Below are 61,402 nucleotides of genomic sequence, written 5' to 3'. Positions count from 1 at the left end.
TAATTTAGGACTCATGGAAAACTGTTATTTTGGCTTGGGTGGCTTGAGTACAAGGTGAGTACTGGGAAAGCAAGGATCTGTGAGACACTGATTTTTAAAGTTTGTGTCCAAATTGTATTGATGCTTCAAAACAAACTGAAACCCATGTCCACTGTGCCACCTTCTGGCTAATTTGGCTATTGCCACATCTTGATAGCTATTTCATAAAAAAAATGACAGATGTTTTGGGGAAATCCCAGAAAAGAAAAAAAAAAATCAAACAATCAACAAAAGCAAAATATTGAGACTGTTAAAGACCACAAAGCTTTGGCTGTCATGAAACGTGCTTCAGCGAAATGCACCCCTCTGTTACAGTTTTTCTCAAATGCTAAAACATGTCACAAACGTTACCACCAGGTCCCCCAATGTCCAAACACAACACCCTTCTCTAAAGCTACATAAACACAACCACACATTCCCACTGCAAAACTCAAACTCCCACACCAAGAGAGCAGCTCGAAGCTGTCAAAACTGTAAACACTATACACAGCATTACACACTACAGCAAAACAATTGAAAACACAATGCTCAATTTGTGAGAAGGTTCTTTGGTTCATAACTGCCAATGCATATTTTTATAAACTGTACAGTAACGGATCGTCATAGAACCCTGCAGAGGATTAGGCATTTAGATTTGTGAGTTTCACATGAAGACTATAAATCTATAAAAACATCCTGCATGTACGTACACTACTGTAACACAACTCAATGCAAAAACAGAATCTATCGCACACAACAGTACTCTCGGAAACATGATCAGGGTGTGAAGTCTTTTTTATTGTCTACACGGTCTTTTTACAGTATTACACACTGTCACTGTGCGGCATCATGTCGCCGAGCTGCATTGGGCCACATCACCTCATCCACATCACAGGCTATATTGTCCCTTGCTAGGCACCGCGGGAAAAACGCCCTGGAATGGCGAATCCATCCCTGGAAGGCCTCCACTGGGATGTCAGCACAGGCCAGCTCCATTGCCCGTACGAGGTTCTCTCTTGTGTATGGCTGTCTGTCATACACCTTCCATCTCCATGATGAGAAGAACTCCTCTATAGGGTTCAGGAAAGGGGAGTAGGGTGGCAGACAGACGTTTAAAAAGTGGTCACTGTTGGTGGTGAACCACTCTGATTTGGTGTGTTTTGTGGAAGCGGACGTTGTCCCAAATGATCACATACATGTGATGTGCTAGCCTAGGATGGTGTTGTTGACGGTCCAGGAGGATGTCTTTTAGCTCCTCTAGGAAGGTGAGGAGACGTTGGGTGTTGTAAGACCCAAGGACAGCATGCCGGTGGACAAGCCCCTCCGTACCCATAGCTGCACAAAGAGTAATATTACCCCCCCGTTGGCCAGGAACCTCAGTGATGGCTCTTTGGCCAATGATGTTACGGCCTCTTCGCCTTCGTTTCTGGAGGTTGAAGCCAGCCTCATCCAGGAAGAGGTACTCATGGGGTCTGGCCATCGCGTCCAACTGCATTATCCTCTGTGAACATGGAAAAGCGTACAGGTGTTCAGAACGGTCAATCAGGTAGCACAGTATTGTCCAGAAGTAATGTAGGCCACTAAGCAACACAGTATGTCCACTAACTGTACTGTGGACATGGATGTATACGTACTTGCACATACTCGTAACGTTGTTCTATGTGTCGCGCAGAGTTGCGCTCAAAGGGAACCCTGTAGACCCTTTTCATCCTCATCTGTTGGCGCCGGAGAACTCGGTCTATTGTGGACACGCTGACAGCATCAATGTTCTCAAAGTTTACATTATCTGCAATGACTTTGTCTCTGATCTCTCGGAGTCTAATGCAGTTGTTCTCACGGACCATATCTGCAATGAGGGTTTCTTGTGCCGCTGTGAATATGGCAACCCTCCCACCTCTATGTGGCATCCTTTCAGCTCTAAAGAAAGATGTGTTGTCAATTGACTGATTTATATGTAAAACTACATGTAAAGTAACAGACCACTTTCACAGGCCTGTAAAACTGTAGTGTGACAAAGAAAGCAATAGCGTACTATACCTGTTGTGTTGTCTAAATGCCTTGATAATGGTGGCCACGGTGAACCTACTCAGGTTTGGATGTACTCTTCGTCCCGCTTCAGCCATTGTCATGCCATGGCCAGTGACATGATCAATTACTGTTGCTCGCATATCATCTGTTATGATGGTGCGAGGTTGGCTTCTTCTCCCACCTCTTGTTGGCCTCCTTCTCTTCCTCCTCTACTCCGAACTCCTCTTCTTCTTAGGCCTTCACCTCTTCCTCCTCTGATCTCAACCCCTCTTCCTCTTTGGCCTGCAGCTCTTCTCCTTCCGCACGCTCGAATGCCTTCATCCATTGTGATTGTTTGGCATCTTCACCAAACTATGCTTTTATAGGTGGGGTCACATCATTAGCAACAGGTGTCTTCAATTTTGAGTCGTTGTGTGTAGTGACTGACGCCAGGTGTGTTCCCTGTGTTCAAAGATTGGTGACTGTGGCAAGCATTTTGCATCACATGGGCTTTCATTTGAGAATATGAGCAGAGTTGTTTTGCAACATGTGTTTTAGCAAGGAAAAATGTGTTTAGATTTATGAGTACAGAGGGTTGTGTTTTGTGAATTGTGTCTTCATGTGACATGTGTTTATGGTACTGGAATATGGTGGCTACATTTAGTAAATGTGTTTAGACTACTGGTCATTTGGGTTACAGGATTGGCTTTTGTGTTTTAACATTTGAGAAAAACTGTAACATTCATGAGGTCCTTTGAGGCAACTCTTTAGTTGCTTAGTAACCCAGTGCAACACACAATAAACCAGTTTTGCAAAATACAATCTATTGAAAACAGACTGCTATCTTTATTGTGATAACCACACAAGTTCTCAGCTGTTTTTGGGCACAACCAGCTTTTTGCTTGCAGCTTTTTTCTGTCTTGGGGGAAAAGAGCCCTCAAAGTTCGAATGTGTTTTGTACATGGCAAGCTTCCTGGGAGTTCGTGTCATCATGTTTATTCTACAACCAAAACAAGAAGCTGGAGTAACAAGGTTTATTTTCATATAATTCAACATCCATCCATCCATCCATTCGCTACCGCTTATCCTTTTCAGGGTCGCGGGGGGTGCTGGAGCCAATCCCAGCTGTCATAGGGCGAGAGGCGGGTTACACCCTGGACAGGTCGCCAGTCTGTCGCAGGGCTAACACACAAGGACAGTTTTTATTAATAAAAAATAATAATAAAAATATCATGGATTTTATTTTATTTATTTATTTTTACAGTATGAAAACTGCTTCTGGCTGTGGCTTATGCAGCATTGGCATTATATAATGGTCTTGGGGGTCCAGGCTTCCCTTGCAAAGTCACCATGCCCTGTCAGCTGAGTTATACTGATACACTTCAATTACAAGTTGCACAAATTCATATACTTTCCCAGTAGTTTAACTTGCTTCTGCCGCAATTATGGTAACCGGAATGACTGATGAGCACACTGACCTGATGGACCAGTGCAGGGCCATTGTTTCTTCAAAGGTCTGTGTCTTTGAAACTAAAAAGAGGTCATTTCAGTGTGTCTGTGCAGTAAATTTTTAGCATGATGCTAATAGAAATTGCAAAACAAATGGAAACAAATGTTGAGGATTTGTACTTCAAGTCAGTCACCCTGGGAGTGGTGAGTTCAATGATTCATTTCTGCATTGAGAGTAAATGTGTGTCCTGCTTTGACTCTGCTAATCTAATAACATAAAAATGGCTTCAACATTTTTATTTTAAGTAAGTAGTTTAAATATGATGCAATATTGATTCAGACATAAAGTCGCAAAGTGTTGTATAATCCAAATAATAAAAATGAAGAATAATCAAATTGAAATGAAATAGAAAATTAAAATAGAGTTAAAAACAATATAAGAATCAGTTCAAATACAGCATTAAAATATGAATAAAGAAAAACAAAATTTAAAACAGTTACTAATAAGAATCTTAACGGAAAGCCTTATTAAACAAGAAAAGGTTTCAACTAAATGCTCAACCAATCAGAAATACTAGGGAAAAACTAATTATATGGATTAAGTTTTTAGTTAACAGTAATGACTCTCAGCTGCCTAGCTTAACATTAAGCTAGTGATATCAGTTAAGCTAACACCATTTAACACTGCTACCTTTAGCTGTGGTGGTTTCAAAGATGAAAGAAGTGTCACCAGTTTATTGTGTTAATGGTAGTTTCTATGAGTAATCTAATCAAATGACCAACAAAAGAACGCGCTCGCTGTTTAACATAATGAACCAACTACCCATGCAGGTTCATTCACCCTGACTGGCCACTGCAGCAATTGTTCAGTTGTAAGGCTAATCTCAAAAGTGGAGAGGGTTTCTGTGAACTGGTGGCTGCTTCCACATTAAATCAAGGAATATGATGTCTGGGCACAAAATTGGAAATACCAACCAATTCAAACAGGACAGCAGATAATAATAATAATAGGCTGTGTGTGAGAATATTGAAGTAACGTGGGAGACTAAGCAACTTCAAGTTATTGCTGCTAAAGGGGATTTTACAAGCTATTGAATCATGGCCTGAACTTTTTTTTTCACAAACTTCATTTTGGCTTAGCCTTTGTTAACAAAATAATGATATGGTGTTATGTGTCATGCATTGTTGTTCATCTGAGGTTATATTTACCTCAGTTTAAGACTCAGTCCTGATACATAAAACCTTAGATATTAAAAAAAGGTGTACTTCTTTGCTTTTACCTGCGTCTTTAGGCCTTGTATGCCCAGTTTTTCTTTCTCACACTGTTGTAATCATGATGAGTTTTAGGTTACATCACCTTCATTGCATTGTTTGCTGACACTCTTTGTGTTTCAGCTTCACAGCCACAGCCAGTTCTGTCTGGACCTTCTAGTTTTCAGGTTACCCATAACTTCAACTTCAACTTCAAAAGCAATGTTTTTTTTTAAAAAAAACTTTGTTAAAGCTCTTATTGTACAAATCTGGGTTGAAGATTTGTTGCAGGGGGTGGACAGGTGTGAACTATATCATGTTATCCTGCACAGTGTGGAATATTTTGTGCTTTATCAAAATATCACACATAAAACTGAATCCCTCACCTGTTTTCCATACAACATTTTTGCATTGTTGTTGTTGTATTAATTACATCAGTATTGTTGCTAGTAGGTAGCTCCATGCCCTCCTGGGTTTTAAACGCACCTTAGAACACACATGCATCAACACTACATATGAGCGGGCGGAGGGAGGTTTAGAGTCTTCACACACCCCCGTTCTCTGCAGCGCGCACGCGGGGGGGGGGGGTCTGGGAGGAGGAGTTGGCCATCTGATTGGGGTCTGGAGTGTGGGGCCTCCCTGCTGCTGCCGAGTCGGGGAAGTCTGCTTCTCTCCACCCCAGGGAAAAGGGTAACACTACCTGGGTCTGGGTGCAGTTTCCCCCTCCAGGGGCAAGGGTACCTAGACCTGGGGCTTAGAGTACGCTTGGGGAGTGTGATTGTGTGTACAGTGTCTCTTTGTGTCTGTCTCCACGTTGGGTGAGTGTTTAGTAATTGCATATGAGAGCATGAGGGTGGGAATGGATGTTTGTATCTGTGTATTGTTTATTATGTTTCTCTTTTTTTTTCTTCTGCTTGTTTTCTCTTTTTTCTTTCTCAACAGGTGATCCTGTTGAGAAAAAAATATATATATTTTTTGTCTGCTTATTTTGTTGTTTTTTTGTTTTTTGCCCTTTATCCCCGTCCCTCTTCCCCACTGTTTTTCTTTCCGTCTTTCTTTCTCCCCTTTCTTTCCCCCAGTCAAATCTGTCCCATATTGAAAAAAACAACAACAAAGTATTGTTGCTAGTGAGGAACTGAGTCCACTCAGTTACAATTTTAAGTAAAAAACAAATTAGGTTACGCTGAAATAAGAGTGATATAACAAAACTCTTTTTTTTCATGGTGTTTAATAGCATTTATTGTGAAAAGATGTATTATACTGTGAAAAAACAGATTTGTTAGAATTAAATCTTTTTTCTCCCCAAATTTCAAGCCAGTTCTACCTCGAACCAAATACTTTCAGGTATTTTCAGGTACCAAAAACAGATACATGGATTGTGAAAACCTGATATTGTGTTACTGATAGACTGCCATGTGTTGCCCAGCACATATTTTAATGACAAAAAAAAAGTAACTTATGCGTTACAACTACTTCTCAGAAGTGCAAAAGATTGTTTTCACAAATTTTACCTGCCTGATCACACACCTTGGACACACATTTGGCAGGGGTAATTGTACTTTCATGTACAAAAAAAAGTCTGTGCACCTGTTTTGGTAGGTGAAATTCTAGGATGTGTATGTTACTGCAATATCGAACTGGTGTGTGTTGTCACGACTGTGTCTGTCTTTTATACGCAGTGTGGTCAATCCTTAAAGGCTCCGAAAAACGTCTAGCTTTAAGGGGAGAAACGGAATTTGTTTAAAAAAAATGTGTGCTTACTTTTAGTAAATTCAATTTGTAGCAATAATTTAATGTGTTAGAACTTTATTAACAAGTGTCTGTTTCAATGCAGTTCACAGAATGTCCAAAAATAACAAAATGATGGCCCAAAATAGTATTTCTCTCTCTTGAAAATCTAACAATTCCATTTCCATAAAATTTATTCTGACCTCGCATCTGACTAGGCAGATAGATAACCATCATCCCATGTAGAAAAACCACACCGTTGTTCCTTTTTTGCAGATTTATTTGATTGGATGCATGATGAAATAAATGAATGGATGAATGAATGGTAAAACTGTAATTAAAACACAAAATAAAACGTGAGAGCTGACATAAGCAAACATTCTTAGAATTAGAAGATGCTATGACCTGTTACTATGCAAAGAGAAGCAGAACTAAACAAGCTAACATTAGCAATTAGCTAGCGTTAATTAGCGTCTAGGCTAGTATCAAATGAAGCACATCATTAGGAGAATTCACTTGCTCAAACTATCACAAGCAACTCACAGCAGTTAGTGCCAAACACACACTGGTAAAACACAACATTACTGCCAACTTACAGACTGTGTTGGCTTAAGAGGCAGCATAGGTAGGCACAGGAGTAGCTAACTGCCCTTTTCCTGTTAGACACAAAGCAGCGTCAGGTAGGATGTCAAAATAAAATGAACAGTGCCCCAGAAACAAATGAAGACTGCATGAACTTATATAACACCACATAATATGTGGGGCGACTCTTAAGGAGTCAGAACACAACTCACATAAGTAAATTCTTCTTAAATAATAAATTATTTGAAGAACAATTCCTCATAAAGAGGCAAACAAGGTAGCAGGTAGCATTGAACTATTTTTTTCCCCATTTTCACACAACTTTTTCAATTACAAGAAACCAGGCATGTCTGTTGCTGCAATATATAAAAAAAAAAACCATAATAATACAACAAGATTATATTAAACGGCAGTATGATCAGCAGGTTGCTTAATTAGATTGAAGTGGGATAATAAAAATGTATGATGCATTTCTAAGGTGTTTTATATTTACCTGCAAAAGCTGTCTGTAACCCAGATTAACACAATACAAGGTTGTAACTAAAGTTACCTGTGACCTAAACAGACTGTATAGGAACTCAAGACTCAATAAGTCTCTGTGAATACCAAGAAGGAAGTGATGTAACACAAAACTCATCATGACTTAACATTCTGAGAAAAGAATAAATACACTCACAATGGCTCATTTTCTGATACACAATGAGTAAAAAAAGGAGTAAGATGAAGTGCTGCATGATGAAAAGGGAAATTAATGCATCATGTGAAATTGTGATCCAGTGCTTCTGTGGGAAATCATATCATGACAAAGCAGAATCTGCAGAATAAAGGGAGAAGACACAGCAGACGCTTTCAGACCTGAATCAGCACTCCAGCTGACACTGAGTAGAGTGAGTACACTTTTTTTTCTTTTATGAAAATTAATATTAAAATTAAAATGCAAATGCTTATTGCATAAAAAAAAAAATCAACAAGTCAGATTTTTAAGTATCTGAAGACATTTGTAGTAATTCAAACAATAATTTTTGCAAACAAAAACTGAATTATAAATTATAAAAATCTCTCACAACTATGACAATTTTTTGAGAAAGAAGCATCTCTTGTGGATGAAATGTGGCTTTTCTTAAGCTATTATTTATTTTTTGGAAAGTAAAAAACCAAATGTGAAAATTAGATTATTTGTACATTTTAATTTTTTGTATATTTAACTCAACTTTTCTTAACTGGGTTATCATTTTCCAAAGCCACTGTTTTAAATAAGAATGTTTTCTTACAATGCTCCTACTTCCACTTGTTTTACCTAAGCCTAACCTTTCACTCTTTCTTTTGTCCCTTTTTAAATTTCCTTCTTCACTTTTTCCTAAATCGAACTCTAAACTCTCTACTTGTTCTTCAGTCCTTGTTCCTTACATCCCTTTCCTCTGCTTTGATGCAAACATTGTCTTTCCTTATTTTTTTCTTTTACTTTATTCCCTTCTGCTCTCATTCCCTAAACCTTATCAAAACTCTCCCTCTGCCTTTGTTCCTTCTCCTTCATTTCACACTCCACCTCTACCCATCCCTTTTCTCAATCTTGGCTTAGCTATTTGTTATTTTATGTTATTTTATTTTTTTGTAAAAACATCTTTAGCATGGCAAAGAGGAATTTAGAGGTTCTATTCATTTTACATATTTTTTAGATTATTCCAGTATAGATCAAGTTAAAATATATTTTAGAACCTATTAATGAATATAGGATACTATATTTACATCTAAATAATTGAAATACTGTACAAAAAAAACATTATAGAAAAATTACAAGTGAACTTTGGATAAAACGTGGTATTAGTTATTCTAAAAAGAAGAAGAATATTTAAAAAAAACGGTGTGCTCACTCTGACACAGATCAAACATATAAATGCATTTATAACAGCTGACTAAAAACAAAATAAGAAACACATTTTTAATAAATTATTGTAAAAGTAGATTTTATCACATATTTCATATCAGCATGCAACCTCTCTCTCATCCACCATTCACACTGCTCCGTCTCAGTCTGCTTTCCTTTTTCAGACCTGAAACCTGTCTGATTGAGCTGCTCTAATCTGGATTTAACTCTTAATTTGCTCTGACTAGTTCTCCACACTTTAGACTCTGCTCAGTTCAGCTCCAGTTTCCCTGTTGCTCCACGCAGCCAAACCCGCCCAGTTCTCCAGGTCTCTCTGTCACAGCTCAGTATTCCATCCTTGAACCGTTAAGCTGTCAATAATTATTTATCTTTTATCTATCCACAGTCCATTTGACTAATTGTTAATAGTTAAATGTCTAATGTTAGTTTTTGCACTCATCGGGTAATAATTAAAATATATCAGTGTCTGTGAAACAGGAACTTTCACCACTGAAATTCCTCTTAAAGCCGTGCTGTGTGAAATTCTGTGTCAGCTAAAGAAGGAAACCAAGATGGCATTTTTGATATCAATATTTGCAGTATTTTACATGATATTAATTTTAGTATTGATTACTATCTGAATATCATTTTTTGACAACAGTAAGACAAGAAAGTGTTATACAATTTTGAATAAAATAAACAACAGAATTCATGCAAAACAAATAGATTACTTGTTCGTGACTGTTTTGTGTTTTGCCTATTTTATGTTTTTCGAGATCATGCTTAGCCCTCTGGTCACTTACTACAGTAAGGGGGGTGGGGGTGCACACAACCAGTCAGTTTTAACAGCTGTGAAATTAACATAAGAAACATTTTTCACCACCAAATTCAGTTCAGTGGGTGGGTCAGTGTGCTGTTCAGTGGGCCATTCAGTGGGTTGTTCAGTAGGTCGTAAAAGTGGATCTTTCATTTGGGGGGGGGGGGATTCCCATTCATTTCCTATGGCGGTCAATTTTGAGTGGGAACACCACAGAACAAAGTTCATTAAAACACTCAAAATTCAACGAAAAAGGGGCTCATCACTTTCATATGTTCAAGTGTGTGTAGTGTGTAGGAAATCGTAGGGCCTTGAGGCAATCGGATGTAAAACACAATATTTACTTATTTATTTATTTATTTATATTTTTAATCAGTCAGATTTGACCCAAACACAACAGGAAGCTTGGTGATATAGTGCTAGAGTTAGGGTTTGGTTAACATCTGTTCCTTTTTAGAGAATTTTTGTAAGCCTGGAAACTTACAAAGTAAAATCTCTTAATAGAAAAAGTAAAAATAGGCTTCACTTAAAATTCAGCATATTCCAATATTCAGCGCATGGTTAAAACAAAATCCCCCTCAAGACTTTAACATTTTGATGTGTTGTCTGAAGGTCAACTTCCTCCATCATCATCTTCATGATCACCATGAAGATGCTTGCTGTGTCACTTACACTCTGCACTGTCCTGGCGATAAGCCAAGCCATTCCGATCAACCCCACCATGTCCTGGGATAAAGGCCATTGTTACTATGAAAGAATGAATTGCTCAGACCTCACTGGATCATTCTGCCCTAAGTGTGATGACGATGGAAACTTCCTTCCAAGGCAGTGCTCGGGGTCTACCGGGTACTGTTGGTGCGTTGACATCATGAGTGGAAAGAAGATACCGAATACAACAACACCACCTGATACCCCACCTGTTAACTGCAGTGAGTGGCTTTAGCAATGTGTACCCACATTACACTAAGTCATTCAAAAGCAGAAACCTGTACAAGACAAGTAAAAACATGTGCAATATAATGAACAGATCTAGAACACAAAATGTTAAAACATAAGTATAACTGTGCTTTTTTAATTTTGTTGATTTGGACTTTGTTTTTGTTTTTTTAAATTTGATTGTTTTTAAGTGATAGGGGACTCAGACTGCCCAGACGGCTGGTCTCGATTTGGTGACCGGTGTTTCAACTATATCAGCACCCCAAAGACATGGACTGAAGCTCAGGTGAGCTCTCATAGAGATGATGAATACAACATACTATTCATTCAGTTGTTCATATGTATTGTAATAAATACAAAATGGCTCCCACCAGATTTTTTGTCAGTTCGATGGCGGCAACCTGGCATCCATTCACAGTTATGAGGAAAACCACTTTGTCCAGTCTTTGACCAGAGGGGACACAGACAACTTCCCAGAAACCTGGGCTGGTGCCACTAGCGCCGTCCATGTATGGATATATTTTTTTTAAATCAGTGTTATAATCCATGCCTGTACACTTAGTCAGGATTGAAATCTGACAACTTAAGTGGAAATTAAATAGTTGCAAACTTAAACACTACCAAAATCCCACCTAAGATATAACTATGCAAGTTAACTATCTGTATTTATGTATGTTTGTGTCTGTCCATAGCCTGGTTTTTGGATGTGGATTGATGGCTCCAAGTTTTACTATGAAGACTGGTGCGATGATGACGATCATGATGATACGAGTGAAGAAGACAGCCATGACAATACAACTGAAGAAGACAGTCATGGCAAAATTAGTAAGAAAGACAGCCATGATGATACAAGTGAGGAAGACAGCCATGATGATACAAGTGAGGAAGACAGCCATGGCAAATCCAGCAAGAAGGACAGTCATGACGATACAAGTGAGGAAGACAGCCATGGCAAATCCAGTAAGAAGCCCAGCCATGACGATACCAGTGAGCAGGACAGTGAAGATGACGATGATGACGACCATGACAACACCAAGAAGACAGCTAGCATCTGCATGAAGATAAATTGCCATTGTAATGCTATAAACACACATAAACACACACACATGTACACATACCAACAAACTAATACGAATACAGATAAAGTTAGCCTGCTGTTATTCTTACTTATGTTCTAAGTGGAGATAAAAATGTCAAGGTGGGTTTTACATTACTTTACAAACTACAGTTTACAAAAGAGTGTAACTAGATAAAGGTGTTCATTTAGTACACCTATATTGGGGGAAAACTAGCCAGTAAGTACACATGCATTGCTGGGGCAGTTAGCACACATATATTATAAGTAGACTAGTCAAAAAGCACATCTGTATTATAGTGACACGAGTTAGCACATCTGGTCAGTTAACATATCTACATCTCAAATACACTGATCACTTAGAACATATACACAGCAAGGACAATATATGGATTGGGTTTACCATTAATGTATTTTATTTACACACTTTTTGTACTTTAATATCCTAAAGGAAAATCAAAGTCATTCACATCCTTTGAGTAGGTCTAAGGTTGAAAAATACTCTGCATTAGCTGATTACTAATGTTTGCTAGGTGCCTGACAGTGAGCTAGAATCTTAAGCATGCTCTTAAGACCTTCATGTTTTCCCCACACCTCATCCAAAGCAAAGTTTTTAGAAACATTTAGAAAATAGCTCGGTCAGATTCACCTTTGCCAATGTATTGACATAAGAGCAGCCACATATTCAGTCACAAAGAATCTACAAAATGACCCTGACTGATAGTAGGATCAGCTAAAACACACAATTTATAATTCCAGTTTGAAATTCTTAAATTCACATTTGTTTTTCTTGTTTTTGCAGATAATCTGAAGTGGTGCACTGCAACCTGCAATGACGCCTTCCCATTTGTTTGTTCGAAAAGGATCTGAACTCAGACCAGAGGATGAAAAAACCAAGAGACTTTTAAAAACCAAGAGTCTTGGCTATACGCACTACATGTGACAGCCCCACAAAATTTGTTTCTTACTATTTTTTGTTTTGTTTTATGTTTTTAAACGTAATCAATAGGTATTAAAAACATCTTTTAGGGGTAGTTTTTGTTGTTCAACCAGTTGTTTACTCAATTTGGTTCAGTTCTAGATATAAATCCAAATCATTTGTGCATGTGAACTTGGATCAAATTCTTCCAATAATCTATTTTTGTATAATCAAGCATGTTTCAATTACTCTAAGTATAAAAAACACAATAAAACAAAGCAACACAAATGAATTGTGTTTATTGTCACACAATAGAAATCTGGTCCAACTAAACCTAATGTCTTTGAAAACCTACATTGTAGGGACATACATTGATCAGAAAATCTGCCCTCTGAGGACACTATTTGATTGACATTCCTACATCATACATACACTGATTACACCTATATTGTGTCAGAAAAAATCTTTTCATACAGTGATATGTTACCATATTTGTTTATTTGGTTAAGACACAAACCATTCAGTTAACACACTAACATCATGGAGATATCAATTAATTCCCAAGCCTACTGTGTGGGGATGCTGATCAGTCTCACCCAGCAGCTACTTTAAAACCACCTGTTTACAATAATAATAACTTTAAAATAACTTAGATTTCTATAGCACCTTTCAGGAAACCCAAGGATTCTTTGCACAAGAGTATCTAGTAGTTAAAAAGGCTCGAGGTTAAGTTTTGTTTTGTTGAAGAGGTGAGTTTTGAGAAGTTTCTTGAACGACTCCAGTCAGTCTTCCAAGAAAGGTATTGTGACTCTTATATGGGAGAGAGTTGCAGTGGGTGGGGGCAGCCACACTTCAGTACAAAGTAACAATGTACTAAAAACTAGGTTAAAGAACAAAGGTTTTTAATACATTATACTTACTTTGTCTAACAGCACACATTTGTGCACGCATGACTCTGTGTTGATTTTAGTGATTTCATAACATTGTACAATGTACCCTTTTGGACTTAAACAAATATCAGTTGTTTCAACATCCTAACCTCCAATCAATGCATGACTCACTGCAACTTCTTCGGGAAAACCGTAAAACTTTTCTCACTGTACATTTTCTGCATTTTCCTAATGAAAACAACAAAAGTAAACAGGAACCAAGGAGAGCTGGGGACAGTTCCCAACACTAAACACGCTTCACACTTCAAAGAATACATTATATAATTTCTCCTCTTTAATATTATGTTTTTGATATTAAAGGACAGTTAAGGCCACTACGTTTCTAACCAATCTGCCACTCCTGAAACTAAGAATTTCAAATGTTATTTTAAAGCAATGATGCTTTTGCTGCTATCATAACATTGTTCTGAAAAAGTTTCACTAGATAGAAACAGCTTTTTAAAAACACAAGTTACCACATTTTGTGGCATTCTGCCTTTCGGCCCCTTTGCCCTTTTGTTCATTTACATTCCCCAGACTTACCTAGTGTGGCAGTGACTAAGATTGGGTAACTGTCCCAACAGTTACGGAACAGATCAATACAAGTGGGGGAGGACGCCTACGCATGTGCAGAGATGGAGGATAAATATGTGGTAAAATCAAATGTCTGGGAGAGAAAAGGCAGTTTGGACAGAGTGTGACAAGACTAACTTCATAAAGTACACCATGAAGATACTGCTGTTGGTTTATCTGTGTGTGTATGTCACCTGGGCACAGGACCTTGAGTTTGATAACGAAGAGGATGATGACTTGGTGAGTATGTGTCTAAAGCGGAAACGTTTTTATATCACACATTTTTTTGATTAATTCATTTGATGAAAGGACATAGTCAATAAAATATATTAAACTTACTTTCATAGTGTATCAGTTAGTTTTTAAAAGAGTGTACACTGTGTAAAGATCTATGTTTAAAATTTCAGCTGTGTTATTATCAAAATATCTACCTGTCTATCTGTTATGTTATTTTATGAAATACATTTCTTCACAAATTGGGTCTATTTTTACTGAGAAATGCTAGACTTGAAAAAAATGCATTGCTTGTTTTGTTTTATTTTTATTTATGTATCTATTTTGGTTGGGTTTATCTTTTATTTGCTTTGCACATATTAGAACTTCTCAATTCTAATTCTCAATGGACAAATGGTGCTAAAACATAGATTACACATAATTTTAAAAAATAAGATCTACGTTAGGAGCTAAATTTGTTTGGGAGAAATTGAAACATGTTTTTGAAATAATTTCAAGTTTTACTTTTTAAATACAGTTCTTACCAAATTTGTCTGACCACCACCGAATGTTTTGAGGTTTTATGCCAGTTCTGCCCTAAATTAAGAGTAGTAGTACTGGTAATTACCAGAATCAGAATTTTTATGTTTATCATATGATTAATCCACCAGTATGCGTAAAATCTCTAATCAAAATTGCGTTGTTAATGCTAAGATATATTTTTTGGAAAACAATATTGTTGATAGTAATATTGATATCCATGAGTTTTCCAATTTACTGTTTTAGAAAAAGCACACTGTTATTTTATGATCAAGGTGACAAGTTACATTTATATACTTACAGTACTGAAAAGAGAGCACTCTATATGCCATAAAAAGAATGGCATAAACAAGTTTTTGATGTATTTATAAAATATTTTGGTCAGAGGGCCTGGTGGTGCCAGTGTCCGGCAGCCTCGGCAGCCTGTCAGTGCGCCCCAGGGCGGCTGTGGCTACAATGTAGCTTGCCATCACCAATGTGTGAATGTGTGTGTGAATGAGTGGATGATTGTGTATAGTGTAAAGCGCTTTGGGGTCCTTAGGACCAAGTAAAGCGCTATAAAAATACAGACCATTTTACAGACCATTTATTTGTGCTTCCTCATTTTTGTGACGTGGTCTAATAAATGTAGCATTTTTTTTAACATGATTTAATTAACCCAGATCTGTAACAATTTGAAATAAATAATCATATATGTTTATGGCATACATTGTTTCTTTAATTTTAATATTTTGGTTGTCCAGCATAGTTTTATAGTATTCTCACTGCCATGATTTCATTTGAAATATGTCTTTAAAACAACATTTATGAAATGAGAGGAAATTTGTTACTCACAGCAGTTTCTTAAAATCTTCCACAGGCAACACCGGAATCAAATGGAACAGCTGTAGATGCTCGTGGTCACCGCCCACTACAAAAGGGCAGGGAGACCTTCACTGGAAATAGATATGCCCCTCCTCCTGTCAGCAGTGGTAGCAGGTAAGGCTTTTTTTTTAAATAAATGAAATAAAAACAGTGAAAAGAAACAAAATCTAATGCAGCCATCCTTATGATATAGATGGGATGTAATTAAATCTTATAGTATAAAATTGGCAATAAAATTTCGTTAATAATAAAATTTTGTGAAATACAGCAAAGTGGCATGATGTGGTCTGCGGTGCCACTGTAGGGGATACAAATAACAAATAATCGCCGGTATATTTGTGTGTGTTTTGTGTTTTTTTAATTATTTTTTTCATTAAGGTATCGTGGGCGCCCCACTCCTGCTCCAGTTGGTGGCCGACAGATGCAGGAGAAAGTTGAGCAGCCCGAGGCAGGAGGATGTACACATGCTTCAGAGGAGATGGTAAAAAAAAAAGATAATAGTAACACACATACAATTAAATACAGGCCAGTGGTCTTAGGTGATGTCAGGACCAGAATACTTTCCAAGAGGAAATTATGTGGTCACAGTTGCTCCAGTACAGTAAGAAAAGTTCCTAACTAAACACAATTGATTAACACAATATATTGCGTAGTTACAAAATGTAACAAAATAGGTTTAATGGATACAAATAGCTCTAATATGAATATCCCAGTATATTGCACAACTATATAGACATTAAGGTGCCCTTATTATTTTACTGTCATACTGTACTTTGATATTTTCTCTGTAGAGGATGTGCAGATAGTGAGGATATGCAACTATTTGGTCCAACTAGTTACTACAATGAAAAGTAAAAAGTGCAAATTTTAGTGTTCAGTTTATTATGAATGTACAAATAAAATGCAAAGTCTGCCAAAATTAGTTGATCAATGTTTGCTTCCATGCAAACTATGGGATAACCGCAGAAAGAAAGCACCATATGCCTATTTGTGACCAGGTTCACCTAGCTGAAAACTAGCAGTTTCCATCAAAACTCTGCCAGCTGTCCAAAGAATGCACAATTGGTCTGTGACTGGGGTGTTCTTGGGAGACTTTTAATTGCTGATGTTAACTGTAGTTTTTTATTGCCTTTAAGTTACATTAATAAGCTTCTTTGAAGTCAGAAAATTAGAACAAAGTCAAAGAACATGTATTTTAGTGACTCAAGATAAGTTAGCTTAACTTGTTTTGCTTTTGTCCATCAGGGTGTTTTGTGTCCCACTGGCTGCGATCTAAAGACAACGTTGCAGAAGCAAGAGAGAAATGTCAAGAGGGTAAATCAAACTTATGCAATCATTTAAACGGCGGTAATTGTCATCTTTGAGATCTTTCCAAGCAAACATTAGCAAAAATGTTTGCTGCTATGATTAGCAGAATAAGGTTTGGTTTGGATATGAGTTTAAACCAACTATGGGAAATCATTACTTTGTGAAAAAACTAAGTTCAACCTCCTGTATTTTTTTTATTTTTTGCAACTGTTTTACACAGAGCATTGACGAACTCAAGCCTCAGGTGAATGATTTGTCCCAGTCCTCCAACACTGTCTTCAACTACGTCAATGGCATTTCCAACTCGCTGAGGGAGAGGCAAAGACTATCTAACGGTGCGAAAGAAATTTGCAATATAACACTGAAAATGTAAAAAAAAAAAACAAAAATTATTTATAACTATGACCTAATTAAATTAATTTGTACTGAGATTACAATATATTAATTATAACTAATTGCCAGTAATTCTGCGAGTGTTACAAGTTAATAAATACAACAAATACAATGAAATACAGTGAATCACATCTAATTAAATACAACATTTTTAGAAAGGAAGCAAAAAAGTTTCTATGGTAACAATTAAACACTATTGGTTTATAATAGTTGTTTCATTAAAAACGCCTGCCTTAAAATAATATCTGAAAATGTGAAATGCTGAACATGTTTTTTCTGTTTCCTTGTGCTCTTAGACAACAGTAGGGTAGTTAGTCAGTACACCGACCGAGTGGAGGAACAGCACGCCTACATCAAAGAGATAGTGGATACTGTGTTCCCTTCCAATATCAGATTATTGCAGGTAAATACAAAGTGACATAGTACTATACATATAATAGTATAATTATAATGATACAGTGTGTCTTTCAAGTTTAGGAACCATGTAGACTTTATATGATAGAAAATGAGAACAAAAACAGTACAATCAGCCTTGTTCTAATTTATTACATGTCATGACTCCAGGGGGTCCTGGACAAAATCAAGCTGAAGATACAGAAGCTGGAGAAGGCCATCCAGGCCCAGAGGGATGAGTGCAAGACGCCATGCAAGACTAAATGTCCCATACCAGTAGTTTCTGGTAAGAAATGACAAAAAAGCTAGAGAGAGGCTACTTGCTGTAAACTCAAACACTTAAGACTATCATGACCTGAATGACTTAGAAGCTCCACAGATGTTAAAGCTTTTTCTTTTGTTTGTTTTAGGTAAAGAGTGTGAGGACATCTTCCGTCGGGGAGGAGTAGATTCCCAGATGTATATGATCCAGCCTGATGCCTTTTACCCTCCATACAAGGTTTTCTGTGATCAGGCCTCCCAGAATGGAGGTGAGACTTTTCTTTGATCACTACTGTGAAATAATGGTTTTCAGTTAAGGTTTGTCTTTTTTACATTTCCTTTTTAAATTTGTTCCCAGGATGGCTTCTTATCCAGAATAGGCTTGACGGCAGTGTTGACTTTGGTCGACGCTGGGACGAATATCGCCGTGGATTTGGAAATATTGCCTTTGATTCTGGCAAGGGTCACTGTGCGACTCCTGGTAAGAGAGTTAAAACACAAGACAAAAATGTACTGTAACCTTTTCTTAATGGTTACACTTATTTCTGGTCAGCTACTGTAATATACCTTCTTACATGCCTAAAGGTGAATACTGGCTGGGTAATGACCGTATCAGTCAGCTGACTAAGATGGGCCCAACTGAGGTTCTCATCGAGATGGAGGACTGGACAGGAGCCAAGGTGAGTTTTTAAAGGGATTGGCAGGTGCAAGAAATTACCATAGGATTAGTGAAAAAGTTTAAGCATGATAATTGTAGACTCCTGTGAATTTTAAATGTAGAAATTTGTTTATTTGATAATAAAGAAAATTGTGTACAGTTTTGAATAGTTGATCTAAAAAAAAGAAGCAATTTCAAAAATTTTTTTTTGGAATTTAGGAAATTGGAATTTGCATTAATGGTTAGGGTCTAATAGTTAATTATCAGGAAGACATGAATGCAATATTACATAAATATCTACAAGTGTTTTCACCTACTCCTTCTAATGACTATGTCAGTTAGGAATTAAATTAAAACTGGTTTCTGCTTTTAATCAGGTCCATGCCCAGTACAACCAGTTCACTGTCCAATCAGAGACATCCAACTACGTGCTTGCTGTTGGTGGTTATTCTGGTAATGCTGGCAACTGTTTCCTGGAAGGATCTCTTGAGCTCTTTGGTGAAAACCGTACTATGACCATTCACAATGGCATGATGTTCAGTACCTACGACAGAGACAATGACAACTGGTAGGTATCCTAAAAAAAGTAAATAATAACTTATTACTTAAAATATAAATACTAGAATACTAGCTGTAATAGCTAATTATCATGTTACTAAAATGTAAAGAAATCAAGCCCATCTTAGCATTTTGGATGACCCACAAATTTACACAACTCAGTCTGTTAAATATGTTCAAAAGGATTTTGATTGCTTTAACACCCCTCTATAAACTAAATGTGGCAGTAGTTAATACATCTACCAGCATCTAAATGTAATGTAATTAATAATAACAATAATAACAATAATAATGATAACAATAAATGTGTAATAGTATGTAATAAACGTAAATGGTAATAACTCAGATTTAGAATTTTTCAGAAATATCACATTTTAACTTTACTCTTCTTGTCCGTACCAATCAGGACCCCTGGTAATCCCACCAAACAGTGCTCCAAGGAGGATGGAGGTGGCTGGTGGTACAATCGCTGCCACTCAGCCAATCCCAATGGGCGGTACTACATTGGAGGAGCCTACACACGACAGATGGCCAAGCATGGCACAGATGATGGTGTGGTGTGGATGAACTGGAAGGGCAGCTGGTACTCGCTCAAGGCTATTAGCATGAAGATCAGGCCTTACTTTGCCTCCAGATAATCCAAGAGTGTTGATGCACATAACATATAAAAGAAGGTGCCAAAATAAATGGTATATGACATGCAGATTTACAAATAACTAACACTAAGTGTCAACAAACTGTAACGAGAACTAAAAAACAAGGCTATAATAATGCAGGAGCAATGCAAGTATTAAAAATATGTTGGGGATGTCAGATAAACTTGTTACCAACAAAAGTAAGAGAAAAAAACCTAATTAGTTGTGAGTAAATATGCTGCGATCTGTCCTTTTTTGTTATGTGTGACAACTATAAGGATGAGTTGATGCAAACTGTCCTCGACTACTCAATAAACACATTGAGGAACATATTATATTGTTTGTGTTGGTTATTTCCAGTGTTGGGTAAGTTACTTTAAATTAGTAACTTAGTTACATTACTAGTTACTTCTATCAAAAGTAACTCAGTTACTTCAAGTTACTCGTTACTTTCAGAGTAACTAGTTACTAGGGAAAGTAACTTTGGTTTTACTCAGAATTCTCTTGTTAATGTGTTGCTTCCGTAACTGGATACCCAGCAAGATTGCCAGTCTTCTAGCTTGCTTACTTGCCACAAGTGCACTGTGCCACCTACCAATAGAAAGGAAAAAAATAATGTGCACATTTCCACGAGAGAAATCCCACGCCTGATTCTATCCTAGCCTGCTTTTTACATCCAACACAAAAACTGCAGTCGTGGTGCTTTCGCTTGTACTCAGAACTCGGAAATTCTGCCTTCTGAATAGGAAGATGTAGGTAACACCAGACTGCAGATGAGCTGCATACAGAGCTGGACTGGGACAAAAAAATCGTCCCGGGGAATTTGACTAGAGACCGGCCCACCATTATAGGAAAAATCATAAAGCCTTTGAATGAAAATAAACACTGTTGTGACAGTGATGTACACTGTTCTGATGGTATATATGTATCAATCTATCAATTGTTTGTTGCAAGACTCAGATAATTATTTTTTTTAAAAGTGAGACATTTTAAATGAGAATAAGAAAGTATTTCCTTGTGCCCCCCTTTCCCTTTTAATGCCCTACATGGACCCCTGGCAACACTTTGCTAGACCCGCCCCTGCACAGTTACCAGCTGTCAGCTACTTAGAAAAGGATCCTGGTGTTATTTGTCTCTCAGAAACAGTTCATAACTTCCCTTCAACTCATTCATGTCACCTAAAAGGTAAACCTGTTTCTCCATCACAGCTCTGATGATTCAGTAAGGACATCTCCTGGTTTCATCTTCATGTTTCCCTCTCATTACATAACCAAACCGATATTATGACCAGCAGGTTTACAGCTGTGGCTCCAGCCAACATCAGCTGATACTAGAAATTAATATTAAATAAATTCTAACAACAGCTGATCAAGCTTAAAAGTGCTGCTGTTGTTTAGCGCGACATCCGCTGGTTTCCTCTTTCTGGCGCAAAGTGGCCGATAAATAAACAAGAGAGAAAAGCCGATCAGCTGATCATTGATCAGTTTCATGATTGAAGTAGAAACAGGAGAGGGAGGGTGAGAGGATGAGAGAAGAAGAGGCAGCTGTGCAGCGTAAACACAGAATAACTCCAGCTTTGTGTCTTTTTCATTGTAGCTGAAATCCGGGACAAACTGTGTTCCTTTTCACCTCAATACGAAACCCGTAATATTTTCTCTGAATACGAGACGATTCCGTTTTTTACGGGACGGTTGGCAACTCTAATAATTAACCGTATGAACAAAATAAAGTTCAACATCAGTAACATAGCACCACCCAGCTGTATAGAAACTCCGTCATGCTAGCTAGCACGCAGTACGAAAAAGTCAGCATAACGAAAATGAACTCCACCTAAACTTGGTTCATATCTGACCCAGATGGACTGCAGGTCATAACTTCTTACCTGAAGTTCAGTTCACCTGACACTCTCGGACCAGCGACCGCGTCGGGTCTCTCCTCTTGCCTCCCTTTTCCTTCATCCACCTGCTGGCTTCCACCACTTGCTAATGTTATTGAATCTGTGGAAGCTCCGCGATAGCCACCACACGAAGTAACGAATAACGAGCCTATCTAAATCCCAGTAACGAGTAACGCGTTCCCGGTTTTGGCATAATAACTAGTTACCGTGCTCGTTACCACAATAATAACATAGTTACTGTAACGCGTTACTTAATAACGCGTTAGTCCCAACACTGGTTATTTCACCTAAGAAAAAAAAAATGTCTTTGCTATTTAAATGTTCTTTTGCTTAAACACTATGAGCACTTCTGTGACATAAATAAGACAAATCTGGCACCATTGGAATCATCTGCTCATTTTTGCTGCATACCAAGAAAACTATTAAAGGATTTATGTGACAATGAATTAAATGTAAAAACATTATTTAAATTTTGCAAGTTTTGGAGTTTAAAGTTTTCATTAAAATTGACAGGGATGATATCCAGTCATCCAGTAAACTCAAGTAAACATAAATACAAACAAAATTGGTTGTCAGAAACTATTTAATAAAACAGAATAAGGATACAATGGATAGCAACTTGTAACCATTCAGACAGCATTTTCACTTACACAAATAAAATTTAGTAAGTTACATACAGCAATGACTGCACAGTGAGGGTAAAGTAATAGTTTTATTGCCTAATCATGGAGTTTGTGAGGTAAATAACAGAGGACCAAACAGGAGTGCATTGTCTGGATAATGAATGGAGGTAACAGGAGAATTTCTCAGGTTTAAAAGATGCATTGATAAGGCAAAGAATTAGTAATACTGTCTACTCCCATCATCCTTTGAAAAAAGCACAGTCCACCTCTTCAATGTAATAATACAAGCTAGCTTTTGCTTGTGGGGTGTATTCTCTTGCCTGACAAAGCAGATGCTGTAAGGCAGTTCCACTGCCATAAGTGGGAGTGTGCTGTGGGTGTGTTTAGGGAGATGTCACAGTAACATCCAATAATACCTTGACTCAAAGTTTCCCAGCAGAACACAGACTGCATTATTCACGTTAGTAGTTTAACTATATTTAAATTCACCGAAAAGCTTTTTTTTCCCCATTGTTTTTTAATCAAAAATGCCCCTGGATTGAACTGTAAAACAGCATGTCATAAATCAGAGTTATTCTTCATGTTATCTCATCTATTCAAATGACATGCCACCGAAAAATATGGAAAAGACTAGCACACAAACTACTCACATTACTGATCCAAATATAAACTGAAACGATAGCTAAACTTTGCAGATGAAACAAAATAATGGTTATTTAAGTAACAAGATTACAATGTGCTTCCTTATTTTCTGTCAACCCCATATTTAATTAAACCTTTCTACATGATTGTGATCATTTACATCCTCTAACTCCTCCAGTAGCTCCTCCAAAATGATCTGATTCTGTTCAATGTCCTCAAATTGGGTCAGTAGTTCTTTCTGGACTGTCGGGATCGTCTTGTATCCTTCAGCTGGTTCTGGGACTATGTCTATAGGCTGGAGCTTAATATGTGGGATGCCTGCAGGAGGTAAAGGTGCTTTGGCTCTTCTGTTTAGAGTCTTGTCTTCCATGTGAGTTTGGAGGATGTGATAGTCGGGATGATCAATGCCAAATGGCAGCACAGACTGGCAAGACCCGCGACAGGCTCGTAGCTTCATGTCAATGTCCACCTGGCAACAAAAACACCATAAAGAACAAATAACAAAGTAAGAAAAAGTATTACAAAAAATATAAATGTATCAGGTTGAACATAACTTGTCTGAAATGTGTTTCTTTGCAATAGAGGACAATAATGCCATTTATGAAATGGCATTTCATAAATACTAACTACACTGAGTTGTTTAACGTGTCAAATATAAAATAAAATGTTTTAGGGCACTAATTTAAAACATTGCAGCAATCAGTGTCAGAAGAATAAGGTAATCAACAAGTCATAAATGTAAATACAGTCAAACAATTGCACAGTCGACCAATCAATAGTATTTGTTTATGTCTTACCTCTGTTCGATATAGCTCCTCTGTCTGTTTCTGCAGTTTGCTAATCAGTTTTTTTATCTGTTGGGACAGACTGGTTGATCGTTTCTGTAGCGTTGTGAAATTTCTGCCCAATTCTTCTGCTTGTTCCACGAATTTCAGCTTAAACACTGGAGATGAAATTCTGCATTAGTAACTCAGCATTACTTTAGTAAGTATTTACGAATTATTTTATCCACAACCACAAATCCAAACATCCCCAAAGAGTCTTAACTGTATCTGTTGATGATGACTCGCCGGTTAAAGTTGTATATGTGAGTCATTGTAGTCATGGACTTCTCTGTTGCATCTTCATACATCTCTGCTGTTTTACACACCTCCCGCAGTTTTCTTTCCACTTTGTTTTCCATCTGTGAGATCAAACCTTGGAGTCTGCAGCCAGATGGGCATTTAGAAAACTGGAGAAGGACAAGAGAACAGGTCAGGTTGGCAGTGCATCATAGTAACAGGTCATTCTGAGTTATCATGCATCATAACAACAAAAAAAACATCTTATTTACACTTTGCATTTTAGATTTTTCAGAGTAATGCTAGTAAAGTGGTAGCACGGTGCTGGGTTGAAATAATTCAAATAATTAGACAACTGCTAATTAAGCCATGTTATAGGACTGTCCTTCATAACAATCAATTGTTATCAGTGGTGCCAGAGTATTCATGAATTATACTAATAACACTTAGTTCACGAGTAACTATTTATTTTAAGACAGATTACAAAGAAAAAATTGAAACGTTAAAGAAATCTATCCAAATTCTTTACCAACTTTGAAAGTTAGTCTACATCTTGCCAGCTGTTGGATGTGTGTCAGTGCATAGGCTACAGATAAAACAAACTGGAATTGATTGAAACAATTTCATTATTGCCATTTTTCTCAAATTAACTGGCTTAATGGTTAATGTGGTTATGTCCTTTTTTGGGAAGAAGAGGGGTTGTTTTGTTTTTATTCTAGGATGTGTAACTGTAATAATAACCCCACTGATCTCAAACAGGGAAGGATATCAGAACAGATGTAGTTACTGCTTAAACAGCTTAAACCTTTTGACTGATGTATTTTAGATTGTGATCCCTGACAAATAAAAGCAAGATAAAAAGGACTTTAGGTGTGCTAGTTTAAGTTTTCGAGCAATTGTGTAATAATACGTAAGTCGACTGAAAATGTTTAAATTCTACCAGTTATCAAGAGCAAATCCTGGATTCAATTCAACGTTTTTGTAGATGTCATCTGTGCGCTTTGCACTTCAGCTAAAGGTGGCTGCTTGTGTAAGGTGATTTTCCCTTTTTCAGTATGGCTGGTCACCTTTGGCTAAAGCTGACGTGTGGTGGTCAAGAGTACTGGACACCAAAACCCAAGTGCCCTCTTCCTCTCAAAGAGGGCACTTAGGTTGGTTTCCCTCATGTTTTCTGTGAATTTCTTTTAATTTAAGGTCAAGAAACTCAAATTATTTTCACATCCTGATATTATAATGGTTTAAACTAGCAAATAATTTTCTTTATAGTACTCATCAATAGAGTTGTATTTATGTGCTTGTATGCTTCTTACCCAGTCATCATCTAAACACAGCGGGGTCTCTAGTTTTGCTTCACATTGCTGCTTCCTGTACATCTGGGTTGCACTGGGGGACGGTCGGCCATCTTCATTCTGCTGTTTGAACCTGATACACACTGCAGAGAGGAAAAAAAAGTCCACCTTCAACTGTGCTCTAATTCAAATAGGACAGTACAAACAAAATGTGATTTGTGTGCATTTTCTTGTGTTTATTTTGTGTCACTGATGGAACTTGTGGGCTGTACAAAGATCAGTAACTTCGGGGTTGTTATTTAACATTTCCACATGAAAAACAAGCACAAAATCAATAATAGTTATGAAACTGTGAGGTGAAAATGGGCTCTGTGGATAAAAAGCATAAAAGATAACTTTCCAATGTCCTTATCACCAGGCCAGAGATAAAAAACACAAGGATGTTACAGTTAAAATGTAATCTTTATGTAGATCCTGTTGTTATGTTGCATACTAATCTGCACTAGACCACATTGGTGCTTTTATTTTTAATGCCCTCTATGGGTTATATACAGTATCACAGGTATTGCTAGTCACAGTTGGTATTTAAATAGTTGATTCTTATAGAGAGCTTTTCTACTCTCTTGGAGCACTCAAAGCATCTTTTCATTTAAATCAATTCAAATAAACAGAGTGCCTTGGTAACTTTTACAGTTGTATGTCTCATTTAATTGTTATTTATAGGCAAATAAACTGAATGTGCCATTTTTATACTGAAATTTGAGCTGTCACACTGAACAAAAACTAATTAACTGACATTCAAGAACCATTTTTTTTGGTTCATGTTCGTAAGTAAAATAACTGCTATCTGGCATCTTAATCATAATCTAAAGATGCGCTTTATTATATGGTAAAAAATACATTTTAATAAATAATAAAATAAATTTTAAATTTGATGGATAATAATAATTATATTTTAGCATTAGAAATATAATTTTGATTAGAGTTTGCACACACTGATGGATTAACCATTAAAGATTCTCGTTATTATAAATACTTTTAATTTAGGACAGCTTTACCTTACAATGTGAAGTGCCTTGAGGCAACTGCTGTGTTATTTGGTGTTATATAAATAAAACTGAACTGAATTGAATTTAACAAAAAAAAAATACATTAAGTGACAGCCTAATAAATGTATCAGGTCATCTATATGTGAGATTTTTGTTATTTCTTTTAAATGAAAACACCGACTTTGTTCGTTTAGAAATCTGAGGACTCTTAACTCAGTATTTTGAAGCACAGATCGAAGAATGTGATACTGTTATAAGTTTCAGGGTTTAAAACAAAGGGATACTCAGATCTCCTTTATAGAATGACTTGTGCATAACATTTTTAATGCCTTCTGAATACTTTTTCTTATTTTCGGTAATAATACTTAATCACTATCTTGTTTTCATGTTTTCACATTCATGTTTTTTAATCTTGTAATCTTTATGTAGTTCCTGTTGTTTTGATGCCTAAATTCAGCAATGCACATTGCCATATACATTTTTGAAGTTTTGAATTATTATTATCATTAGTAGTAGTAGTATTTCTTGCACTATATCATATTGTGTAAGAACTTTTTGTCACCAGTTCCTTGTGTACACACATTCGACAATACTTGCTTTGGCTACTTCTTGCGCGGAGTTCAATTTGCATGTTATGTGTGCTAACACGTCATCATCAACCCAGCAACTCTAAGAAGGAAGGAAGACAACATAACAATAAATACAATTCATCAAACACAGAATGACTTAGCATGGTTAACTGCTTTACTTTTCAGCGGCAATCTTTGACACTACAAACTAGACATACCCATTCAGAATATTTTAACATAGATTTTTTATTACTCACATTATGAAATAATATATCCTTATATTGCGCTTCATTTTTAAAATATTAATAGCAAAGTGAGTGCCAGTTATACATACAGTCTATAAGACCATATAAATACTCCTAATACCCGGTTATTTTACATGTGGTTTATTACTCTGCAACCATGTGGTTTAATATTTTGATAGATTTTGTACATATTTTCTATCTTTAAGTTTCAATTCAAGTCAATAAAATTAAACTCAAGTTGTTTATTTAGCGGGAAATGAGAACACAAACCACAGTGAGTTAAGTGAACACTGAGTCTTTATTGATTGAGCAGAGTTCAGTGGTTGAGAAACACGAAAAACATTGGGTCACTGCAAGAACATTGGACTGGTAGTGCTAACAAAATAATCAATACTGTTTACACAGCATGCTCACAGACAGAAAGTACTTATTGCACAGATAGATTGATTCTACCTTTGGTTTTTGTCCTCTGGTTGTTATCTATTCACCTGTTTTTTCAAGTTAAAAAGCAGTTGGTCGGATAAACATCCGAACAGTTTTCAGGCTGTAATTTGCTGGTTTGTATGTCACCCACACAACTCCATTCTCAGTTCCATGTGGGATGTTTGTTTTGGGGTCATATGTGCCTTTATAATAAATACCGTTTAAATTAGCTGACTGGCAGTTATTGTACCACCACCCACCCCCATAAATCTCTGCACAATTATGCTCCGATCTATCGTTATCTTTGTCGAAGGTGCTGAATTTCATTCCATTGTGGGATAAATCAGATGCTTTTGGCATTAATAGAGCATCCCCAGCATCCCCGCTGTATGTGGAGACATGCAGCGGGTACCCCTCCTCCTCTGATCCTACCCATATAGTGTACTCTGCACTGGCTACAGCACCTTCCCAGTCCTCCAGTTCAACTTTCAGCATAGTCTCACTTTCATTACTTAGCAAGTGGAGGTTCTGGTTGCCTAACCAAAACTCGCCTTTGCCCTGAGTGTCCACTGATCCAAACCCATTGCGGTATTCAACCCAGCTGCGGTTGAAGCTGAGTGCACCACTCTCTCGCTGCTGGACTAACAACCACCCTCCCATAATACCCTCCTGCTGGCAGTAAACATCCACTACTGCCTCAGAGTCGGTGCCGCCAGGTTTGATCTTAAACAGGCCATTTGTTTCCCCATTCAGATGGTTCTGGTAGATTTCGACGCAATCTGTAAACAGAGAGGGGCATACCGCAATCCGCGAGTTAGCGTGGACTGGCTAAAATGGACACTTCACCGACAAAAGCTAAACTTGCTGGCAGTCGATTCTTCGTCTCCTGATCTCTATGCTAAACACTCTTTTGTGGGAAATAAGCCTGTGGCTAGCAGGAGGGATGTGGGTGGTGATATTTTCAGGGTTTTTGGAGAGTTTGGTTAATCGCTAATCAGGAATTTGTTAATTGGTAAACTATCGATGAGAAATATGTTTTTATCAAATGTATTATATGGGAAATCTTAAAATATTTAAACTCCAGAAACAAACAACAAAAAATGCTGTATTCACTTATCATTTTGGTACATAGGGCTAGCTAGCAAGCTATCTGATGCTAATGCATGCTATCTAGCTAATCATTTTCTTCTTGGCTTTGTATATTTTACTCCAGGTCAGTTTCAGTACCTTTTCCTACATAATCCGCGTGGCGTTCGATTCGTGATGCGACCTTCACACTCCTGGCGTGAAAATCAGGAACATCATCTTCTGTATTGTCAGTCAGAAAAGCGCCAAGGTCAAGCCCGACATCAGAGTCGAATGGATCGCTAAACCCAGTTTTGGTATTTCCAGAGACGCTGCCCTTAGTGCTGCTGAGATGTACGGTCTTGGTGGAGCCAGTAGAAGAGGATGAAGATGTATGGCTGAGAGAGGGGAACAAGGAGCTTATCCCACCCTTGGTGAAGTCTCCTGTCACCTGGCATCCGGGTCCTCCTTCTATCACCTCCTCTGTCCTTTCCACTGGCCCATCGCTTGTATGAACCACAGCTGTTCGGGTTCTCTTGGTGCAGGTGATGGTTTTGGTGGACACATGACTTGTACTGGGTTGGCCGAGGCTATGCGACCCTCCACCCAAACCAAACGTGTCCGCATCGCCACGACGACTAATCTCAGTGATAGATCTAGATGATGTGGAAGAGGTGGACGATGAAGATGAGGAGGATGAGGATGTAGACGAAGAGAAGGAAGTACCTGGGACCTTGGAAACAGTTGCTGGGGATGAGCTAGAGCCTTCCTCTTCCAGGACCAAATGGACAGTCCTCACCTAGAAAAAGAAAAGAGAAAAAAACTCTTAAGGAATATTGGTTCAGTGAAAGTTCTTTTTTATACAAATATAGAGTAATATTAACAGAATTTGATGAAATGATAGATCCTGCTCAAGAGGGAGAATGGTTTCCAACTTCCGGAAGGTCAGTAACTCAATAGCTGCTTCTTGCTTGAGAAGTCCCTGACATTTTTTTCGTGGTGCCATAACAATTCCCAATAAATGTTTGTGAAACATAAAAGCCTAAAGTTTCCAAACATACAGTACAGTTAACCAAATAAGAACCACAAACCAAAAGGAACCAAATTTTAGGGTATTTAAAATTAAATTGAATTGAACTAAATGCTGTCAAACATTTTAAAAAGACTAAACTGTCAATAACAAATGTCAGTTGATATCAAAATTTGATATGTCTGCTTCCTCTGGGTCTTAGAACTCCACTAGTGGGCAATCCAAGGGGACAAAAAGTGCTCCAAAGTAGCATAAAACAATCAAACACTAGCTCACTGGTGCAAGATGTAAACAATGGGAAGCATTTACTTAAGATTTTCATCAATCACTGCATCACCGCTTAGAGTTAAGATTAACATTTTAGCCACATGGTAAAGATGCATAGTTTTAGAAATGAGGCGCTTAGCTTTCAGAGAATGTCAACTAAAGGCAATTTTGGCCTTATCTCTCTCCTATTGTAAGATTTCCATTTGAAGTACATGAAAACGCCATATTAATAGTTATTTTTGAATATACCTCTAAACCTGAAAAGTTACCAGCAACGTAATGCTTGTTAAGAGATGAAATCTAAATGTGACGGCTCTCTTACATCAGGGAACTTGTCTGCAGTCTGTCGTCCTGCTGCTCCTTCAACGGCCCCGGATTTGAAGTTGCTATCCACAACCATATCCCTTAGCGGCCTGCTCTTCATCACGTACAGTGTCCCCACAGTCTCGACATTCTGGGGTGCCTGGGAGTCTAACTGCTGGACCTGGAAAGACAGACAGAAAGAGAAGTTCACAACCTAATGTTGGGAAAAATTGAATTGTCAGAAGAATGACAAACACAAATCTTACACAAAAATATCTTTTTATTAATTCTGAAAAAATTGAATATAAAAATGGTCACAAATAAATATTTTGACTTTTTAACAAATATAACTTTTTCTGTATCTTTGAATTTATTACCTTTCAAAAAACAGCCAATAAAAACATTCTCTTTGGTTGTTTTATTTCTGATGTTATCTTAAAATAGTGTATTTCTCACTATTTATTCTCATGTTTTGGCTTGGTGGGATGAGCAGGTGACCATATCCTGTATGATTAGAGTGGCCGACCCGGGTTTGAGTCCGACCCGCAACCCTTTAAACTTTAAACCACTTTTAACAGATGTAAAGTAATAACTTTATTTTGGTGACAAAAGTAATGGCAAACTGCAAATGGGTGAAAACTGTGAAGACTCATTGCCAGTTATAGCAAATTATTTAAGTTCTTCATGTCAAGGGTGGCACAAGTTATTAAGTTTTGGGGGCAATTACAGTTCTGCATAGAGCCATGTAGGTTTGGGTAGCTTTTAAAAATACTTCTTTTTCCATTTAAAAATAGGAAAAAGAAGTTTTTTCCAAGGTTATCTCTATTGGTCAATAAAATGGGACAGATATGCAAAAACCTAAGAAATTGTGAGAGGTGAAATTACTTGGACTTAAAATGTATTTAAAACAGCAGATTACTCAAGATAGCTGGTGTTTCACTGTATGCAAACCCCACAATTAGTTATTTATTGACTCACTCTGCTGATTGGCACTTTAATGAGCTTGTTTTTAATTTATTCACCCTTAACTGGGTGGATAGATGTGGTCGCTTGAATTCTCACCTGTTTATTCAAGGTGACATAGCTTTCCGTGTCCACCTGGTACTCAGAGTAGCCTCCACAGGATCCTTTGCAGGAACGAAGCTTAATATCAATATCCACCTGAAAGAGGAGATAAAGTTTTTTTAAAAAAAATGTAAAACCCAAGAGTAAAAAAAAAATTGTAAAAGTAGCTTGTAAAAAAAAAAGTGGTAGTTTTAAATATATGTGAACAAATTCATTCTGCCATTGTAACATATCTTTACAATAAAAAACAATATTTTACTGCTTCTCACTGTTACACAGGTGCCATAAAAAGATTTTATTTTAATTAATATTCAGAGTTTTGTCAGAAGTTGAGCTACATTCGCAGTACAAATCTGAATATATCCATGTGTAGATATTTATTATACTGATTTATGTTGATTTATTGTGTCCTGTCTTCTTTCCCTCACCCCCAACTGGTCACGGCAGATGGATGTCCCTCCCTGAACTTGGTTCTGCTGTTTCTTCCTGTTAAAAGGGAGTTCTTCCTTCCTACTGTCACCAAGGGCTTGCTTTAAGGGTTCAACGGATTGTTGGAGTTTTCTCTGTATTATTCTAAGGTCTTTACCTTACAGCATAAAGCAACTAGAGGTGACTGTTGTTGTGATTTGGCGCTGGCTAAGTGCTTTTTAAAATGTTCTTATTTTCTTTCTTCTAGACTTCTGAAACCTGTGGCTTCACTACTGTAGGTTACAGGCATTTCAATATTTTTGCATAGTCAACTATCCTCAGTAATTTTTTCTTCTCTAGTGCTTTTGTAAATACTTTTAAGGATGTTCTTGTCATGTTTTTTATGCAAACGTGTATTTTTGACTGTGCTGGCTTGGTATACCTCCAGTCTCTGCATCTCTGTGACCTGGTCTTTGACCTGATCCCTCAGGGCTGCCAGGACAGTCATCTGTTTGTCGATTTTAATCTTCATGTCTGTGATCCTCTGACGAAGAGTCTGGGCCAATTCAAAGTAGTTGTTGTCGCCGCCTAGTAGAAGAAAACAGGAAACATTTAGTTTAATAAATGGATGGATTGATTCTTACTTTTGTTTAAATGCATTTTGTCAGCTGTCCAGAGATGGGAGGGTTCTGCTGGATATAAATAATTGAGATAATATTGGGAATAAAACAACATGATGGCTTCCACAAACTGGTGCGCACTCCCATGTCCCATTTCTTTCTGCTAAATATCTTTTAAATATGACTGTGTACACCTTTAAAGCTGCTTGTTAGAGTTGCACTTTTGATCAGTTTATGCAGATATTTATTTAACTGTGAAACAACTTCCAGGTGTCCTATAACCACCTAGACTGGGTTCCTGTAACCATTAAACTCTTGACTGGGAAACAGAAGAAGTGCACAAAGCCACACTAACCAGCGTCAGTGGTTAGCTTTTCTTTCAAGTAGTTGTAGGTCTGTTTCGACACCGTATCAGCGGAGCGATGTTTGGCCTTGTTTTGATCCAGCAGGCTGCGGATTTTCTCGATCTTCTTCAGCATATTGTGATCGTATTTGTCCATCAGACCCTGGATCCTGCAGCCTGATGGACATTTAGGGCCCTAATGGATGACCAAAGAGAAGACAAAATTATTCCTTATTTCTGTGTCACATGAAAATCAGAGTCATTTAAATATAGAACAACAGGTTATTCTAATAATTGGCAGTACAACCAGAGGCACAAAAGCTCCAGTCTGGCCCGGATTGTACATTCTGTCGTGTATTTTCACAAGTTTAACAATTTTTCCTACCCATAAAGACCTCCCTCATGGTCATTCACAATATACCTTTTATTATAGATTTCTGTCATATGAAGCATTAATTATTGCAATCAGCTCGTGCTGACAGATTTCCTTCATTTATTATAGCAGCATCTCTTTACCATATATAAACACTAAGACATAATTTTGAAATCTTATCGATTAAGTACATAGTTAGACTTTTGCAACGACAGAAACTGGAATTTCACCAGTCCAGCTTTCTTGTAAACATTGAATCTTAAAATTGCACACATTCATTGAGGTCAATAAGAACTTTGCCTAGCTTGAGCTCTGAGAGACAACAGAGAATCTGCATACCCATTCAACGTCTGTGCAGAAAGGCCATTCCTTCTCAGTGGCACATTTTTCACTTCTGGTGCCGTGCTCCACCGGACGAGCTCCCCTGGGATCAACCTGGGCCTAGACGAAGACAAGAAAGTCAACATTGTTTTAGTTAGGGCAGAAAACATAGCTATTGTCTCTGGGTTGTTCTTGGTGTACAATGGATTTTTGAGGGGTGACTATGCACATATAGTTGCAAGCAAAGAGTCTTTGTGACAGAGCAGCTATTTTAGTCCATTTGGTCTACAACAAGGACTTTTACAATGAAACCCTACTTAAACAAAACCCTGGTTAAAGGCTTGGTGATACATTCTGAACTTCTTTGATAAATCTAACTAAAAACCTTAAAAACAGATGCTGCACATCAGACATGTACATTATAACACGTATAACCAATTTCAATTGAACTGCTCAAATTAGGAGGTGTTTCTTTGGAATAATATTAGTGACTAAAAATACTTAAATTGTTTGCTTCTTACCCACAAATAAAGATTTTATTAATAATATTTATAAAGTAAAATCCACAATTACAATAATTATATAAGCAGAAATACTTTTCAAATTTATTTATTGCAAATTTATTTTGAAATGTACTCAATTTTATAATGTTATTAGTACATAATTATTTTTCTTATCATCCTCCTAGGACCCTGGGGTGGCTGTGGCTCAGGTGATAGAGCAGATCAACTACTGATTGGAAGGTTGGTGGTTTGATTCCTGGCTGCCCCAGTCTGCATGCCAAATATCCTTGGGCAAGATATTAACCCCAAGTTGCCCTCCGATGCGTTCATCGGTGTGTGAATGCTTATTAGTTGCACTTGAGTTTAGAAGTGCTTGTATGAATGGGTGAATGAGGCATGTTGTATACAGCGCCTTGAGTACTCTGGGAGAGTAGAAAAGCGCCATATAAGAATCAGTCCATTTACCTGACGTCCACATATGTGGACATCACATTTTGGGTTATTTAGACCAAAATACTCGATTTTCTCTACAAGGGCCTGATATTCACTTACGAGGACATTATACTGCTACTGTTCTATCAAAATATTAAATGAATATCCTCATATGTGGCTATCATTTTTTTTAAGAGAAAAAAAATCAGGTAAAAAAAAAAATAAAAATCAGGTAATTCTTTGTTTTTACATTCATCTGGCCCCAATATGCTCAAATATCAAAGAGAAATTAAAAATGCATGCCGTGGAAAAGTTTGGGTCTTAGGAGGTTAAATATTACATACGAAATTTTTAGGTCAGTGGTAGTTAATCAGTCTGCGGTATTTAAATAACTGGCTTTAAATAATATATATAAAAACTGTAAGTATAAATGAAGCTCTGTTTTGTTAGGTCTGCTAAGTTACACATCCTTTATTTGAATTCTTAAAACAGCTAAAGATAGTGACTGTTTCTTTGATTGATCAGTATTCAGCATTCTGCTCAAGCCAACGTCCACAACTTCTAAATCTTTTGTTACTATATTCATATAAATCAATAATAATAATAATAATAATTACCAGAAATATATCTAATAAACTTAGGTAGTAAAATAAAAGAGTAAATAATGAATAAGACAGTGCGCTCGACATCTTTATAAATAGAACAGCCAAATTCTATGTTCATGTATTCATATCAGTAAATAATAAACACATGAGTGATCAGTAAATACATAATTATTCTTGTTATTTATTAAACAGCACATAGTATACAGTAAAATGACACAAAAAAAAACAATTCAGCGCCACATCTTTGTAAAATTATTTAAAAACATCAGAGAAACTCACCAGTGTTGAGGACACACATATCAGACACAAAAGGAAACAGAGTCGCTCCATCGTTGCTGTTTCTGTGTGAAGAGTTGTTGCTGAATGATTTTCTAACGCTGCTCTCTGATCATTTGAAGCCTCCAGGTTCAGTTTCACAAACCGGTGAGTCATCAGCAAACACTGGTCAGGTCAGATCAGAGTTGAGCAACAGCTTCTAATCGATGTGTTTGTTGTACTGTGTGTATCTTTACTCAAAAATAATGCATTCAAACACACACACACACACACTAAAGTCAAACATGCTGCCTACTCAGTTCAGTTGCAGCAGGATTTCCTGTCAGTTCCTGTACATTTTACACCAACCAAATAGTGACAAACACCAATGACACTAACATTGACTCAACTGAACTCAATCAGAAAAGGGCAACAAAAACATTAGAATATTTTAAAATGATGGAATAGAGTTTCTATTTACTCCCATTTTACAGCATTACCGTGGGTTTTGTTAAAATATAAATGAATCTCTCCATATTAATATTACATGTGTCAGTAAAATGTCATTTATTTACCACCTTTCAATACAAAGATCACAAAGTGCTTCACAAAAAAATACCAGAGAATAAAAAAGTTAACTACACACAGGTAAAAAAAAAAAAAATGCAATGATAAAATGTATAACAATTTTTAAATAACAATAATGATTTAGCTTCTCAAGTTAAGGTGTATGTGTATAAGCCGCTTAGCTAAAGCTTCATATTTACATTCTCTTTCTAAGGCAAACCATGAGGTAAATGTATATAAAATCAATCTAATCTTAAATACTTCATCACCAAAGACTTTATATTAAAAATGGTTGGTGTCTCCAGATCTGAAAAGTCCATTCTTTTTCATGTGTATATGCTGCTCCTTTGTTGGCATTCACACTATGAAGCTTGAGTGGATGTAGCCACCATTGCTTTTACACTTCAACATGAGGCTTTTGGCTGCACCTATGTTGGATTTTTAGACCCAGACGTTACGTTTTCTGGATAAAAGTGTGGAGTGCTAAGTTAGCAGCTTGGTCCTTATGAGCTGAACAGGTCAAATGCAGAGATGCATATCAGCTAATTAATGCTTAGCATCACAAAATAAAACTTTGGGAATTTCAATCACCAGAACTGAAGCACAAATCTATTTGTACCATATTATACTACTTTATTTATAAAGTGTTTTTAAAAACAACAACAACCACCCTGACCAAAGTGCTGCACATAACACCAAATATAAAAGAGAAATTCAGGCCAGAAGGTAAAATATTGTTGTAGAAGTTAATGAATAAAGGAGCACATAAAAAGCACCACACAGCAGGCCACAATATTAAAAAACACACCAACAGAGTGGAGAGAACCAGTTAAATGACTAGAACTAGGGGATGAGAGCTAGCAACTACCAGCTAGGCTGCTGTGGGGTGTGCACAGCAAGATTTATCATTTATTTCAAAGGCTTTATTTGACTGATTGTTAAGCAGGACACTAACTTATTGATCCAGTACAAAAGTAATAGTAAAAATGAGAAACTGCAGTTTCATAGTGCCAATACAGTATTTTGGGAGATACACTAAGCCAACTACTTACAGTTTTATAAACATGTGAATGCTTTCGATATTATTTCTCTTAACAGGAAAGGAAATAAACCGAATCATAATTATCTTCTCATTAAAATTGTCCTTCTAAAATTCTCATTAGTCTTTTGCTACCGTTTCTGTGAACAGATGTACACATGTAAATATGAGGAGAATCACACACTGTTAAATACACACCAGGAACATGGTTATTTATCAAATCAAAAACAAAGCAATACAGTAATGTTGTGGGTATGGAGCTGGATTCCCTTAAGGTGGTGTCGGAGAGGCGGATGTTGTCCAAGATAAAGACAGTGTTGGGTAATACCTCCCACCCACTCCATGACATGCTGGCTAGTCACAGGAGCACGTTCAGTGAAAGACTGAGATTACCAAAAAGCACCACTGAATCACACAGGAAATCATTCCTGCCTGTGGCCATCTCCCTGTACAACTCCTCCATCAAACACACTGTAAACACTGCAATAGCTATGCACGTTTTACACACGCTCTTTTCTGCTCTGTAATGTTGCTGTCAATATTCTTGATATTTATTTATAACTACATCTGTCAACCCGGGATATTTATTATTTGGTGATTTGTATATATTGTGCTATTCCTTATGTCTTAACATATTGTATTGTTAAATAGTCTGCTTTTGTTAATGTTACTGTACTGGAGCAACTATAACCCACATAATTTCCCTGGGGATTAATGAAGTATTCTGATTCTGATAAATGTATAGACAGACTAAATTACTACAGGAAATATCTTTTCTTTCTCGTCTACCAGTGAGGAGAATAATGAAGCAACACTGCCATCTACTGGAACAAACAAAGAATCACTCATGAGTTTAAGGCTGCTTAAAGAGCAGCAGAGACCAAACAAAATGGCACGACTGATTAATAGTAACATATGAAATGCATTGATATCAGCAGCAGCAATAAGCCTCAGCCAATCTTTCTGATCTGGGTCTGTAGAAGATTAAAGCTTATACTTAAACAAAGAAACAAACAATATGCATGCTTTTATTTTCAGGAAAAGTAAAAGTGGATTGACAAATTAGTGTTAGGAAACAATTTAAGATTGGATGTCTCACAAAGACACATAAAACTCTTTAAATCAGTGCAGACAAAGATACAGATTTTAACCATATAAAGAACCCTATTAGCAGAATGTAAGTTCTTCACTAAGTGCAGTAGTACATTATCATCTTCATCTCGACTTTTTACCACACAGACAAGAAACTGTTTTACACACTGTGTTGCTTCACTTCTCATTTACTATCAGTTAAATACCATCGACTTGTTTTGTAAAACCATAGGTAAATCCTGCAAAAACATCAAACACTGGAGAGCCAGAGCCAGCGTGATACATCAAAGTGTGGTAGGTCGCTACTTTTCCTGATTTATTTCCACCCTCTAATATGTTTTCAGTGCCTTGCTTTGTGGCATAATTACAGATCAAGTGGATGATTATCGGCTTTAATGACTTAATTTAATGACTCAAATAATCATCAGCAGCCTGCCCTCTCTTCTCTGTCTCAATGATACATGTAGGAACCATTTGTTTCACTTCCCCTGCTGGGTGTCCAATGATGCAGGCTTTACCATTGGGAAGCAGTGGTACCTTGTTCTTTGCTCTTGTTTTGCCTTTGAGCTTTCAGGGTTACCTGGATGATTGAACATGCATCAAGATGTTTCAGGGTTGAGCTCCAGAACTGCATAATCTAGCTCAGCGTCAAAGTCGATGAATGTATTCTCTGCTCTAAAGTAGAAGAAATTTGTTTCTGGCTCAGTCTTAGTCAAATATAGCAAACACTTCTGGATCCTGCTGCAGCTCCTTTCCTTTAAAGGAGCTGCAGATAAATTTGCCTTCATTACTGCAACTGCTAATTTCACTGCTATCATGTGCACTGGGTGAAGAGCTTGTGTGACTAGAACTCGTCCCATCAGAACATTTAACAAAGACCAACACAAACTACTCTCAGATTAAAAATGTGATTAAATTTAGCGATAGTTAACGGTATAGAGTAAGCACTTAACTTTGATGTTTTTCTCAGCCATGTTCAGAGATTCAGATTTATTATGAAAAGAAATACTCATGTTTCCAAAGTCATATTTTCATCTTTCTCTCATATGTTGCTTTCAGTGTGATGAAATGGGACACTTGGGGGAGCTAGTGGTGTATTATTTACACTATAGCCTGAGGAACCACTCGTCTCTGAAACCACCTCAAGAAGAAAAGAACCAACTCCTCACAGTTATATTAGCTATTTTATCTGTTTTGCTTCCTTCATGAACATTTACAACTACAGCCAGAATCACAAATTAACCTAACATGGAAGTTCATTAATACTAAAATTAATAATTACACACCAACCTAGAAGATGGTCAAAATGCAGTGTATTTGAATGTCAGGAGTTTAACAACCATCTGCATGTCCTTGTACTAAGATAAGTGCTAAGCTATTACTGAGGTCATATGTGTTGTTGTTTTTGTACCAGACATCAGACATTAAAAACATTAAAAACCTAAAGCTTCACACTGAGACAGCTCAATCATGTCTTACACACACAAACAATTCAGGACCAAGTTCAAGACATAGCAAGAAATGACCAAATACGTGTTGATGCGTTATGAGTTACCAATTTGAAAATGTTGAGACATCTGAAACTTGTACAACTAAAACAAAAACTTTTTTTTTCTAAAGCCAATAGTCCTAAAAAAAACCCAAAATTCTAATAACTGGCGCTGTCAGGTGAAATTGATTTGACTTTATAACAGAGTTTGGATATCCAGCAATAGTAACATTGACTCTCTGAGTGAGTCTGTGTCTGGTAGAACAGCACAACTGCAGCTACACATCCATAGACAATCAGTTTTTACTCACCAACCAAGAGAGACTTGCTCACATGGTAACCTATCAACCAATCACAAGGGAATATGCGTTTTGGGGTGTTTTTATTTACAAGGTGGATGAGTTTAGGAATGTAGCCACAGCTTAAAACCTAAACAATGATCTTATAAACACTCACTTTGGCTGAGTTAGAAGAATCCAAAAAGTAATGTAAGCTTCTTACTGCGGAGAGTATCTAGTCACACACGTCTGTGTCTCTTAGACCCACTGGTCTGTATTTGTACGTAAGTATGCACGTTTATATGGATTTCTTCTAATCTTTTTCTCTCATTTATTTTAATTGTTACTTTTATTTTGACTACATTGTCATCTTTTAAACATGCTATACAAATAAAGATTAACTTAACAGGGGTGAAGAAAGAGCAGTTATTATATGAACTTTTAATGTATAACCAACCATTTTAATGTTCAGACCAACATCTGAACCAGCTGCCAAGATGAGTAAACCTGATGGAGTTTTACAGCAAAACAAAAGGTGTGTTAACAGCAGAAGGAAACACGTCACAGTTTCTAGTCACACACATTTAACAGAAATACACAACCCTTACTTACCAAGCTACTGATTAAAAAGCATGTTTATTATCAGGGCAACATTAGCAGAGCACGAAGTTACATGTTGTTATTATTTTGTGTTTTACTTTTATGGATTTATATACAAAAACAACAGTGGAGTTTCTGTAGCTATTTTCTTTCAAACCTGTTATTGATTGTTGTTGTGTTAAACTTAAAACTAGCTGAAGGCTGCTATCTTGAACTGGGGGAAGAAAAAAACGTGTTTTACCCCGATTGTAGGAGCCATGCAGTCCGAGCAGATTTCAGCAAAGTCTCTGCCCATGACGCCGTAGTAAAGTCCATAAAACAGCATAATCACACCAACATCCATCGAGTCCTCTGTTTTGATCCTGTACAAAGAGAAAAAGGAATAACTCTGTTATTTAGCTGTACTCATGTCAGTACAGCTAATTTAACTGTGCTCAATGGAACTGAGGGGTGTTTAAATGGAGTTATGTAACTACAACTTAGTATCCAAAAAGCCACTAAAGAGGCGTTACACTGTATCTGAAGGTAGTCTGTCCTGTAAAAGGGCTACTGTTTGATAGCTCACTCAGCCAAAATCATATTTAACCTCTTAGGACCTGGTGTCCACATATGTGGACATCACATTTTGGGTTATTTAGACTAAAATATTCAATTTTGCTCTACATGGGCCTGATATCCACTTACGAGGACAATATACTGCTACTGTTCTATCAAAATTTTAAACGAATATCCTCATATGTGGCTCTTATTTTTCTTAAAAAAAAAATAAGGTAAAAATACAATCTGGTAATTCTTTGTTTTTATATTCATCTGGCCCCAATATGCACAAATATCAAAGAGAAATGAAAAATGCATGTCGTGGAAGAGTTCGGGTCTTAGGAGGTTAAGATGCTAAGACTCCCAATCCCTCAGAGACACCCGATTAATTTTTTTCTGTACATCAACTTAAATCTGTTTAAAACAAACATTTACCTTCACAGCATTAATATTTTCTAAGGCAGTTAACCTAGACGAGACATGGATCAGCATTTTGTTTTATTTTTTATTATATTTCCTGTATCCTTAAGCCTGGTGGATATCTTAGGTACAGGAGATACCCACATCTGGACTGAAAATATGTTTAAGGTCTGTTAAAAACCACAAGCACATCAATTTTATACCGTCTGCAGCTGTGAAATCTGGTTTGTATCAGGACTGTTAAAACTGCAATAAATGTATTTTTGGTATAAAATGGCACATGAAGGGACATTTATGTCCAGTGCATTATCTTCATATACTGGCTTAGAACTGATTTTTCATGGATTGACTCTGAACTAAAACTACTACCATTGGAAGAGGTTTATTTGTTTTTTGTCCCACTATCTTAAACTCTTGCAGTCAGCTTAACTGGAGACATTCTCATGCAGCAGGTGCAGCCTGACTGCATGGCCCACCGACAATTTATTAGTGGAGTAGGCCAGGCCAGACAGCTCCTCTGGCCTAAGCCCCGGCAATGGCGGTATGTGATTTTTGGCTCATCTGTAGGGGAGCGGTGGAGCAGTGGGTTCAGGGTGTGGTGTCAAATGCCTCCCCTATTTGAGTAGGATGCCAGGACGTGGCAGGAGAGCTGTGTGCGCTGCAAAGATGGTGAGGGCAGCTCAAAAGCTGTGCCAACTGAAAAGTGCAACCAACGTTGTAAATAAAAAGATCACTCAACTTGCAGCACTGTGCGCTCCAGGTCTTTTTGTCACAGTGTGCAGTACAGCACCAGTCAAAGGGGTTACACTACACACTTTGGTGTAGTACAGCATCACATCCAAATGATAGCCATCATAATGTTGTGTTGCAGATACCTCAGAACTCAGGAGTGACATCATTACAGAATTAGCGCGTTATTGCTAGAAATTAAGCATAATATTTTGATAGAGTCTGATCAGCACTCAGCATATGGCTTAAAAATTCACAACATTGGCAGTGCAGATTAAAGTTTTACACTTTTACAAAATTCTTGGATTGTAAACTCATGTATACTGGTCTGCTCTGACTTGCAGAGTAGTATGTGGGGAGGGTGTGAATCCCTGGAGAGAGACTGCCAAAAATATCCAAATAGATGAGAGGGAATGGGTTAATAAGTTGAACCCATTGAGGCACAAATATGTTGACCACAGCGAAGAGCGAGAATTCAAGAGGGTAAAAAAAAAAGTCCCTGAATTTTATTTAGTTCCATCATCACTGGCACTTCATTAAAAAATTGAAATTACATAAAGGCTCATGATCAGAAGTCTAAATCAGACGTTAAAATGTGACGTTTATATCACGTTAAAAACATGTACATTGCAAGAAATCCAGTGGCAGCACAGTTTGGGTTACAGCAGATATCACACTGGAGTAAAGGTAGGAAAGCATTGTCTCTGCAACTAGGAGAAGAATAAATTTATAAGGATAGGTGACCAATAGTTGCTTTGAATTACATCGCAAGGCCAACCATCTACAAGTAGTTGTGGCAACTCTCAGACAGATTGCAATCTGCAGTTATTTGGAAACCTCTGCCAATCATTCGGAGTCAGTCTGTGTCAATGAGCGCAATGAGTTTCCTTAATTAGAGATACATGACTTAAAACAGGGCAAAAAGTTGATGCCCATTTTGACCAACAGCAGTTTTTTTCTTTTTAATTTTCTCTATTATCTATATTATTAATTACTCTGACAACTACAGTGAGGTAGACGTACTAATAGTCTAGTGTTGTGAAAGTATGATTGTAACTCACTACTTGATGATCAATATCCAATCTGTAGCTTACCAATGAAAACTATGACATCCAGACAAGATAGTTTCTTAGTTCTTTGGTTTTAATATTGACTTTTATTCCCGAAATAGTTTCTTTTTTTTGCATTTCATTTTTTTCATCCTTTTCATTTTGGGACAAATCCCCAATTTAATATATTAATCTGTAAAAAAACATAAAAAAAAAAAAAAAACTGCCCCAAACTATAATTCTAAAAGCATTTTATCATTTAAAGACCAAGGCAGCGAGATTCTCTCTAACATTCTTCCGTCTCATTTTACATGAAGAACAACTAAAAGAGCTACAGTTAAAGCTTAAAATGGGGTGAAGCTGAGTCAACGTAATCTCATCTCAGCAGTCATCCCTGTTTGTCCTCCTAATCTGCGGCTGCTTCCACTAAAACATCAGATTCAGTCTCTAATTTTTCTTGTTGTGAGTTAATCTGTGATTTGTGAGGTGCTGCAGGAGCCTGAAGCGCTTCTTGCACAGTTCACACTCAAACGGCCTTTCATCGGTGTGGGTGCGCATGTGCTTTGTGAGATTCCCACTGTGGTTGAACTGCTTCCCACACTCCTTGCACGTGAAGGGTTTTTCCCCTGAGTGGATCATCTGGTGTTTCTTCATATTCATGATCTGGGCAAAGCACTTTCCACACTGAGAGCAGCGATGCGGTTTTTCTGCTGACTCAGCGCACCTGTGATTGGCTAACTCCTCCTGATCTCTAAATTCCCGCCCGCACAGGGAGCACCGTGGTGGTTTCTCCTCATGAGCGGACAGGTGTGTTTTCAACGTGGACGGGTGACAATAACCTTTCCCACATTTTTCACACTTGTATGGTTTCTCCCCTGTGTGGCCCCGCTCATGGAATATCAGGTGCTGCTGCAGCCGGAAACTTTTGTCGCAGTGTGAGCAGTGAAAGCGCTTCTCCCCGGTGTGTATCATTTGGTGCTTCTTCAAGTTGCTCCTGATACTGAAGGCCTTGGGGCAGAGTCTGCATTTGAAGGGCTGCTCTCCAGTGTGGGTGTGGATGTGTGATGCCAGCGATTCCTGCAGTCTAAACTTCTTTGCGCAAAGCTGACATTGGTACGGTTTCTCCCCTGTGTGGATTCGCTCGTGCTTCCTCAGTTTGAAAAGCTGTTTGAAGCTTTTGCCACAGTGGCTGCAGTTGTGAGGTCTCTCCTCAGAGTGGCTCAACATGTGTATTCTGAGGTCCCCACGCCTGGCACAGGTCTTGCCGCACTGGTCGCATTTATAAGGTTTCTCCCCTGTGTGGATCAGCATGTGCTCCTTCAGAGTTCCTTCCCTGCCAAACTGCTTCCCACAGACCTCACAGTGGTAAGACTTCTCCCCAGTGTGCGTGAGGAGATGCTGCCGCAGCGTGTACAACACGTAGAAGCTCTTATTGCATTGTGTGCAGGTGTGAGGCCTCTCTCGTTGAACCTCATTACTCTCTTTGCCCTCGTGACTTTCACCGTTCTCTTTGTGACAGAGCTCATGCAGCTTCAGCCCCCGTTTAGTGTCAAATGTTAGAATGCACCTGCTGCATGAGAACGTCTCCTGCTCCAGCTGGTCTGAATCTTCTGTGGGTTTTGTTCTGCTGCAGTTGTGCCGCTGGTGTCGGAGGACGTTGCTCTTCCTTGCGAAGGACTTCCCACAGTGCTCACAGCGATGGCGTCGGGGTTCAGACGCAGCATCCTGTTGGTTCTGTGTTTGGTTTTCATTGGTTGAAGACACGCAAGAAGGAGCTGCAAGGAAGAGGAAAGAAGGAAGTGATGATTACAAGTCACAAAGCTCAAAATTATTCCATTAGCGTGTTGAAAACAATGTTTCGAAGAGAAGCTTGAAGGATGTAAAAAAATTGATGTTTTTATTACAATCAATCTGCTTTTATAACAAGACTAATGTCTGACCTTTTGACCTATGGCCTTGAAGCATTACATACTAAAATAGCATGTTTACCCATAAGACGAAATCTTTGGGTTCAATAAGCTGTAAAAACTTGAAATTTGAAGGTATTTTCATGCTGTTTGCAATTTGCGAACCTTTATGCCATCTTTGTGACATCGTAAGGCATTGTGTTGAAAAAGTGCTTTGTACAGTGCTCTCCATGCCCTTTTATAATATATATATATATATATATATATATATATATATATATATATATATATATATATATATATATATATATATATATATATATATATATATATACTCAATATGGTTTCTTTAAATCTTTTTTCAAGGTCAACTTTGATGTTGGGGGCGCTAAGTTTGTGGACGATCCAGAAAAAATTGTGGGTAATGTAAAGCTTTTACTGATTTTTACATTTGCTGTGACCTTGACATGATTTTCACCAAAATTGAATCAGCTTGAGCTATTGTTGGACCTGAGAACTCCTAGCAGATGCAACAGGGTCTTGCACTAAGTTTATAATACTCAAGCTAATACCAATACTACTCGTACTACTACAACTAATCATAATGACACTACTACTACTACTACTACTACTACTAATAATAATAATAATAATAATAACAATAACAATAACAATAACAAGTAGGGCTGGGCAATATGAGAAAAATCTAATGTTCAAATCCCCCCCCCCAACAAAAAAAAAAAAAAACACTTTGGTGTAGTACAGCATTCAAATCGACCATTCGGTGTTTTACAATGACACTACTGTGGTAGTACGTCTCTTTCTGTGTTCAACACCAGACATTTAACAAACAAAAGATCAGAACAAACAAAAGTACATCAAGCAATAATTCATGTGACAAAATAAACTAACTGAAATGAAAAAGGTGCTCTTTTGTGCTTATGATATATGAAAATTTTAAAACAAAAAATGGGATTATCTCAAATTACAGAAAGAAAAGTCTAGATAGTGACTATAAAAATGACTGACCAAGAACAGTCACAGGTATCACAGCTGGTTTAACATTTTCTTTGCTGTGTGAGGAGATGTTGACATGTGTCAATGGCTTAATATTGTCATGGCAATTTATACTCGATGGTCACGATAAAGCCATTTTAACCTCCATACATGGAAAAACTTGCGATACCTCAAGTATATTCGATATATCGCCCACCCCTAATAATAAGGCATTTTTCTAGAAGCTAAACATGCTCTGAAATTCATCAGGAGAATTGCAACTGGTGAAGATTTACTTTCACATCAGTTGAATGTGAACAGTTGGGCTTACTACAAATAAACCCAACTGATGTTTTTTTTACATGCATATGTGAGATTTGGTACACACATGTAACATCACAGGATGCACAAAAAACCCTACAAAAACCAAACCTTTTGTAGCCATGCTGTAAAGCTAACAATTTAGGAGGGTATTGTGGAAATAATATAATTTAGAAATAATGAAATTTCTAGGTTTTACTTTCTTACTTTAAAGATTTGATCTGATCAGCGTCATATTTACTCAGTCTAATGCAAAGACCTCACTGATGATAAATTGGAAAACTTTTGAGTTTTTATTGAAGAGCGTGTCTCTTGCCCCATTGGGAAATTTGTAACTCACACATATGTCGTCCAGTACGGCCCAAACTTCTCATGTTTGATGAAGACCTGAACATCTACTCAGCAGTATCTAATAGTCACAGTGCCACCAAGAGGCAACAGAGCAGTAGTGCAAAGCTAAAATATTGGCAGCAAAGCCTTAAAAAACTTTCTGGTGAAAATTTTACGTTTTAATCGAATAATTAAAAAATTACTAAAACACTAGTTATTAAACATTCACCTCCAGACTCGGGCTCGGGGGTTTCTGCATCTTCAGCTTCCTCTGCTTCAGTGTCCTGCTGTGCCGTCTCTGCTCTGTCTGATAAAGCATCTTCTTCCTGACTTTGCTGTGACATTGCATCCATTTCCTCCTCTGAACTGGCGCCCAGTGCAGCTGTTTCGAGAGACTCTGATAGTTCGGAACACTGTATGAGCCACGCCATCCCTTTGGTGCCGCTGCCGTTCTCCTGAAACACTAACATTTTTCCATCAGTCCGAGCAAGCTCTTCAGGTTTGTTTTCCACCAAGATGTTGTTTTTATTTTCTTCTTCTTCTTTATACAAATGAATCTCTGCTCCGACTTCGCTGTCCTGCCAGACTGGGTGCAGCTCCAGCTTTGAGCCCTCGTACTCTCTCCCCAACTGCTCGTCCTCCTCTTTCAAGTTGAGCTGCAAGCTGCAGTGATTATCGTCACTGTTCAGCACTGGAGTTTTCATGCAGTCCACCAAAGAGACAGACAGCTCCCTCAGAGTGAGGACTGGAAGGTCACCAGACGGGGCTGAAAGGACGATAAGAAGAGGAACACACAGAAAACCGATGGATTATTTGCTGACCTCTTCAGGGTTTACTGTTTGAACTTTACTTTAAAAGGAGGCTGAAATTATTTGTTCACATACAGATATGAGCAGTGAGCAAAAACCTTGAATTGTTTTAAAATTCAGCCAATCGCCTGTTCACAGGGCTTTAAAATAGACTCCAGAATGGTGGCCAAGTTTTAAAACTTTTTATAAAACAGATAAAAATCTATGCATTACTTCACATTTTTCCAAAGTCTCTTCAGACTCTATTTCTCAGAAACAGCAGTTTGACAACAGGGCAACATTTGTTACATATGTAACCAGAGTAGACCTCTAAAGAATCATCAGCTATGCATGAAGCTTCAGGCTCATGTGAGTTCAGTCTCTCTCTCTGAGTGGTCATTGTATATGTAAATCTAGACAAAAAAAGTTTAATTCATGTGAATGCGGATTTTAGCAGATGACTATGTTGCCATAAAAGAAAGAAAAGGCTGGTTTACATTAGTCTTTGTGGGCAGCGTCACAGTTTTATGCCCAAGAAGTAATCTGACCAAACAGTAAAATCCTGGTTTGCCTGTAACTGTGGAACATCACTATAGGAAATTAAGAACATCAGAGCAGGTCCTCAGGCATGCTGGTACTGATTTGTGGAGCTTGACAGCATGATAAAAATAATACTAGTGATAAAAGCAGTCAGCCCAGACACAAGAAAGGCTGCGTTAGAGCTACCAGCCGAGTGGAGGCCAGTAGCTGTGCAGTTTGTTTTTGGCATTACTTGTGAGTAGTTTGCTTTGTTTAACCATCTCTTTGTTATTTTAGCATATTTCTGTTGGTTACTGACTTTCAGTTTAGCCATTTTTTGTTTTTTTGACTATAGTAATAAAAGCATATTATTTATACAAACTACTGTGTTTGACTTGTTTCTTTTCCCAGCTCTAATTGTTGTTGACCCCCTCATTCCCTTGCCCTTGTTTGTATACATGATGAGGGTATCTAAGCCTGTGACCAGCACTGTAAGATGTAGGAAGTAACGATCCTGATCTTGTGTTTCTGAATGCTGCTCACCTTCAGGCTCTGGCCTCGGGACCCCCAGAGTCTTCATACAGTCCACCAGGCAGACAGTGAGCTGCTTGCAGCCCAGCACGGACAGACTGCTGACCGACTCCATGATCGCCCGTCAAGAGACCTGAAAGACAGTCAGGTTCAGCATGTTTTGAGCTTTTCTTGCATATAAATATTTTTTGGTGCAGGCCAAAGTTAATTTTGCCAGTGCCAAAAGAAAACCCACCAAAACCCAAATAAAAATATTTTAACTAGTAATTAATTATGTGGGGATTTGTTTACGCAAGTTTAAGAATGTGTCTGTTTATCAAATAGCCCAATAAAATTACCATTTAAGTGGAAATCTCTAACATAGATGCTTTGCCTTTATTGAATGGGACTAATTGTGCTTATGTGTGCAGTCAACCACCAAAAGCCCAAGACAGCAGTAACTTAAACAACCACTTATTACATTTAAGCCTCTTTGCCACTGGTAGCTACTTGACCCCGGTTCCAAGCGAGCTGAGTCGAGCCAAAAATGTGATGTAACCAGGCTCCATGCCACTGATTGGATGAGTCATAAGAGTGATACCTCCGGAAGAATCACACTCCTCATTTTTGAAACACAGCAACGAGGGAAATGGCTGCACACAAACCAACACTGTGGTCCAATGATGAGGTGCAGAGGTTTACCATCAGCTTAGCAGCAGGTATACCATCGCCTCGATGTCCTCAACATAACAATGTGTTGTGTTGCTTTGCATTGGTGTCCTATACAAATGACATCACAGGACTTTTGGGACGAATGCTATAACGAATCCTCCCACAGTGAGGTTTAACATCCAGTGTTAAAGGTAAACAACCGAAACCAAGCAGACTTCCTGCTGAAGCATAATTCAGGCTTAAGGCCATGTCTATTCATCCACTGTATTCAACATGGCAGCTTCCACAAACCACCAGCCACTGATATCAGGGCTCTAGAGTGCGACCAATTTGGTCGCAAATGCGACCAAATTTTTCAGTGGTGCGACTAAAAAAAAATATTTGGTTGCACCAACTGTTCGGGTAGCAAAAAAAAAAAAAATCTGCAACCTTCCCTGTGGTCAACAACAGACACACATTATGCCCCTATCGTGGACTAAACCAATCAAAGATAGTAAGGCGCGGGACCTCTCTGATTGGCCATGGTCCAGTTGAAAGTGCAGGTGGAAGTGGGAGGTGAGTAGCTTGAATAAAGCGATATCAATTCATTAAATCCTGAATCGACTTTTAAATATAACTGTGTTTTGCCAGAAACGCCAGATTCTCAGATTAAAGCTCACAAAACCATTTCAACAACAACCAAACAGCAGATGAGAGCAGGTACACGGATTCCACACAAAGACGTAAACACAGAACGGACCCGACGCATCAGAATCAACTTTGTCTTTCTCGGCTTTCTCACCCGACGGCCCGTAGACGGACACGCTGTCGGAGCTTAGCGATTCTGATGCGTCCGGTCCGCGCTGTGATTACATCTTTTTGCGCTGATTCTGAGCTGCAGGTTTTGTCTCTCTCCAACCAAAATTCACCGAGCCAGCAGCAAAAGAAGCAGCAAACTGCGCTTCACATTTGATCAATGTCGTCATGAATTTTGCTGTTTTTCTTCCACGACTATTAAAATCACACTTCATGCACAGCTAGCTCTCTCTCTATCTCTCTCTGTACTTCAAGAACAGTTTCCCGTCTCCAATCTCTGTTTTCTGTATTATTCATTCGCTTATTACCCACCAGTCTACCGTTGTTTACAGCGCTGTCGGCTGCTGTCTTTTTCTTTTCTTTTTCTTTTTTTCACTTAAATGACCTCGGACAAGAAAGCCTATTTTTTCTGTTGTTCAATACTGAAGAAATTTAAACTTTATATGCAGAACATTGTAGAATATTTTTAAGGTTATCTGCTATAAAAAGCCAGATCAGGAAAATCTCCTTCATGTTTTTCAGTGTTTTATTCTCAGTTACTTTCACACAAAGGCATCTGCTGTGATGTTCACAATTCTGATGAAGTCAGTACTGATAAATGATCAGAATTATAATATTTCTGACTGTCTGAGGCTAAGCTGAATCGAATCGGGACTTTGAAAACCGGAATCGAATGGATTATAGAAATCAGTGATGATACCCAGCCCTAGTGAGCAGCCTAGGCACGACAGAAGTGGATGTAGCTGTAATAGGAAAAGAACTATTGCTAACTTTTCTGTTAAGTTATGGCCTGATCCTTCTGAAATTCATAGCCAGTGCTCTGACACGGTGTCATCAATCTTTGAATGCTGAAAAAGCACAGTGTATCCAGAAAAACACATTATATTATATAAATTATTATAAAATTTGTGTGCGCCTAACTTTTGTGCCGGTACGCTTAACTTTTTAAAGTTAGGCGTACCGGTACGCCCATGGCAAAAAGTTAGTCTAGAGCCCTGGATATGCATTTCAAGTTTATGAGAATGCATCAGCAAGATTAATTAATGCATGTTTATGACTACAAAACTCTCTTTTTCCTATAAAACCAAAAAATAATCACTGACAGCTCCTTTACAATGTCAGTACAACAGGCACAAAAACCTGCAAATATTTAACATCTTCGTCAATAAGAAACGTAAAACATTAACAATCCATCAATAAATATTAATAATAATGACGGTGTTTCGGTGTCACAGTTTACACTGTTTTTATCTGTTTTAGCTTGAGGCACTGCTCTGCTTTAAGCTTCCCGAGTATCTTGGTAAGGTTTACTTTACAATAGCCCCAGCTTTAGTTTCCAATTCAGTGCTTAACGTGGCTTTGCGAACTAATTTTCTCCCCTTTAGTTAGCAATTTGAGGCTAACTGTAGCCCTGCTCCTGTTTTAGCAGTTTTACAGCACAGACACAAACTTCATGTCTGATATCCTGCTCTCCTTACACCGAGCGCAAGAGGAAATCCCCGAGCACACAGGGTGAACTCACCAGAAGGAGTTTAGTCCGCTTTCTCCCCGGCCTAACTCCCGAGCTAAACCGCTCGTGCAGCCCGATTTCCGCTTCGTGTAAACATGAATAAACTTCCACCATCAATTTGTACTTTTGACATGCAGAGCTGCACTCTCCTCTGTTTATAATCTCATCAGGAAAAGAAACTGTGAAGAACGACGCACGGAAACAACATGAGAAAGAAGTCCGAAACGTGTGTTTGGTGTGTTTTTCCAGATTTACACGAAGAAGGGGATGTGCGACCAATGAGCTTTGAGGAAGGGAGGAGAAGGCGGGCTCTTGTGTAGAACTGTAGCCAATCACAGCATGGATGGAGTTCAAACAGAAGGGTCGCGGCTCAGGACAAAATTGATATGAGCGCCTTTCTTTACCCTGGTCCGTGACAGTGATTGGTCTGATAGTTCAGATTATTTCAGGCGCTGTTTCTCTTATCAGCTTTAATTTTAAAATTTCACATAATTTTCATCAGTGTTTCAGTCTAATTACCACAATAAATTATTTTAATTAGTTTATTTGGGCTTTGTTTTCTTATTGCATATTTGTCACATTTCATGTCTCAAGTGTTCTATTAAACAAAGATAACCCAAGTAAATACAAAATGCAGATTTTAAAGGATTTAATTTATTAATGGGGAAAAGAATATCAAAACCTGATCCTATATGAAAAAGTAACTGAGTCCCCAAAACTTAATAACTGGTTGTGCCACACTTGGCAGCAAGAACTGCAATCAACTGTTTGTGATAACAAGCAAAGTGTCTTTTGCCTCACTGTGAAAAACCCGCCCACTTGAGATGCCAAACCATCTCCATTCATCCATATATTATCTTCTGCTTATCCTCATCAAGGCGAGAGGCACGGTTGACCTTGGACAGGTCGTCAGTCTGTTGCAGGGCTAACACAGAGAGACAGACAACCATCCACAGTGGCGGTCCCAGCCTGTTTGGCGGCCTGGGTGAACACTCCCTCTGACGCCCCCCCCCCCCCCCCCCCCCCACACACACACACACACACACACACACACATACTAAGGATTGTACATTAACATAAAATTGTTATCCACCAGAGAAACACACACACATGAAGAGAGTGAGAGTATGCATTGAATGCAAACGGCTACCAAACAGCCATCATAATTCATCATACATTGAGAACAGGACAAATCAACAACTGACAATGACTAATTAATATTAAAATCTGTAACATAATGTATTGTTTGGAGTTTAGTCTGTTACTGATACTATTTTTACCATTTCTTCTTGGAGCAACTGTAATCCACACAATTCCCTTATAGGGATTAATAAAGTATTCTGATTCTGATTCTGATTCTGATTGTTTCAGGATGACCTGCCATTATCCAATGACACATCTGCTTACCTGTATCTTTTGCTCGTTTCTCGTTTCTAAACTGAGCACCTGATGGCTTTGAACTTTTCTTGTCCATCTTCCATTGGTTTTAATTTTGCACTCCAGTATGAACACAAATCCCCCAACTCGAGGATCACCACAACATAACCTAATAGACCTACACCTTAGTTCACAGATTCACTTTGTCTAAGGTTTATTTCTGGGATTTCACACAACCCAGGATTCAAATCATGAATACATAATGGGCTTGGATTTACAACATTATGAATGAAATGTGGTCTACTTGAAAGCAGCAGGGCTCTCCTCCCCTTTCCACGGGTTGTGTGTGAGACATTAAATCATCAAAATATAAAATATAAATTTTAAATTGTTATTGATCCCTTTACCCCTACTCCTAAAGTGTATATTTATTTTCTTACTCTTCTTATATTTATTGTTTGTTTACTTGCACTGCTGTAACTGGAGCCTCGTCCTCTCGTCTCTCTCTATAGTGTACTGCATGCAGCCGAGATGACAATAAAGTTTACTTTTCAGCAGCGAGCAGGCGCACCGAGGGCTCTCGCGCTCACTTTTCGTGTACAGAATTTCGGAAAAACAGTACCCCGCCGCCCCGCCCTCTCCTCCCTGTGCCGCAAGCAGCAGGCGCACTTCGCAAACGGGCGATAGAAAACCGATCGGTGCCTATGCCATTCCCAATATGCGCTGGCTGATGTCGGGGCAGCATGAGTACGAGCAATTTTTATTTTGCCGATGCCCGTGATGCCGCCCCCCACCACGATGCCGCCCCGGGCAACCGCCGTGTCGCCCGTATCAAAAACCGCTACTGACCATCCACACCCACCAACTAACCTGACCCACTTACTGCATGTCTTTGATCCTTGGGAGGAAGCACAGACCCACACAGGAGAACATGCAAACTGTGGACTAGTGAAATTTCTCTTTCTGGTAGTTGAAAGAAGTTAAATAAATAACACATTTAATCACTAATTTATTCATTTATTTTTACAATGCATCTCAGTTTTTTTTACACGATAAACAAAAAGCTGCTTTGAGTTTAATTTTGCGAGAATAAAATACGCAAAATTACAGAAAAAATTCTAACAACTCATTGTGCAGGCTGGTCTGTAATTTTGTTTGCTTGTTCTTTACTGTGAAACCATTGTAAAAAAAAAAATGTATATCTATATTTTACCCAGCTTAGATTATGGGATTGAATTAACTGCAGATGTTAAACAAAGTGTGAAAAGTGCCATCATTACTCTGAATTTGTTTGACAGTATACACTAATACTGTAACACACTGCGTTATGGACGGGCCTCGGGGTACACGCCCACACAGTGAATTCACTGCGTTGAACTCTTCTGATACACTTAAGCTACAAGTTACACTAATTCACACAGATTAATAATAAAAACATTAAACACTCATAGCACAGCTATTGGACTGTAAACTCAATTGAATTATTCTGTGCTGGTAAGCAGCATGACTGAAGAGGACACTGAGCGATGACCCAGTGCAGAGCAGTCGTGTCTCTTTGTGTGTCTGTTTGTGTCTTTGAAACTAAAAAGAGTCAATTTCAGCTTCTACAGCCAGTTATAAAAAATGGCCCTTCTGGAAAATTACAAAAAAAGAGCAACGAGGATAATGTGCACAGTCCTACTGTGTGATGAGTTCACTGAGCTATTTCTAAATCAGAAAAATATCTCTCCTGTTACCTCCTCCGCTAGCACAGATATTTTCACACTTTTATAACTGTTGCTACAATTTTCTGAGTGTATGTGTGTGTGTGTTTTAAAAACAAAATATTATTTTATAAAAAAAATAAAACCAACAAATAATAATAATACATACCAGAATGAAGACAGGACGTATGCGTCCTCTGAGCACCACTAGATGGAGACAAATGATAAGTTTACTCTAAGAGTGCTTTTTAGTAATGGTTTGCAATCACATCAGTAGAAACAAGTGGAGGCTCTACAGATTAAAAAATAAACTGTAGAAAACATGAGAAAAATCAGAGTGGAGGAGGCCTGTTTGCAGATCTCAGAACTAAAGCGTGTGTCTTACTGTGACTCAAGTGTTTCTGGATGAAGACTAAATGAGAGAAAAAGGCTGAAATAGCTTCTGAGCTAGACATCCTGCTGCTCCTCAGGCAGGCAGCTGATAAAGCCTTCAACAATCATACTAAGAGTAACAAAAAAAACCAGACACACACATTCCCACAAGCTGTGTCCTTCTGTTACGCACAGTGCTGACATCCCTTTGAAGTTTAAACTGTTGTTGCTTTGCAAGTTTCAATTAAGTGACTCAGTTATTGGAATTTTATTTCTCGTGAATGCCTGATTAATATCTGAAGCAATGACGCTGGTTCAGGCATCACTGCGTTCACTTCCTTCAGAGCAGGAAGTACAAAGCACAAATGATGCAAAACATGAGAAATATTTGAGCATATGATAAACACCTGTTCATATTTTTAAGGTGTCCAAACATCAATTCAGTCCAGAGTGAGTTTTACAATCAGAAGAAGGAAGAAGAGGTCAGAATAACTGATTTACAATTAATTACTATAAACTGTAAATAAATAATGGAAATACATAATGTTTTCCACTAGTTTGTGAAGTCCTATATTTAAAGCCTGAAGCTGGATGCGGATATGAAGGATGAAGATCAGACTGAGAATCTGGGCTATACTTGTCAATCAAAGGGTAAGAAAACCCTCTTTATCTTACATTTTTACACTAATGGGACCATTCAAACATCACATTGTATCAAGTAACACTTGAACTAAGAACTGAGTCCATCAGAATATTTCACTGAGCTCACATCGACAGGCCTAATCATAGAAGTGTCATTGTGAGCCAAAGCCATTATCAAAGTTCAGATGGCCAGTTTGAAACTTCTAAGTCTTCTGCAGCCCACCCAAACCTCTAGTCACACATCTCATCAGACGAGTTGAAGAAGTCCTTTGTGTTTTTATTGATTCATGCCCCAACAATTTCTTCAGGTTCATTCCCCATATAGAGCTTTAATCCTAGAAGGTTATATGCACTATCTTCTATCAAGACTTTTAAAATAAATAACAATATTTACAACTCACTAGCAGTATATTCACTGTCCAACAGGAGGTTGTGGTCCTTACTTTAGGAACCACTCAGGTCCAAAGTTCTAGGATTGAATTTACCCAGTTAAAGAAAAAGCTCCTGCAGCTCAGCACTTTTTACTTTCTCTCTTTTTTTTTTTGCCTGTCCCGTTTGGATCTTTAGCCATCAGATTTGTTGTCTGAAGGCCAAGAAAGATGCCAAGCGGATTTACTTTACCAATTGGATCATCATGGCCTTGCCATATTGGTCCATTTGATTGACCTTTATTATAATTATGTATTTATTTGATTTGATTTTCGGTTGTTACAGACGGGACAGACATGACTGGGGGATAGGACAGGGAGAAAGAATGAAAGAAAGAGAGGGAGAGAAAGAAAAACAGAGGGGAGAAGAGACGGTGAGAAAGGGGGGAAGAAAGAAAGAAAAACAAACAAAACACCTGGATCACCTGTATGGAGAAAAAAAAAACAGAATAGAAAACAAACAAAAAAAGGGCAACATAATAAATACAACACCATCACAATAAACTAGCTAACAGTAGATAACAGTAGATACTAAATATTACATGTTATTGTGCAGCACGCAAGATCGACAGCACACAATGTGCTTTGAGGCAGCAGCCAAGAAAGGTGTAGTTTGTGTCTGTGAACACCCGTGTGTACACCTGTGTGCACACCTGTGTGGATCAGCATGCTTGTATTCCAAAGGTTTCTCCATGTAACAATCTGATAGGGAGTGTGGGGGGCCATAGCCCCGTCCACCAGGGTATGAAGCAGGTATGGAGGAGATCCAGGCCCCAGACATCCAGAGGCCCCAGAGTACGAGAACCCAAGGAGGACCACCAAAAGGGGGGGAACCGTGCCACCCTCCTGGGAAGAGCTGAGGAAAGCCCCAAAACGAGAGGTCACCCAGCAGCCATGGAGCAGAGGCCAGAGGGGGTTGCAGTGGCGTGCCCACGGGCTCTGCCCACCCCCCGGAAGGGTCCCAGCCAGGCCACAGGCGCCAGGCCCCGCCAATTGGCCACCAGGAGTGAGTCGGTACATACATGAGCGCCCAGCTCCAGACACCAAGAACCACCAACACACCAACGTCTGAGGGCATCAGCCACTGGCAGGGAGTGTGGTGAGGGGAGATTGGCCTCCATACCTCAGAGAGCCTGAGATGTTCCCAGAGAGGTGAAGTCTGAGACCCAAGCTGACATATAGACACAGATGAACAGGCGCACGCAGACACAAACATGCATTCCCACCCCCATATACACAAACAAATACTCGGCACTCACTGACGCGGAGACAGACACAAATAGACACTGTACACACATTCACACTCCCCAAACATACTCTATATCCCAGGTTCAGGTACCCCCGCCCCCAGAGGGGCAAACAGTACCCGGACCCAGGAGATGTAACCCTTCTCTCTGGGGTGGAGGAAGGCAGATCGCCTCCTTATCTGCAGTAGCAGGGAGGCCCCGCATCCCAGACCCCAATCCGACGGCCAGTACCTCCTCCCAGCCCCCCAGCCCCAACGGTTAACAGAACGGGGGTGAGTGAAGACCCCAAACCTCCCTCCGCCCGCTCATATGTAGTGTTGCTGCGTGCTGTTCTAAAGTGCATTTAAAACACAGCAGGGCATGGTGCTTCCTGCCAGAGAGCAGCACGGCTCCTCCCGAAAACCCTCAGTGTCTATATGCATTTAAAATTGAGGGTAGGGCACCAGTGCCAGAGGTGGGTTTGAATACACAGACCATCCTCTGGACACTGTATAACGTGCCCACCCCCAAGGCCCTGTATGTATGTGTTATGAGAGTATGAGTAATGTGGATGTCTAGGTTGCGGAATAAAATTGAGGCACAGGCGGCCAGAAGGGGACAGAGCACCTGGACCCCAAGCCCTGTGTGTGTGTGGGTGTGGTGGAGCGGGAAGAGGGAGGCAGCTGAGGATGGGGAGGGCAGAAAAGGAAGGGCAAGCGGCCCCTCCTTGGAGCCAGCTCCCCCGCTGACCCTTCTCTTCTTCTAAAACAACTTTTAAAAGTTCTCTTCATCACTTCTAACAGTTTTACACCTCAGGAGATTTTTTTTTAATCCTGTGTCAAAATTTAGTCAAAAACTTTGTGTTTTTCAAATTTTGCCACTTGAAGCTAGTTTTAATAAGAGGAAGCTTTGTGAATAAAAATAATAATATTAATAAACAATTCTTTTCTTCGCATGCAAGAGCAAAGTGAACTGGAGTCAAATCCTTCCTTTGTGTGCACAAACTAGTTTTGTTATTGTATTAATTAGCACAAATTAGCAGGTACCTGTGTATGGTTTATGCTAATCAAGAACATTATCACCTCATAACTTAGTGCTGCACCTTCTCATTAAAGTTTGGTCACCTTGAGCTGCAAAGAACAAATCAGCAACAGTCAAAAAGCTGAAGATGAGCACTCAAAATCCCCAAACCAGTCAACGCAGAGCTCTCTGCTCTACTGGTGAGGGTGTGAGGGTTAAATATACTGTGCAGCAACAACTGCAATTACAGCAATTCTGTAATTATAAGTAAGTATTACAGAAACTTGTTATTATAGTAACTAGGACACAACATACCTCAAAATAACAAACACACAACACAATACTCACGAGAACAAAATGTGGAGTTGAGACAGATGATTTAACAAGGATATAAAAAAAAATCAGTTTTATCAGTAAATTGCAGAAACCTGCTGAACACTTTGCTGAGTACAGTGTGACAAAAAACCTCCATTTATATTAAATTGCCCCAACCAATCACAGTAATCACAGTGCCAATATTTGGTTTCCATTGGATTAATTTCATTGACGGGTAGCAAAGCTAAATTAATGCATCAATACAGAGCAAAAGTCATTCTGTAAACTCAGAGAAATTTGCTCATTTAAAGGAAAAGTTCAAACACTCCGATAAACATTTTATCCTCAAAACTAGCAAATAAACTGATCAGATTTAATCTCTTGCACAAAATTTTATTGGATTCAGCCGCTGCTGAGAACTTAAAAATGGACGAAACTGGTGACTTTTGCAGCTTTTGTGTGAACATCAGTCACAAAGGACATTGGCCATCTTTCTGTAAGAGAGTATCTGGATGCTACAGAGCTTCATTTCCTTGCCTTTACTTAACTAGGAAGTAAAACTCTTGAGATGAAGAATCTCTTTTGCGAGGAAGTATTGAGCCGAGACCGTATTTCTATCTGAAATGTTGTCTTTACCACTTCCTGTGTGGATTAGACCTCCCGCTGGCTTGAATCCCAGACACTTAAATCAAATTTCAAAATGAAACAGACCAAATCTCACAAGTCTCAATTAGACTGGATAAGTTTTGGTTTTAACTAGTTTGGGAGTTCACTTTTACAGAAAACTTGCCTCTCCTTCAGCCAGTTGAATGTTTTAGGGGACATCTCTCAGTAACATGATAAAAATCTGTGAATCCTACTCCCTAAAGATGGGTATAAGTAATTCAGCAACCCTTTTAGCCAACTCTTCTTGAACTTAAAGTAGATCAGTGCTGACTTTGTGCTTCATATACGAAAAGTTCAACTTCATAAGAACCAGCTGTAGCCAATCTGGCCCGACCCTCATGTGGTTATGAGCTCTGCTTTGTTTTGTGTGAATTTAAGGATGAGTCAGTTGCTCTTTGCCTGCTGATGTGAGTTTCTCTTCTCCCAGGAACTGCTTGAAATAAAAATAATTCAGCACAGCAACTTCTTATGACATGCACACCTTCAAAGAAGAGAAAACACTTGCTTTAAGGGAGCCTACCTTAAGAGCAGCAAATTAGTATGCTGCAAACAAGTCCTGTACTTGACATCATGCCAAAAATGATCCAACGGCACTAGAAAGCAAATTCTAAGAGTCTAAAAAGTTAATGGCCCAGGATCCATTACAATTTGCATTACTGCAATGTGTGAAGTGCAGAAAGAAATACACACATTTTTTGTTTTTTATTACTGGTTTGCTGCATTGCGCAAATTGAAGAGAATTGAAACTCATAAAGAAGTCACAAATTAACCTAATTAATCATCAAGTACAAAATGTAACCAGTGCTACTAAAGTGTAGTGGTTAGCACAAGTTGCTGGTTAGATTCCAGCTGCAGACACACATTCTTTTTGATGGATTTGATCTGTGTAAAACACTGCAAAATCAAAACATGTGGAGCAACCCACTGTGATAATGAGTGGAGCAATACCATCATTTAACAATGCCAAATTTGAAGTGCTAATATTTTTTTTATCTACATCATGGATCTTATGATGTAATCAACTTTGCTAAATGATTTGAAGTGGCACTTGTTTGATACATCAGAAGTGAGAACTTGGTGAAATTGGAAAAAGTGCATATAATTAATGTGAAGTGCCCGTAAAACGACATGTGATGTTGGCTTGAACACAGTCTGGGTGAAGACTCAGACGTCACTCTGTGTTAGTTTCACTAAAGTCTGACCAAAATTCTCAGAATAGTGATTCTTATGAATTGTAGATGAATGGACAGATGGATCGACATCTAGCCACTGTTTACCGGCTAGTGAATTTGAATCCACAAAAATAAAGTAGGTAAGAGTTCCAAAGACACACACACACAAAATGTGACTAAAAAATTCTGTTAACAGGTTGAAAAGCTTTGAAGTTTTTTGCCCATTCCAACAAAATCTTCAATCACCACCAAGATCAACTGCCAGATTTCACTCCCCACAGTGTCTTCAGTTTTCCATCAGTAAAAAAAAGACACATTTCCTTTTTTTTTTTGCATTCTGGAGGATTTCCAGCAGCCATAAAAGGCACCAGTGCAACAGGAAATAACTCAACTAGATATATAATGTTCTAAGGATAATGTTGTAAATAAAAGGTAAAATGTTCGGATGATCTTATATCGTCGTGTTGGTGTTGTTCCCAGATCATCATGAAAATGTTGTTCCAGGTTCAACATTGCAAGCGACCAATCACATTGTTCTGACGTTATTCTTTTGCGTGCCAAGCCATTCGTGCATTTATGAAATTCCAATGTTGCAAGGACAATATCAGTTCTGCTTACCATTTATTAAAGGGTCAGGGTTAGGGTCAGAGTTAGGGTCAGGGTCCGTTGATCGGCGGACAGAGGCGGTTTCTCGCAGCTTAAGTACAGTTTTTTATTTTACGACGTTTTTTCTCGAAGTCGTAAAAGTATGACGCCACAACATTCTGATTGGTCACTTGCAATGTTGATCCTGGAACAACATTTAGTATGTTGATCTGGGAACAACACCAACATGACAATATCAGATTGTGCAAAATGTTCATGTGGATCAAAACTTTTGGAGTTTCTTGACAACATCAACACAATCCTCACTCGCCATATTGCAGTCAATGAGATCTGGCACATCTCACAGGGGAAGGGGCTATAATGGGTTT

At 38.3% G+C, this 61,402-nt stretch overlaps 5 protein-coding genes across 7 annotated transcripts; 2 read left to right on the top strand and 3 right to left on the bottom strand.

The window, feature by feature from the left end:
- The first annotated feature begins 10,334 nt into the window (after window positions 1-10,334).
- Window positions 10,335-12,625, top strand: LOC146390060 (uncharacterized). Its single transcript, XM_084923146.1, has 5 exons — window positions 10,335-10,645; window positions 10,844-10,938; window positions 11,027-11,161; window positions 11,345-11,726; window positions 12,530-12,625. Exons 1-5 carry the CDS (start codon window positions 10,354-10,356, stop codon window positions 12,595-12,597), a joined length of 972 nt encoding a protein of 323 aa, XP_084779272.1. The 5' UTR covers window positions 10,335-10,353; the 3' UTR covers window positions 12,598-12,625.
- A 1,598-nt stretch (window positions 12,626-14,223) lies between these two features.
- Window positions 14,224-20,303, top strand: fgb (fibrinogen beta chain). The gene is made up of 12 exons (XM_084923145.1): window positions 14,224-14,388; window positions 15,761-15,879; window positions 16,144-16,246; window positions 17,011-17,079; window positions 17,294-17,408; window positions 17,763-17,869; window positions 18,031-18,145; window positions 18,270-18,389; window positions 18,479-18,601; window positions 18,706-18,800; window positions 19,156-19,346; window positions 19,743-20,303. Exons 1-12 carry the CDS (start codon window positions 14,239-14,241, stop codon window positions 19,972-19,974), a joined length of 1,539 nt encoding a protein of 512 aa, XP_084779271.1. The 5' UTR covers window positions 14,224-14,238; the 3' UTR covers window positions 19,975-20,303.
- A 2,130-nt stretch (window positions 20,304-22,433) lies between these two features.
- On the bottom strand, window positions 22,434-27,526 carry LOC146390058 (fibrinogen alpha chain). 2 transcript variants are annotated; one of them, XM_084923144.1, is made up of 5 exons: window positions 27,114-27,526; window positions 25,505-25,626; window positions 24,181-24,364; window positions 23,931-24,076; window positions 22,434-23,602 (listed from the first exon to the last, which is right to left on the bottom strand). In XM_084923144.1, exons 2-5 carry the CDS (start codon window positions 25,565-25,567, stop codon window positions 23,258-23,260), a joined length of 738 nt encoding a protein of 245 aa, XP_084779270.1. In that variant the 5' UTR covers window positions 25,568-25,626; window positions 27,114-27,526; the 3' UTR covers window positions 22,434-23,257. The 2 variants fall into 2 exon arrangements, with proteins under 2 accessions (XP_084779270.1, XP_084779269.1); XM_084923143.1 differs by having other exon boundaries at window positions 27,130-27,526.
- A 99-nt stretch (window positions 27,527-27,625) lies between these two features.
- fga (fibrinogen alpha chain) lies at window positions 27,626-35,786 on the bottom strand. The gene is made up of 8 exons (XM_084923140.1): window positions 35,384-35,786; window positions 33,583-33,684; window positions 32,883-33,066; window positions 32,350-32,495; window positions 31,497-31,595; window positions 30,454-30,615; window positions 28,997-29,633; window positions 27,626-28,548 (listed from the first exon to the last, which is right to left on the bottom strand). Exons 1-8 carry the CDS (start codon window positions 35,534-35,536, stop codon window positions 27,848-27,850), a joined length of 2,184 nt encoding a protein of 727 aa, XP_084779266.1. The 5' UTR covers window positions 35,537-35,786; the 3' UTR covers window positions 27,626-27,847.
- Window positions 35,787-40,649: 4,863 nt separating this feature from the next.
- On the bottom strand, window positions 40,650-51,770 carry LOC146390056 (uncharacterized). Of its 2 annotated transcripts, XM_084923142.1 has the most exons (5): window positions 51,520-51,770; window positions 48,564-48,684; window positions 46,943-47,479; window positions 43,999-44,934; window positions 40,650-40,786 (listed from the first exon to the last, which is right to left on the bottom strand). In XM_084923142.1, exons 2-5 carry the CDS (start codon window positions 48,664-48,666, stop codon window positions 40,752-40,754), a joined length of 1,611 nt encoding a protein of 536 aa, XP_084779268.1. In that variant the 5' UTR covers window positions 48,667-48,684; window positions 51,520-51,770; the 3' UTR covers window positions 40,650-40,751. The 2 variants fall into 2 exon arrangements, with proteins under 2 accessions (XP_084779268.1, XP_084779267.1); XM_084923141.1 differs by lacking the exon at window positions 40,650-40,786 and having other exon boundaries at window positions 42,595-44,934.
- Between the last annotated feature and the right edge of the window lie 9,632 nt (window positions 51,771-61,402).

This window comes from Perissodus microlepis, chromosome 3 (genome assembly GCF_051167445.1).
Source record: "Perissodus microlepis isolate ML-2025 ecotype Zambia chromosome 3, ASM5116744v1, whole genome shotgun sequence".
Lineage (NCBI taxonomy): Eukaryota > Metazoa > Chordata > Actinopteri > Cichliformes > Cichlidae > Perissodus > Perissodus microlepis.
The sequence above is the reverse complement of the archived record's forward strand: the minus strand, read 5'-3'. Positions and strand labels throughout refer to the sequence as shown.

Excerpts from the sequence above, each read along its gene's own strand:
- LOC146390060 (XM_084923146.1), top strand. The coding sequence starts at position 10,354 with ATGATCACCATGAAGATGCTTGCTGTGTCACTTACACTCTGCACTGTC. Across the intron at positions 10,646-10,843 it reads TACCCCACCTGTTAACTGCA|TGATAGGGGACTCAGACTGC; the intron begins GTGAGTGGCTTT and ends ATTGTTTTTAAG. Across the intron at positions 11,727-12,529 it reads CATGAAGATAAATTGCCATT|ATAATCTGAAGTGGTGCACT; the intron begins GTAATGCTATAA and ends TTGTTTTTGCAG.
- fgb (XM_084923145.1), top strand. The coding sequence starts at position 14,239 with ATGTCTGGGAGAGAAAAGGCAGTTTGGACAGAGTGTGACAAGACTAAC. Across the intron at positions 18,602-18,705 it reads GGGTCACTGTGCGACTCCTG|GTGAATACTGGCTGGGTAAT; the intron begins GTAAGAGAGTTA and ends ACATGCCTAAAG. Across the intron at positions 19,347-19,742 it reads GACAGAGACAATGACAACTG|GACCCCTGGTAATCCCACCA; the intron begins GTAGGTATCCTA and ends CGTACCAATCAG.
- LOC146390058 (XM_084923143.1), bottom strand. The coding sequence starts at position 27,163 with ATGCAAATTGAACTCCGCGCAAGAAGTAGCCAAA. Across the intron at positions 24,365-25,504 it reads TGTGTTTAGATGATGACTGG|TTTTCTAAATGCCCATCTGG; the intron begins GTAAGAAGCATA and ends GTCCTTCTCCAG. Across the intron at positions 23,603-23,930 it reads AGGAGCTATATCGAACAGAG|GTGGACATTGACATGAAGCT; the intron begins GTAAGACATAAA and ends TTTTGTTGCCAG.
- fga (XM_084923140.1), bottom strand. The coding sequence starts at position 35,536 with ATGACTCACCGGTTTGTGAAACTGAACCTGGAGGCTTCAAATGATCAG. Across the intron at positions 32,496-32,882 it reads AAAGCTAACCACTGACGCTG|GCGGCGACAACAACTACTTT; the intron begins GTTAGTGTGGCT and ends TTCTTCTACTAG. Across the intron at positions 31,596-32,349 it reads CAGAGATGCAGAGACTGGAG|GTGGATATTGATATTAAGCT; the intron begins GTATACCAAGCC and ends CTCCTCTTTCAG.
- LOC146390056 (XM_084923141.1), bottom strand. The coding sequence starts at position 48,666 with ATGGAGTCGGTCAGCAGTCTGTCCGTGCTGGGCTGCAAGCAGCTCACT. Across the intron at positions 47,480-48,563 it reads CCCGAGGCCAGAGCCTGAAG|CCCCGTCTGGTGACCTTCCA; the intron begins GTGAGCAGCATT and ends TCGTCCTTTCAG. Across the intron at positions 44,935-46,942 it reads CCCCGAGCCCGAGTCTGGAG|CTCCTTCTTGCGTGTCTTCA; the intron begins GTGAATGTTTAA and ends TCTTCCTTGCAG.